General features: G+C 41.0%; 1 protein-coding gene across 2 annotated transcripts; it reads right to left on the bottom strand.

Moving 5' to 3' along the window:
- Positions 1 to 12,903: 12,903 nt before the first annotated feature.
- On the bottom strand, positions 12,904 to 48,044 carry PPM1A (protein phosphatase, Mg2+/Mn2+ dependent 1A). 2 transcript variants are annotated; one of them, XM_054635866.2, is made up of 6 exons: positions 47,666 to 48,044; positions 32,828 to 33,679; positions 30,981 to 31,098; positions 25,893 to 26,001; positions 23,140 to 23,197; positions 12,904 to 20,877 (listed from the first exon to the last, which is right to left on the bottom strand). In XM_054635866.2, the coding sequence occupies exons 2-6, from the start codon at positions 33,659 to 33,661 to the stop codon at positions 20,830 to 20,832; spliced, it is 1,167 nt and encodes a 388-aa protein (XP_054491841.1). In that variant the 5' UTR covers positions 33,662 to 33,679; positions 47,666 to 48,044; the 3' UTR covers positions 12,904 to 20,829. The 2 variants fall into 2 exon arrangements, with proteins under 2 accessions (XP_054491841.1, XP_054491842.1); XM_054635867.2 differs by having other exon boundaries at positions 12,904 to 20,805; positions 47,666 to 48,043.
- Between the last annotated feature and the right edge of the window lie 6,650 nt (positions 48,045 to 54,694).

Raw genomic sequence — 54,694 nt, forward strand, 5'->3', positions numbered from 1 at the left:
GCATAACTTTTTAACATAACACATCTAATATTCATTTTAATATTTGTGAAAAGCCAATCGTAAAATACACATTTTTCACATCCCCCACCCTTAACTCCAGCCCTCAGCCTGTGTGTGCTTTTACACCTGCTCTGGGGCAAGAGGTCCCTGTTAATGGAATTCTTCTTTTCCTCTTTTCTTCCCGGATGGCCTCTCCAAAATGATCAACAAAAATAAGAGTTGGATCTCTGGCCTCAACAAGGGCAAATTGAATGTGCCCCTGGTGTCAGTGGGGGCAGGATTTCACTTGTTCAGTCAGAAACAGGTTCTGCCAGAATCCTGACTCTTTCCCCTCGAGTTATGGTGATTACTGGGGGAGAGGGGAAGGGGGAAGGGAGAGGGAAGAGCTATAATAGATAAAGAGGTGGATAAAACAAACAAAAAAACCCCACATACAGTGGTAAAATGTTCACTGACTATTGTTATTCTGGTGGTTTATAATAAAATTTGGAAAATGAAGCACATGAAGAAAAGAAGACAAGATAAAAATTACGGGGTTTGTTTCAGAGTTTACCTTTCTCTGGTTTAAGGAGTTATAAATAATCTCTCCTAAAGGGCTGGGTTACCTCCCATCATCAGTCTTATCTCCACAATGCCTGTTCCATCATGTTCATTTCAGGGTCAAAAAATCCACCTTGAAAAGCCAGCAGCACCCAGCAGCTTTCCCTGAGATCCATGCAGGGAGACTTTTTGCCAGCCCTTCCACTATTCCAGCACTGGGAAACCAACTCAGGATTTGTGTGTTTGGCCTCAGGGTGCCTTTCCCTGGATCATTGTGGCTGGAAGCAGCATGGAAGCAAACTAACAGCTCTTTGTGGTCTCTTCTGGAGATGCAGGATTGCTGCCCAAGGATTCTTCTCTTTTAATCCATTTATTATTGAATTGGTATGATTTGAAACAACATTTGGGAAGAAGAAGGGTCACTCACTGCAGCACATGTCCCAGGACTAGAGAACAGTGAGCACAGGGACATCATTGTCCAGGGAGGCTTCAAAGGGGATCCAAGGGCTGGAGCCCCTGTGCTCTGGAGACAGGCTGAGAGAGCTGGGGCTGGTCAGCCTGGAGAAGAAAAGGTTCCAGGGAGACCTTAGAGCCCCTTCCAGGGCCTCAACTGGCCCCAAAGAGCTGGAGAGGGAATGCTTGCAAAGGCATGGAGGGGTGGGACAAGGGGAATGGCTTCAAACTGACAGAAGACAGTGCTGGATGGAATGTTGGGAAAAAATTCTTCCCTGTGAGGGTGGGGAGGCCCTGGCACAGGGTGCCCAGAGAAGCTGTGGCTGCCCCATCCCTGCAAGTGTCCAAGGCCATGTTGGACATTGGGGTTTGGAGCACCCTGGGATGGTGGAAGGTGTCCCTGCCATGGCAGGGGCAGGGCTTGGTGGTTTTTAGGTCCCTTCCAACCCAACCTAACCTGGCCTGGGACTCTCCCAGGGATGGGGCAGCCACAGCTTCCCTGGCCACCTGTGCCAGGGCATCTTTAAGGTTCCTTCCAGCCCAAACCATTCCCTGATTCTTCCCACCCGTATGGGGATGAGAGACTAAACTTGGATGAACATTTGTTTGCATACACATTTCCAGGCCCCAGTGTTTATGCAGAGACCCCTAGAAATCCTGCCCTCCTTTCTCAAAAGGAAGAGAAAAGGAAAATCCCTGCTTTCCTTTCACAAAAGGAGGAGCACAGTGTTACTCTCCCAGTTGAAGATGTTTCTCTACTTCATATTTCAGCCACATGAGCTCGTTTGATCCTGCAGTGGCAGAAAGTACAAGGAATTGCCAAAAAAGAGCTTTGACCACAGTGAGCTCAGCATCACTGCACATCCCTGGCAAGCAGAGAATCATCACCTTCACTTACAGCATTAATTTAGTGCCACACAGCTGCTGCAGGTCCAAGAAATCCAGCTTGGGTGGCTGGAGAAGCAAATTCCTGCTTCAGTCATTCAGCCAGTTTGCAGATCAAAGGGGTCCTGGTGAAAACTAAGGCATAGGTTATTTGAAATTCAATCTCAGCTGGAATAAGCCACTGTAGGGCTTCCTACCTCCAGTTGTTGCTCTGGGAATGAAAACAAAAAGGGGAGGTAGCAGAGGATGAACAAAACCTCCCAAAAGTCAAGGAAAGAAGGAGGAGGAAAAGAGAAAAGATGAATTATTCCATCACCAGCAGACTCCTGGGCAGTCCATTTGTTCTTCCAGCAGGAAAAGTCCTTCCTTTGCCATCCACAGCAACCACCTGGCCTCTGGCTTGCCTTCAGCCCTTTCCCCGCATTTCAAGCTGTAATTACCGGCTCCAGGTGCATCCTCCAGCCCATCCCTGGTGCATTCACAGGGAGGGATTGCAATTCCCTGGCCTCCCCCAGGGCTTTGTCCCGCCCGGCTGTAGCGCTGCATTGACCTGGGGCTCGGCACAAAGGGGAGGGAAATGGAATTTCCCGAGGGAACAAAGGGAATTAGAGGTCCACACTCCTGCCAGGTGACCCTGCAGAGCTGCCTGCAGGATCTCTGGGGAGGGACAAGGCTCAGGGCAGGGAAAACCTGAGCAGGGCAGGCAGGCTGTCCTAGGGTGGTGTTATGATGCTTGTACCCCCATTCATGTGCTCTGTTTATGCTGGATATTATGTTCTGTGCCTTCAAGACTGGCTCTGAAGAGTGAAAGTTTTGTTTTGGTTTTGTTATCAGCCATTCCCCCATGGCTGGTGGGATACAGAGACAGGGCAGTACATGGTGCTGCTTTTGCTTTTTGCTTGGCTTTTCGCTTTGCTCTTGCTTCTGCTTTGCTCCTGCTTTGCTCTTGCTCTTTGCTTCTGCTCATTAGTTAGTTTAGCTAAGCAGTCTGAATTTTTCCCTGGACTGTTTCTCCTTTCCTTTTTTTGGACCCACTCGAGCCTGCTCTGGGCTGGGCCCTGGCAAACACCGAGAGTTTGCCCCTTGTGGCCGAGCGGGGCCTACTCTGGGCAGCAGCTGCCCCAGCGCCGGAGGGACTGAGAACAGAGCGAGCACCCCCAGAGAGACTTTCTGAATTTGTCATCTTTTTCAGAGCAGTGACACAGTGGTGTCACCCAGGATTGTTCATTTTGTGTGCTGGGGGTGCTGTGCCTGTTAAATAAACAGGTTCTTTCCACTTCTCTCCAAGAATCCTTCCCGACCCGGTTGGGGGAAGGGGCTGTGTGGGTTTGCTTTCTGGAGGGGCCCCCTTTGGAGGCTTTCTCCCAAATTTGCCCACTCTGGAAAGAGTCACAAGTTTTCATTATTATCTTTTTAGCTTTCTGTAAGTATCCTTTCTGTATTCTTTAGTATAGTATAGTTTAGTATCCTTTAATATAATATATTATCATAAAGTAATAAATGAGCCTTCTGAGAACATGGAGTCAGATTCATCATTCCTCCCTTTGTCTGGGGGGAACCCAAATACAATACTCCCCTGTTAGGCCTGGCTTTGTGGCACACATAGGATCATGAGTGGTTTATGTTGAAAGGACCTTAAGGATCATCTCCAACCCCTGCCATGGGCAGGGACATCTTCCACTAGACCAGGCTGCCCAGGGCTCCACCCAGCCTGGCCATTCCACTGCATGAGAGATTTCTTGCAAGATTCTTACAATCTCTTTGTACCTACCTGAATCAAAGGTATGTCCTGTCTTTCCTGTTGGAAAAATCCCAACAAAAATCCCAATGGCCTTAAGCTGAAGGTCAGTAGGTTTACATGGGATATTAGGAAGGAATTCTTCCCTGTGAGGGTGGGGAGGCCCTGGCAGATGGTGCCCAGAGAAGCTGTGGATGCCCCTGGAAGTGTCCAAGGCCGGGTTGGACAGGGCTTGGAGCAGCCTGGGACAGTGGAAGGTGTCCCTGCCATGGCAGGAGGGTCCGAACGAGATCATCTTTAAGGTCCCTTCTGAGCCAAACCATCTGATAGTTCCTTGGTTCTGTGATCCAGGGGAGGGCAGCAGTGCTGAAGTTGCTTTCTCTGAACGTCCCCAAGGCAGCAGCTCACAGCAGATGAGGAGAGCAGCCCTGGGCTCTGCTGAGCTGAGCACAACCTCCCCCTAAACCCCTGAGCCAGCCCTGCCAGAGCTCTGCTCCCCCTGCCAGGAGCGTGCCCGCTGCTGGCTCGGGAAAACTCAGCTCAGGCACCTTCCTGCTCTTCCTGCAGATGCTTCTGACTCATGCTGATCTCCCAGAGATTAGGGAATCCAGCTTTTGAAGTGCTCTGAAACATATGTTATAAAAGAAAATAAATTAATTGAAGCAAGATTGGTCTGAGCCCTATCAAGGCTGAAATCAGCCAGAGGCAGGAGGAATGTCCTTTTTTCCATGGCTCCCTCTGACCCATGGGCTGGAGGAGGAAGTGGGCAGATATTTTTAACAGAGACATTACATCACCATTTTTTTTATATTCTCCATCTGTATGAACTGTAGGACAAAGTGGAGCCAAGTGTAATTATTCCTAAAGAAATGGAGGCATGAGCACATGCCCAGCATCAAGGTGGAGACCCCAATATGGGAATCTTCTCCAGTTTGGGCCAAATGAAGATCTGTCCCTCCTTCCTCCACCTCCACCTCCTCCCTACAAACCTGCAGCTACCTGCAGAGCTCCCAGGACCATCTGTGCACTCACTGAGACTGGTGTGACTCAAAACCAGGAGTCACTGGGAAATCAATCCCTTGAGGGACACTCCTTTTCTTGGGTATTTGAAACAGCAGTCTCAGCCTTGCTATTTGGTGCAGTAAATACTTCTCCCATGAACAAGTTATTCTAAATTGGAAATTAACAGCATAAAAAAAAAGTAATAAAACCTGTCTCCAAGTTGGATTTGATGCCAAGCACTGTAGGAAATGGGCTCACCAGTGGGATGAGGATCTTATTCCATGTGAAGCCCTCACCAGGTTTTTGCCTGTTTCTCCAGGGTTTCCCAGCTCACCCCACAATGACCCTTAGAGATTTTCCTCAGCTGCTGAAAGAGGAGCACAGAAGTGGGAAAGAGGCTGCACTGCAGCATTCTTGGAGTTTTCAGGTTCACCTGGATCCCAGACATGACAACAGCCTGTCTGCTTGTCCCTCCCCACTGCCTCACTCTGCCTGGCTCTCCCAGAAGAGGATTTTTCCAGCCCAGGAGCAGAACTGGAGACATCATTCCCATGGAAAGGCTTTGACATCTCTGCAAAAAGGAATTTGCTCAGTAAGAAGCACTGCAGACCACAGGTGTGGGTTTACCAGATTGCAACAGCCTGATTTTCTGAGCACACTGAAAATGTAAGGGTTTTTTTATCAAAGACAATGGGTTTAGCCTGTATGAATATAGGAGACCACCAGCTTTGGATTGTCTATTAATTTTCTATTTATTACATTTTATTGTCTATTAACTTTTTATTAATTCTATCTGTTTTTCTATAATCTTTCTATTAGTTTTTCTATTTTGATTTTCTGTTTCATTTCCTCTGCTACTTTTTCATCATTCTGCTTTATAATCAGCTGAGATGAACAGACAGTTCTGGCCTCTTCCCATTGATTACATGGGACTGTTTTGGTTTCCATTACCTTTTTTCTCTCTTTTTGTCCTGGAAACCATACCCTGTCTGCAAAGAGAAAGAGAAGGCAAGAAGAGCATTTTGAGCCTCAGATTTCTCTCCAGTTTTCTAGTGCTGAGATGTCTGGACCTTGTCTTCACATCAGCTGCTTTTCCCACTGCTCAGCTCAGCAGCAGCCAGACCTTGTGGCAGCATCCCAGGTTTAGCATTCCCCACAAAGCAGGAGAACGAGGCCATCCTCTTCTAGGACACCTCCCTGAGAACACACAGACAATTATTGGAAGCACAGGAGGCAAAGGGGTGAGAAAACTTCAGCAGTGGGAGAGTGGCTGTTCCACAAGCATTTACAAGTCTCATTTATAAACAGGAGATTACTGCAGGGAAGTTCAGAGCTGGCTGGAAAAACCCCTCAAATATAGTTTCCTTTGACTCTCCCTTCTGCAACAGTTGGGACTCAGTCTGAAATTCAAATTAACTTTCATACAATTCCATTTTGTGCCCCAAAGCAAAATCTCCTGCATAATTGTGTGTATTTAGGTCACTTCTCCATTGTTTGCTTCTGCAAAGAAAATCGCTGATTTGCCAGTGGACAAAATTCCTAATACAGTTTTCCAAAGCACTTCTGCAATTAGAGATTGTGCTCCTAAATGAGACTGGAACATAGGCATGGATTTGCTTGGGTAATGTCTTGAGACTTTTTATGTCTGTTTTTGACAGCAGTGACTTCATTTAAACACAGACTGTATTTGACATTTATACAGGGCTGAGCTTGTTTGCCAAACTTTATTAAAAGAAGTATTTATCCTACTGTCATACTTTAATCAAATATTAGCCATAACTATGCAATATTTGCAAATATTAATCTAACTAATTAACATTTAATCTAGAGAAATAACATCATCTTTTGCTGTTCTAAGGTGTTTTTCACCACAAATTTTCCCCTACACTTAATGTTGAGTGAAGTTCTTTTGTTTCTAAATTTCTGCTGGGGTTGGTATCTCCTGTTTATGCCTGACTGTACAGCACCAGCCACATGTATGGGCAGATCCATATAAACATTTTAACTGCTCCAGGTATCAAATTAAAATATTCTGAGCTGACTGCAATGACAAAGAAAGCTCTCCTGGAGGCTCAGTTAATTGGCTGAGACCAAGGATCTACACAAAGCAAAGCTCTATCTCAGGCTCTTGCAATGAACAAAGGAGCATGACTCAAAATTTATTTTTTTTTTACATCTTAGAAACCCATGGCTTGTGGCTTCATAAATATTTTTTGTGAATGTGCTCCAGAGCAGGCCCAGACACTGAGCAAAAGGCCCCACCAGGGCTGCACTTCAGGGCAATGACACCAAAGGTTGGGCGGTGGAAAGTCAGAAGCTGATGCTGCATGTACATTTCTGGGCATTAATTAAAAAATCAAATCAAATCACTGCCACCCCACCCCCTCCAGACGCGTGCTAGGGACAACAAAGCAAGGCAGATCCACCTCAGGATGCTGGGAGAGAGGGGAAAAAGAATCAGGTCAGAGCACACAATGTACAAATCCTTGTGGTGCCGTAGGGCACAGCATGCAACGACCTCAGACTGTTCTGAAAATCGATTACAGAAGGCCTTCAGCTGAATGGAGTCAATGACCCTCTCCCTGCACAGCAACAGAAAACAGCCACATCTTCCCTGAGCTCATCCACAGAGGGGTCCCAGCCCAAGATCCTCGTGGTGGCAAGGAAAAGGGGATAATGATGGGAACAGCCCCTCCCAGCTACTCCTCCTCAGAGATGAAAATATGGGCTTTCTTTGCAAAAAGATTTGATTTCCATGAGATCAAAGTAGATGAACCCCAGTTTTCCTCTTCCCCCATGGAAAAACATCACCAGCTGTGCTGGGGGTCAGGATGTAATAGCCAAAGAACGTGTTTAATTCAGGAACTACAACTGCCTAGTGAAATACATGTCAAAAGAGACAGCTGGCCTGAAGGCTTGGGCCGCCCTGTGCCTTTGTCTTAAGGTTTTCTCTGGCTATAAGTACAGGAGGGACTGGTGAAATGGGGAAGTTTCAGCTGGTATGTCCAATTGCCAGTGTCAGCTTTTCTGCACTTACAGGATTTGTAACTCCTGCCCAGTTACAGCTGCTCTGCTCAGCCAGTGAAAGCTGTGACCAACACACAGAGATGAGGTTTGGTGCCAGGGAGCAGAACAGTCAGACACAGGAGAAACCCACTGAATCATTCTCTGGGGAGGATAGAATGGTGATTGGGGTAGCAAAGAAGTGGCAGTCCTCAGACTCTCAATGCTCCCAACAGACACAGAAAAATGAGTTTGGTTGTGTTACTGGTGGGCAGACACTCTGCTTCTGATAATTGTTTCCATCATCCTCATTAGAGTAGAACTGGTGAAGTTTTTGGTTCAGTGCCAAGCATTGAGGCTGCTCTCTCCATCAGGGCTGCACCTCAAATCCTTGGGTCAGTTCTGGGCCCCTCAGGACAAGAAGGACATTGAGGGGCTGGAGTTTGTCCAGGGAAGGGCAACAGAGCTGGGGAAAGGTCTGGAACACAAATCTGATGAGGAGCAGCTGAGGGAGCTGGGGGGGCTCAGCCTGGAGAAAAGGAGGCTCAGGGGGAAATTCTGGCTCTGCACAGCTCCTGACAGGAGGGTGGAGCAGCCAAGTGGGGCTCAGGCTCTGCTCCCAGGGAACAAGGGACAGGACAAGAGGAAATGACCTTGAGTTGTGCCAGGTGAGATTTAGATTGGGTTTTAGGGAAAAATTTCATCAGAAGGGTTGTCAAGCATTGGAACAGGGAAGTGATGGAGTCACCAGCACTGGGGGTGTTTAAAAGATGTCTGAATGTGGCACTTGGGGACATGGGTTAGTGGTGGCCCTGGCAGGGCTGTGTTAACAGCTGGACTTGGTGATCTTAGAGATCTTTTCCAATGCAAATGATTCTATGATCCAATGAATTGAGAATCAGGTTGGAGAGCATTACTTCCACAGAACTCGTAAACTGGAGCACAGGGATTACATCACTTAAAACCACACACTCTTCAAACACTGAGAACATGATACAGCAGCACCAGTTCACCAGACAAACATTTTCCAGGAAATTGTGCAAAAAACTTTTGAAGTCAACCAGTACTGAAATTAAAAAAAAAAAAAAAATCAAAAAGGGTCAGAAGCAGCTCCATTAATCTTTTTTTTGCGTCAGCTAACACAGACTGTGCAACTGTGTCTTCTGTTGTTTCTCTTTCTTCTCTCAGAAAATCCCCCAGAGCAGCAGAAGCAGCAGAGGAAATGAGTTGTGAGCTCTGTGGCACACAAACATCTGAAGGGTTTTACTCTGAGCACGCGAGGAGCTGCCTGGCCCCAGCTGGGATGGATGCTCAGCACATGCTGCAGGGATGCAGCCATGGCAATGGGCACAGCCTGCCCAGATGGGCTGGGAGGGGGGCTCACACCATGCTGTGTGAGTTACCTGCCTGCAGCAAACTCACTTTGGCTTTTTAGCAGTGCCTCAAAGCCTGGGAGAGGGTCCAGCCTGCAGAGAATAGAGGAGAACCTCATCACTCTGCACAGCTGCTGAGGGAGGGTGCAGCCAGGTAGGGCCATGGAGAATGACACACTGTCACTGACATATTTTATGAAAAATCCTTTTGTTAGGATTTTTCCTCCTGAGAAGCTGAGAGGCCTCAGAAACTAAATGTAACCAATGGTTATCTGCTGCTGTGAAATGCAACAGGTGCATCTTTAATTGGTCTCATGTGGTTGTTTTTAATTAATGGCCAATTACAGTCTGGCTGTCTCAGACTCTTTGGTCAGACACAAGATTTTATTATCATTCCATTCCTTTCTATTCCTTACTAGCCTTCTGATGAAATCCTTTCTTCTATTCTTTTAGTATAGTTTTAATACATCATTTTCTTTTAATATAATATATATAATAAAATAATAAATCAGCCTTTTGAAACATGGAGTCAAGATTCTCATCTCTTCCCTCATCCTGGGACCCCTGCAAACACCACCACAGATACTATTCCTAGAACTATTTCTATTCCTAGAAAATGCAGAGAAGATGCAAGAGGGAACAAAGTTCCCAACACTGAGGGGACTTTCAGACTTTTACAGAATAGTCTGGCAGCTTCAGACCATAAAGAGATGGACAAGGGAGAAAAATCAAAGGGATCAGGTGCACAGGAGAGGTGGCAGGGGGAAGGTGCTTTACTACATGCAGGGCCAGAGGCAGCCACAGGACAAGACCCAGCTGATCCCTGGGTAAAGGGAATATAAAAATCAGGCTAAAGGCTACAGTCTATCTAGAAACCAGGTGATAAGGTGAGCACACTCCTTATCAAATGCCAATATGAAAGCTCAGTATTGGCTATTTGACAATAAAAGCTGGGCTGTGGCCTGGGGCAGGTTTATTGTGGCACTGAACCCATGCCCATGCTGAGGTTTTTGGGTGCAGGCAAACTGAGACCTTCAGCCTAATATCTGAAACAGGGCCCCTTGGGCTGGCACCTATCAATATTTCCTTCCAGAACAATAAATTTTTCATACTGAAATTCCCATGAGCTTTAAGAGTGTAAAAGCATTAAGTTAATACATTTTTGCAATTAAATATTTACATTATTTTAATTCATGCTGCACATTTCACTGATACTACTATCACTAAAAGCCTTCTAAATCAGCCTTCTGCTTTGCTTTTATTTTCTCCCTGGAACTGATTCTTGACATCTGACCAGTCTCCAGCTCTTTACTGGGAGTTAACAACAACCAGCTGGGGGGGTGACTTCACTTGCTCTCCTATTCCAGTTACATAGAGTTTGCTAAGACAGCTGTAGGTGAGCATTAAAATCCCAGAAATGAAAAAAAAAGAACAAAACAAAACAAACAACTTTGTAACAACTGCAAATACAAAGATCCAAAAACCACTCTGAAGTGCACACTTCCAGATACTTACAACATGAGCTAAAACATTCTCAGGATTAAGACTGATTTAAGCTGACGGTGTCACTTCATATTCTTCAGGTAAAGACTCCTCCTGTAGCCCTGACAGGGATGATCACCAGAAGAATAAATTACTCTTCTAAAATAATACTTCAAAAGGCTTCTGGCATTTCAGAAAAGGTAATTTGGATAAGAGGGAAATGCAGGGAAAATAAAACCAACCCACAGCTCAACAGACTTGGAGGATAGGCTTGTTCAAATAATCCTATTCCTCTTGGCCCAGAGACTCCACAGGTTGTTTTCAAAACAGAGCAGAAAATGTTTCGTTTCCTTTAAAGCCTTTAAAAAAAGTTTTATTGCATGCTTGTAATATACCCTGAATTGTTTTGCTACCTTCTTATAGTATGGGAGAGGAGTCAAATTTCAGAGGAAGGTGAGTGCTCTCCCTGAGTTCCACTTGGTGCTCACGAGCCAGAACAAACTCTGGTGCTCTGCTCAGAGTAAGAGGGAAGAGCCATGGTGCAGCTCCAGCAAGGTGATACCTGCTAAAGAGATCAGCAGGACACTTGTGACACAGTGTCACAAACACTTCTATTGCTAAGGAGCAGAGGTAAAGACAAGAAAACACAGAGTTAATTGTATTTTCTTCATATCTGCTCTACTGTTCAAATAAACTCCCTGTTTCAAATGTCTGTTCAGCAAACCCTTCATTCCAGACAAGTCTAAGTTGTAGGACACAGAGTTTTCAGTCCTGTTTAATAGGATTAAAAACCTGTAGTAAGCATTTTCTTCAAGTAGAGCACATACCCCAGAAAAAGCTGCTAATTGGGAAAAGAGAATAAATCTCTCCCACAGCTGGGGCTAAGTAGGACCTTTGAAAGGCTGCAGATAATTTTAAACTCTCCCACTTCCAGTAAAAACACAGGAAAGCTTGCACTAAAATTGGTATGTACAAATTAACTTCATCAGTATAGGAAGTCTCATTATATTATATATATTATACATATTATTATATATATTATATATTATATAATATATATTATATCCAGCCCTGCAAGCTCACAAATGAGAACCAAGCACCATGTTCACCCAAGAACATGTCCCAGAGCCTCTCCTGGGTATGTGTATTTGCAGGGATAATTGTCTTAGTTATTTCTATCACAGAATCATGAAGGCTGGAAAAGACTCTGAGATTGAGTCAAACCTTCAGTAAATTTAAGATCTTTCTATTTTTTGCCAAATGCTCCTCTGTTCCTTCAGAAGTTGTTAGAATAAAAATTGCTGAAGACTAAAACTGAATGAAATGACTTAACCAGGCTTCAGGGTTCTGCCTCTTTTAAATTAGCTCACATAAATGCAGCCTCATGAAATTCAGCCACAATGAACATCTGCAGTTGACCTAATATTCCTATCTAAACAGCTTGGATGGCAGTCAAATTTATTATTACATGTAAGGATTAAAAAAACCCATTTAAACAAACCAACAATGCCATTCAGAGGTATATTATTCTTTGGCTTTGAGGAAAAATACATTAAAATGCATACTTTCAGTTAGATAGGATAAACCAGTCCTTTTATACACTCTGAGCTGGAAAACATAGGGATATATTTTGTCTCCCATGTCTGCTCCATTAATGTGAACCAAGGCTAATAGTCAATCTTATCATAGCAATTCCATTTTTTTTTAATCCACAGAAAATACTCTTTTCTTGTGCAAGACAATTCAGTGGCTCTGAGTTTTAATCCTTAAAGGGATGGGGCTGAATCTTTAAGTTCCTTTAATAGACAAGTTTGCTCCAGGACTCAGGTGACAGCAGAATCCCCTCCTGCCCCCTCCCCAGATTTAATTCATTTAATCCATGTCAGAATCCTTCCAGTTCTGTCTATAAAGATTTCCACAGATGACAAATGTGAGCTGGTTACACCCAGGCTCATTATTCCTTCAAATCATGAAGGCTAAAACCATATTTATTTTAGCCTTTAGCATCCTTAAATTCTTAGAAATTATATTACAAAGGTCTAGCTTTTATTTTACAGTACTGAATCCAAATCAGGGCAAAAGATACAAATGTATTTTGCTCCTGTGTGATGAAGTATTGCAGAAGTTGGGCATCCTAATCCATCTCTAGTTCTCTTGGAAGCCCCAGACCTGGCAGCCTCTGGGGAATGCTGGGGCTGGAGCCAAGCACATGCAGCTTTATCTTGGAATTTCAACATGAAAGGGAAAAAACAGCAAAAAGGAGGGAGTTTAATAATTGTAACTAAAAAGTGATCACGATAAGCCCTCAGTATTTAATTTTAATCCAACTCCCTTGAGCCAGAAAACTGAAGGAGGCCTGGAAAGTTTGTAAATCAGGGACAATAAGAGAGATGTGAGGATGGTTTGTGCAGCACTCAAATACACACACACGATGTAATTGCCTGTTTTATTTAGTGGAATCACTTTTGTAGATTAGAAATATTTCCAATTCCCGTTTTACTCCAATGCAAGCCTCCACCATCGACAGGCGTAACGCAGTTTGTTCAACTGATTCCAAACCAAAAAAAGAAAAATAAAGGAAAAAAAAAAAAGAAAAAAAAGTACAATCTCAAAAGTTAAGTTAGAAACTAAGTTCACACATTTTCTTTGGGACCAGGAATCTGTACATAGTACAAAATATACATTTATTGAACTTTCTGTAAACACACAGTTTGAATTGTGTAAAACTGTAAATAGTGGGTGAACTACGTGGAGAATAATTTATTATATATTGTTATACATTCTACTTAAGGAAAATAGTTATGCTCTTGTATATTACTCTGTTAAATTTATAAATTCCATAATGAAGCTGTGTAATCTGCAAACATGCTTTTCAAGCTTAAATCTCTCCATTCGTAACACACATTTATACAGGTCATCAATGAAAAAAGTTACACTTTCCACAAAATAGATATAAAGAGGTCATGATTTTCTAAAAAGACAGGCACAGCATGTCACTACAAACGAGACTCTTATGGTGTGGAGTCAATTCTGTGAGAAGACAGGTGAAAACTCTCTAATTCAGCATGTTTGTACGTGGTCTTAGGAACAAGACAGATGCTAGAACCCAAAATCTCTGCTTGTAAAGATTTATCAAACAGCTGGTCCTGGAAGTCAAAGCTCACACTTTTCAGATATGCAGCACTCCCTGGCTGGGAGAACCTCAGCTTTTGTCTCCTATCAACTCTTGGTCACCAGTAATTGAGTTTTCCAAGCAGTGAAATACCCAGCACCATTTGCCAAGAACATTTGCATAATTCAGCACTTACTCCAAAAAGTGGATTCCTGGCACCGAAGAGTTAGATGTGGTTAATAAATACAATTTAACTCTTGGTGCCCAAGGTCATCAGCAAAACCAGGCTGGGAAACCCCAACTCCCATGGGCTGCAGGCCATTAACCCATGGAATGTGGGGTAACAGCGTCCCAGCACTGGGATTATTATTAAATCTGGTGTGCAATGCCCAGTTTCCAATTTAAGGGGCTGGAAATTCCAAATTGCAGCAGACTTCTCAGTCTGGCATCACTCAGCAAGAATAAAAAGTTCCCCTATAAACACTGTCAAAGATCCTTTTACAGAATGGTCCATAGAATGGCTGGGTTGGAAGAGCCTAAAAGATCACCTAGTTCCAACCTCTCAGGAGTCCATCACTGGACATGGATGTAATTCTATGTAAATTCAGCACATTTAGTCCTACATTTTCAAGGTCTCATTGTCTTTCCATCCTGGATACATAATTTTGGATTTCATTTATTTGCAGCTAAAAGCACTGCATCAAAGATCAAACCTCTTAAACTGTGCTCTTCTGAGGTCTTAAAAGCAAAAAAAATTCTTAGACATTTAAAGAATAAAGAAATTATCTCAGCTTAACCAAACATTTTGCTTTAACATTACCACTGTCTTCCCTTTGGCTTTGAAAGCTTTTTCAAATCCCAAACTGAATAAAGATTACATTTGGTTTTCATTCCAAGAGAAGTGGGATAGTTAAGGCTCCAACAACACGTGCAGAATTTGTATGTTGTGAGCAAAAACTCCACCAATGTCAAGAGGATGTGAAGTTAAGTTTGTGCCTGATTTTCCCAAGCCTATCTGACTCTAATTTTCCCCTGCAGTGTGAACAGAAATATTGTATTCCAGCCTGAAATCCCAACAGAGAAAATGAAATTGGGTACCCAGTATTTGCACTGCTCAGACTGGCTGGAATTCAGTAACAGCTGAATTGAAACTCTGGACCTTGCTCTACAGGCATCAATAGAATAAAAGTATTGATTGTTTGAGGACCTGCAGTTTGTTTTCTCATTATTCCTAAAGGTATTTATCAAAATAAATAACAATGGCAGCTCCTTCAAATCCAGAGGCCTCCTCACAACACACATGGGGAGTCCTGTCCACCTGGAAAAACCTCACATTCCCAGCAAGCTCTTCAGAGCCAAAACTTCATGGAAAAAAAGGGAATTTCAGCTTTGCCTCAATGTTACTGAGCAAGCTGAGAAGTGCTGATGTTGTGCTCTTGGAGGAAAATGGTACAGGCCTGACACAGCACCCACCCCTCAGACAAATGGCTGGTCACACAGTAGTGAGGATCATTGGTTTTATTCTTCTTATTTTGGATAAAAAATTAAAAATAAGAAAGCAGGTGCCTAGTGATATTTTAAAAAATACTTGGGCAGGAATCAGTTCAAGTTATATGTAAAAATCTGGCTATGCATAAACCACTCTAGAAATCTGACCTGTCATCCCACTTCTACCCAAGTTTTGACACTTTCAGATTTTCTTGGTTCTATAGAAGGCATTTGTTAAGTTAAGCCCACTTTCCCAACTTTTGTGGTGCAAAAGTTGGAGAGTTTTGTGATCATTGCATTTAAAGCAAACCTCTCCCAAAACACTTTCCTAAGACATCAATATCACTCCTGTTCCCTTAGCCTGGAAGCAAAGACTTTAGAAGAATGTGTACAAGAGATGGGGAAAAGAAAGATCTGTATTGCTGCTACTCAAAAAAAAACCATCAAACAAAACACAGAGAAAATGAGGAATATGCACAAAGCCTAAGTGACTACAAGTCAACAACTCTGACACAATCAGGAGATTAAAGCTGCAGAAATTTTTTTCACATATTAAGTAAATGCTAGAAGTAGTTGTCATTTCTCTAGAAACAAATTGTCAATGGGAGACAATGTAAACTCAACTTTTAACATGTCTATTTTTTTTTCTACTTAAATGCATTTAGTGGTCCATGATACTAAAGAGAGGCTTCAAGTTTTCCTACAGCTTCCTGACCTCCTGAGAACACGTGCCACAGCCCAGGTGGCTGCTACCTCATACATAAAGCAATGTTATAAAGCAAAATAAGGCCACAGAGTGCTTCAGATGTGCACACCTGGGTCTGCAGAAAACTGCAGACTGTGCAAGCACTCCAGAGAAAAAGCTCTCAAAAGATTGGAGTCTCTGATCAGTATTTCAGACAGGTCAGTCAAAATTATTTAGCCACAGAGTGATACTTTTAAATTCTGCTCCTTTCTTACAGCCTCTATAGCAGGAATCACATTCATTTTTTGGTGCTACAGCATCCTGGAAATTCACATCTTGAGCCTCTTATCACCACTTAGAGAGCCAAAAAACCTCTCCAGCCAGATGGAGAGTTTACAGCCTGAACTGGCCCATAAAGGCTCAGCTATGGTCACCTCAGACACAGGTAGTGGTAGTAACAAGGAGCCACACTCATTATCTAAGAGACATCATTTTCATAGCTGGTAAAGCTTGGCACCAAGTAACACTTCATTTTCTACACAAGAATGTCAGGTACAGCCCTGCAGCTCTACAGTTTTGCTGTCTCTGAGCCTATGCAAGGTACATCAGGTTTGTATCAAATACTGTATTTGCCAAAGGATGAGGAAAAGGGCACTGGCTTCCCTAAAGGTTAGCCCCTTTCAGACATGGCCAAGTTTAAATACCAAGGAACTGAAACACACCAAGTCCTTTGTGCACAAAAGCAGCTCAAGAAGGTGCAGGCAGAGATGGAGGTGAACATCTTGCCCTGATGAAATCCTGATGTACATTGAACTAAGGTAAGCTGTAACAACCATGTCATTAACATAATTGTGGCAGCCCTGCTGTCTCCCACAGGACAGAGCTCCAAACTTCCAGAGAATGTGAACACAGAGGAAGGTGGTCAGCACAGAACTCACACACAAGACACTGAGACTGAAATTTGATGGTTCCAGTTTAAAGAAAAGAAACATTTATCAAAGTAAAATGTTTGTCTTAAGTGGGGAAAGATCTGCAAAGGCTGTGATGCTCCCTGCACAGGCCATCATTTATCTGGGTGTGGTTTCCCAAACGGAGGCAGGAGGGGTGGGGCAAGCATTCCTCTGCTCTCAGTCCTGGCTCCCCACTCTCCATTTTTCCCTAGCACCAGCACCCTACAGCTGGATTATCAATTTACCCAGCTCAAAGGACAGTTGTTGTTATTTTTTTTCTCCTAACTGCACACCCACTTAAGGACAATCACTGGCACAAAAAAGGCAGTAGGGGCAAACTAGGAGCAATGGTTTAGTCTTGGCCTAAGATCATGAAACCACATCTTTAGACCATAAACTACTAAAAATGGAATGCAATAGGAAGTGTTTCCTGTCCCATTGTATAAAATTAAGGTGGGATTCTTATCAGGGAATCAACTGAAGTGAAAACTGATCCCTAATTTTGTTAAATCATCTTAAGGTCCCAACTCCTGAACTGAGCAAAATGGCTCAGACATGAACCTATACAGTGACAGCACCAGCTTTGCAATAAATAATGTAATGGACATTGAAGTCAGTTTGCTACAAGTAAATGTTGAAAAGATCAGCTTTGGCACCTGCAGGAACTCCCAAGGTAAGTGCTCCCATGACTCATGTGCTGCTCAGTATTCACCAGGCACCTCGCTGACACAACCTACGCCTGCCACAGCTCAGAGCAGTTCAAGCACAAGCTGATGAAACTCCTCTCTCCAATTCTGACTCCAGCTCCAAGTTTAACTGAGTGATGGCTGTGCCTCAAGGTGGTGGTGCTGCTGCTCCTGGGCCAGCTGAGAGCAAGCCCAGCTGAAAGGCTCAGGCTCTGTTCCTGCCCCAGCAGAGTACTGGGGTCTCTATGGATACAAAGGATTTACAAAGCCTTGCAAACCTAGGATCCTACTTAATGTCACTCCATTTAGTTCATCCAACATTGGTTTAAAGCACATTTTAGAAGCTTCTGTCTTGAACTTTTTTTTGATGCTGAATTAGCGAGAATTGTTTGGAACAGTTGTCTATAAAGCAGTTACAGGTATTCTCCCAGAACGATCAGCCAAACATTTAATCTGACTATAACAAAACTCACAGAAACTGTAGCCAGTGAAGCTGTCAAATGTAGAAGGAAAACAAAGTTGCATGGCATACGAAGCAAAGTAGCTTTACAAATGTCATTTCCTTTTAAAAACAAGCAAATCGGGACCATCCTATTTGAACATGTATTTAAAAATACATCTGTTAACATCACACAATTTTCATTTTTGTCACACATGAATCTTTTTCCAAGAGGGAAATAAATAGCACACAATATTTCAAAATAAAAATTGCTGCCTTGCCCCTGAGGTGCTAATGTTTTTAGCATTTAAAAAAAAAGTTTCTGGTGCAAGAAGGAGATGCACAAAGGTGCAAAAGTGCCTTTTTTCTTTTCAGAGCAGTGAAAAAAGTACAGCTTGCCTCTTCTCTAGGATGCTTTATATACTTAACTGGTTTATTCTGTAGTCAAAGTCTGTATCTAAAATGGCAGTGTTTATGCATACATCACAATTCAGTGCTCTGAGCTCATCAAAACGCTGAACGTAGGCAAGAGAGAGAAAGGCCTGAAACAGCCTTTCTGCCACTACCCTCAAACCTACTCACATCACCTGTAGCAACAGAATTATTTTCTTTCTAACCTTCAGGAGACCTCATCAGAAGAGGCTTCAAAAAATCTCCTTTGTCACTGAGACAGTTTAAGTGATTATGGTTTGAAGTATGGCTTTTCACACCACAGTTTTGCTTCCGATTGTTAAAGTTTAAAACTCAAAGGTTCCACAGTCCAGTTCAAGGTTTTGCAGTTTCCAAAACTAAACTTTAGTCTCTATGAAAAAAAAGGACAGAACTTTATCTGCCTAGTCCTAAATTAAGTTGAGCTTTTCGCACTAATACGCCATGTATTATTAAATATGCTCGTTAATTAGGTGCCTGTGAAGCTATAACTTAACATCATTATAGTTTTGCACTCTACAACAAAATTAGACATTTTAAGCATTTATTCATAGGTAGGTAAGGAACTGGTTCTTTAAGCAAAAATTGCTATAAATTTATAAATACAAATAGTGCTTATGTTTTCTTCATTCATGCTTGAACAGATTACAAACTGAATACAATGAAGTTACGTTTAAGCACCCCACATAGACAAGAGGGATAAAAGAAAAGTTTGCTGGTATATACTATACTTAGTTCCAAGACACTATAAGTTACTTTTTCACTGTTCAGTGTTCCCTAACTCTGCATTAGTTTTAAGGCTATATATACAAATATGTATATGTCAAAGTTAGGGAAAGACAAATATAGCAAAATGCATTGTACTACATTTTCCTATCAAAAAGTAATTATACACCAAGTTCTGATTCTGTTTAACTGCAGTAAATGTTACAATCTACTTGTTTTACTGATTTTCCTTTTGAGGAATCTGCCTACTAAATGAGTAAACTACATATTAAATACAATATTCTCAACCAAAAAGACAATACAAGGTGCACAAAACAGCAGTTTTGCAAACACGACTGACTTGAAAACTTAATTTTCGTATGCTCAATGGGAGAAAGCTAAGCTTAAATCAAATTAGTTTATTATCTTATAAAATTTTAAATTAGAATTTTAAACAACAAACAGTTAAATATTGTCAACATGCTATACCTCAAATCACAAGTACTGTTTAACCACTAGTCTCTCATTCTAAGTAAGTGGGTCAATTAAAAACACACACCATAAAATGTTAAAGATTGTCAGGCTTTGACAAATGTATTTTTATCAAACAGTAGGCAAATTCAAACCAATGCACATCTTCAGTAGGGAGGGAAAAAAAAACAAAACACCAAAAAGCCTGAAAAAACCCACATTTGTAAAAAATAGGGTAACAGATTAATCCCACATCATCCTCTAGCATATGGCTATGTCTTGGGCAATAATCAAAATCCTTCCCATTTTAAAAATGGGCTACCAATTAAGAAAAATATTCTTCCACAAGTAAAATATCATTTAAAATGGCACTGACATTTTAAAAGGCAGGAAAAGAAGGAATTACACATTTATGGGTAAATGTCTTGTTTGTTAAATCAAGCTTTATTGATAAAATGGAATTCAAGAGTATTTTTCTTGGAACAGCAGCAGACCCAGCCAATCAGGATTGTAAAAATGCTGCAGACTCCTTCTTTATGTAGAAAGTTGTCTTCGTGCTCAGTGATTAGTAGTTTCAGGTAAGGGTTAATGAAAAAAGAGGTGCAAAGAACCAAGGTGTTCTAATTCCAAGATTGGTACATGTATGAACAGGATACTGTTAACAGGGCATGATTTAACTACCACTGAACTCCAAATCACAAATCCCTTCGACTCAACGTGAGAGCAGGAGTGCATCCAAGAAAATGATGTATGTTTGTTGAAGAATGTGCACTACTCCTAAGTTATTTTTCCATTGCCAAGCGAAATTCACACACTGTAATTTCTGGTAGGTTGCCCATGAGTTCAGCTTTCATATAAACCAAAAAAGTTCTCTTTAACAGTTTTGTGCACCTCTTGAGCACCTAGCTGGCTAGGCTGCTGCTCCTTGCAATCCAAAACCACAACATGATTTTTAAAAGGGGTATATATTGTTGCATCACACAAGCCAAAACATTTCTTCTAACCTTTATAGTGATTTAAAGCGGTTCATAATTAAATATGAGCATTTGTACAAAGACAATTGCACTTTACAAAAACAAAATCATACAACATAAATCGCTGGAGTCTGATTTACAACATGAATTTATGGTTTGAAATCACGTTTACAGAAGTCTGTTTTACAAAAAAAGATCAGTTCCTGGGCTAGATGTTGTACTGCTGTAGTCACTCTCACCAACACATCATATTCCCTTCTTTAATTAAGGTTGAGGATGGATGTTAAGAAGGGCCACTGAGGTTGGGCTGCACTTTCATTTGCAGGATGAAAGGTGAACTCCACAGCTAGATGAGCAGTTTTACCACATATCATCAGTTGAGGCAGAATCCTTAAAGAAAAAAGAAGGAACCCTTTAAAGTCTGGAGTGCCCATCCTTGCGGCCGTTTCTGGATAATCCAGACTGAAAAGGGTAAAGACTTAAATCATTTCAGGAGTCTCTTTTCTCTCCCCTTTCAGAAACAGCTTTTATAAAGGATCTAAACCCCACATATTCTTAATTAACAAAAACATTAGAATCAAGAAATTTCAAAATATGACCAAGTGTTTCATCAATCCTGAAAATAAGATCCTGGGCATGTTACTCAAAAGCATTTCCAGAGCCTTTCTAGCTATTTCTTGAGTAGTTAGAAGTAATACAAAATGGATACTCTCATCTCACAGGTGTGAAAAAAGAGCAGGATGTGCTCATGTCATGTGTTATCACCATTATCATCTTTTGTCTTCTCAGCCCTCCCTCGTTGCAGGGGAAGATACAGACATCAACTGACACCCTGTTATAACTCAGAGCTATTTTAACACTCTTAATTTAAGGTTACAGAAGTGTAGTTTAGGCAACTGAAGGAAATTGTAATTTTGGATGGTAATAAAACTGCAAGGGGAAAAAAAGAAATGTATGTAACAAAAATAAAAATATTGAAAGTAGAAACATGCTGTGCTCCAAATCATAACTGTATGGTCACACCACTCAGTATTTCAATCTATCCAATACCTGAGTGTCCCAAAAATTCATTCCATTTAGGCCCACAGGCAACAGCAGATTTTGTATAACTACCACAAGCCTGACAAATGTTTAACCAAGTCCTGGTTTAACCAGTATTTAATTTTACCAAGTGTTTTTTAATCCATTTGACTTTGTGTCAGGCCTGTTCCCTTTTCCCTTGCTTAGGCTGCTCTGTATTCAGCTTTCTCCACCTCATCAGGTGGGCTCACAGGTTAACCAAGAGCAAGTGGGGCCACAGCTCTGCAGCTGAATCAGCAGCACAGGAGTCAGAGCAAACTGCTCCTGTGCACCACCTTTGGTGGTTTCAGCAACACCTCCTCCTTTTCCCTAAGCAATTAAGGGGCAGGATGGGCTTTTACAACAGTTCATCCTGGTGCTTCCACAGCTACACCTCCCCATCATTACTGAGGCTGCAGGAGGTAGAAATATTACTTCTCTTCAAAAACACTGCCTTAGTGACTCCTTGGAGAGGAGAGAGGCTAATTAAGTCTCTAGCAATGCACACATGATAATTTCTTAGCACTGAAGTTCTGCACCCTTCATTCAATCTTGCACACAGAATCCATTGCAAACTAGAGAGGAACAGTTGGCACGGGGGTGTAGTTAAAAAAACACAAACTGAAATTGCCCTTTGCAAAAGTACCACCTCCAGCTTTTCCTTCAAGACCAGAAGTAGCAAAGGAGAGCAATTACATGAAAGAGCAAAATGGTTGTTTCAAGAATGAAGAATAAAAGCAGCATGAGTAAAAATGCAAGAGCTGCTTGCCAACTATTCCATATGCAAATTTCTGTATCCCAGTTGCCAACAAGATCACAAAGTTTGTGTACTGTGCATTTGTAGAACAGCAACATACTACAGAATGTATTTTGAAGGTAAAGCATCCTCTTTCAGCCCCAGTTTAGGAATTTTAATGCTAAAAATAGAATGAAGGCTGCCAAATAAAACTAGTGCACAGTTGTAAGGCCAACGCACAATCTTCATGTCTGGCTGCATTTCACTTCTGTCACATCCAAGCATGGAAGAAATTTCTGCTGATAGTTAAAGGATCAGTTTAACTGCTCTGTGAGATATTGTATTTTCAGTGACAGAATGTTGTTTCTGCTGATCAAACTGCCACTGGAATCATGCTCATGTTCACTGTTTGGTTTATCTTCCCCCCATCCTGACAGTGGATTTATGTCTCTCTCAGCACTGACATGTAAGAACCCAAAGTGTTTGCTTGCTGTAAGATGCTCTATGCTTAAGAATAAAAGTGTTTACACAGTCCATTTGGTAAACTAATATATTCTTAACACATCCATTTAACCTTTAGATATAGCATTTTTCTTCTTGATATTTAGGGAAAAATGTGTCCTATAAAGAAGGGGGGAAAAAAGGTCCCCCCATGACTCTTTCCACCATTTGGCAACACTTGGAAACCCAAGCAGGACTGAAATAATGAAATGCCAGAGGACAAATGAATCAACCCTACTGGAGTTTTGAGATGATGATCAGCAGAAAGCAGCAGAAAACAATTACAAAACACAGTCCAAAAAGCACAACAGTGTTATTCCTTTCTTGGGGGAAAGGGTCTTTAACAGGAATTTGCAATATCTTTCTTTACAAAACAGCTCAAATAATTGGGGTGGGGAGAAAGAGAATGTAAGAGAAAAGATACTTACAGCATCATCATTCCTGTAGGGGTTCAGTCTGTTATACACAGCTTCAATCACACTCCGTCTAGAGCAAAGAAAACAAAAAACCCACAGGATTTTAAGGCTGTGTTTTTCTTTTTTTTTTTCCAAGTTACATTCCCAATTTTAATTTAAATGCAAACTTTAGAAGATTCTAAATTCACAGAACCATTTTAACTGCAAGTTAGCACTTTAAAACTTTTTTTTTTTTTAAAAAAAGGATTTTTCAAAAAATCCTTTAAAACCTTTAGGCTTAACACAAACAAGGCTGAATAACCCTTGGAATTCAGCAGGAGAAGGGCACAACCTGGCAGTCAGGTCTTCCCTTTGAAAAAGGGCAGCAGAAACCTCAATGGACACTGAATGTCCTGGTCATTTGTGCCAAAAACCCACTGGTGTAGTAGTGTAGTATGGCATGTATTATGTATTACTTCCATAGGGGAACAGAGTTGTGTTATTTTCTGGACACAAAAAAATTACATTCTGAAGTACATTTCTGTTTGTGTTATGTCCTAAAAGTGCACTTTCCATGTGCAAACATGAAAAAAATAGATCGAATAGATCTAGAACAGTATTCTTCTACAATGACATGGCCAATACTCTCCTGCAATTTTTTTATCAAAGAAGCCAACAAAACCAATACCAAAAATAAGAAATAAATAAATAAATAAATAAATAAATATATAAATTGCAGGTTTGTGTATTGTATCTTCAGAATGAGATAAATTTTGTCTGGTAAAAAAATATAAAAAAATTTATTCAAGCATTTTTTTAGTAACCTCCTTTTAAAAAGGCCCCTGCTTAGCATATTTAAGATAGCTTAAAATTAACCTTCATCCCTGGAATTCTTGACTTTTCTAATAGTGATAGAAAATGGGTAAGAAACAGATTGATGAAATATGAATACATTTGCAATCAACATGCAAATGAGCAACATGATTTTTATTTATTTTTTTTAACACAGGGTGAAAAACTGAGAGTCTAAAAACCCCTTGAAAACAGGTAATAAAAAAACCCAAAAAAACCAAAACACAAGTGAATGTGAGGCTGAAGGAAGAAGCTGCCTATGCCTTTCCCAGAGTATAAGGAAAAAACTTTGAAGGGAGAACAGGAAGGAAAGAGGGGAGTAAAAAACAGAAATTACATATTGGACTTTAAATGCAACTTTCTTTTGGATCCCCTTCTGCAGAACCAAGTAAGATGAAGTGGCAGAGTGTGGTGCAAAGCAAAATTCAAAGAGCAACCTTTAAAGTGCTGATGAATGCATGCAGAGCAATCACAAAGGAGTGCAAGAGAAGAAAAAAAGCAGATGACAAGCTTTGTAATCATCCTGCAACACTGAAGAGTCAGGAACTACCACGTATAAACATCATAGTGAATGGTTATAGGGCATGAAAGAAGAGGTTGGATTTAAAGCAATAAAATCAAGCAATGACACACAAGGTACATTACACATATGGATTGGAAAGTTTCCCATATCTTTCAAGAAATAGGTATCTTTGATTCTAAATACAGGCAGGTTTCTTGGAAAGCATTATTTTCCTTCCAAATTGGCACCAGTGCTTTAAGTTACATAAATATACAATTAAATCAATATTTCTCTAAGTCCCTATCCAAACTAGCATCACTGATACCTAAAATCCTGCTGAAGTCACATCACTTCAGCATTTCTTCACAGCCATGATGCCACTTCCAGCCAAAGGAGATGAAGAAAAATCAATTTGTATGCTGCATTTCATGAGTAACTGACTCACTCATACTTCAACAGTACAGCAGCCCATCCTAAATAGATCCTATTATACTTTAAATTGCCATCTCTTCTTCTCCTAGTCAAACAGTTCCTATAGGAACACTATTGTTTTCTAGAAGCCATCTTTACAATGATCACTTTATAATTTGTTCAATTTATCCCTTCATAATTTGTTCAATTTATTAATTTATAATTTATTCAATTACGTGCCTAAAGTCCTGATGTTTTGGTGTAACAATACAAAAATCATACTCTGAAAAGTCAAAAATACTCTGTATCATATGTGCCCAATCCTTTTTAACACAGCACAGGCCCATGAAGAATCTTTTGAATCAAAAAGCTCTTGGTTTGGGGTGCAAACAAGCTGAGCACTTTGCTTCCTTAAAGACTGAATATTTGAGAAACCACAGAGCATCACCACTGAACCCTTTAAGGACAAAGTCAGCTATATAAAACTACAAATTTAACTTCCCACTTTTCTTTTTTGATAGATTTCTATCTCGCTTTCAGATTTGTCACAAGCAGAGAGGAACAAAGGCAAATTTTTAAGCAATTACAACATGGCTACAGACAAGAAAAGAAAGCTGCCAAGCAAAACATTTTATGCATATCACTCCTTGTTGAAGTGTAGAACACTTCAACCCAAGTAATTAAAATCAGGGCATTATTTTCACATGTTCAAATGTAACATCCCCCCAGAAACCCCAGTTAATTACAAAAAACAGACACTCAGGCCACCCTTAAAAACCCCTCACTCCTTCCCAAAAACTACAGTTTGACATTTAATTTTCGCAATGATTCATAGCCAACTCCATTCTTAGGCTTGTCCTTTTCATCCAGAACAACTGAGTAATAAAAACTGGAGAACAGATCATCACCTTTTGTCCTGTGCCCTTCCTCCCTCCCTGTGCCCCCCAACTTTTTTAAGAGTGGCCTTGCAGTCACAAAGTGACTCAAATCCAACCCCACATGTACACGGATGTGAACTCACTTGCTTGCCAGCTCCCCCCCCGGCGGGAGGTTTGGGATGCTCTCGGTTGCTAACGTACGCATCACGTGGACTAAGTCTGGCACTCCTTCACCCTGCTTCTTTATGATCTCTGGGAATCAGAAGTACTTTTTTTGTAAGTGCAGTCCAAATTTAACTTCAAAAGATTGAAACACTCAGTTTTATCAAAAAAAAAGGCAGCTTAACATTAAAAATAAAATTAAAAATTAAAGCGACAGACCGTACTCAACATGGTAATTGTTAACTTTGGTTCCATAAGTAAAAATCTGTAACAGATTTGACACAGATTTACTGCTGTTCACATGCTGACTTGGTTTTAGAAATACACAGCTACCTAATAACAGTGGGGAAAAAAATCTTTAATGGCTTTCCTGCTATACATTAGACAGAAAATGTAATATCCTCCCAAGGCATGGGGCAGATATTAACATCAGCTTTATCACTGCAACACAAGATAAAATATTATTGCCATCACAGAAAACATATAGTATTTTCAAGAAATAAAAGGTTAGACATGTCAGAAGTAATTCCCATGGCTGTATGTGTATTAACCAATACTTGTACCTCACTGCATTACAGTAACATGCAAATTTTAAGGACTATTACACATAAATTAAAAGCCAGGGACATCTAATTGCCAGTTTCATCCTCAACTCAGGAGATATTTAAATTCAGGGCAGAAACTTAAAGCTGACCCACTCCAGCTTCTGGGTGAAGAGAATCTGTATTGTTGCCACAGCCACATTTGTCAAGACATTAATTCTTTAACTTTATTCTTAAGCCTGGTTGGTTTGGCTTTCTTTTTTTTATTTTTTCTTTTTTTTTCTTTTTTTTTTGTGTTTGCTTTTTTCTCTTTTCTCCTCAAGTCAAAAGCACACAGTTTTATTTGAATCCAAGACACTCAAGATCATACCAGAAGAAGTATGAAGAGTCATTCCTTAAACAGGCATTTTATGAAATTTAAAGAACAAGAACATTTTTTAAAATGCATCTCATTCATTTCTCTGTAAACAAGAGCTCTCAGAAGTTGCAAAACATGTGAATTATTAAGACCTGGTGCTTTTCATCTTCAAGTGAACACTGCAACATGCATACAATAATGTGTACATATGTGCACATCTATACATGCATGTATGTACATGCACACTGTTCTTCATCTAATAAAGCATTTACACAGTTTGAAAGTAGTTGGAATTCATCAGTACCACTTTTGAAAAATACTTAAGCATTCAGATTTTGCCCTAAATTCCAGAAGAACATACCAAGTTTCCATTTTATAATTTGTGAGATAAGGCACATTGAAAGCTTTTAAAACCAACACGTATCCAGTCCTTTTTAGTCAAAACAAAACAAAACCTAAAAAACAATTGTGAATTACTTTTTGTGTATGTAATGGTTTTTCAGGGCTGTGTGTGTTTACAAAAACCATCAGCTCTGTTCTGCAGTCAGGCTGTGTAAATTATTTGCAAGGTATAGTGGAAACACTGCCTAGTCCTGAACCAGCATCAAACTCTGCAGCACAAAGCTTTAAGCTGTTTCCTTCAAAACTTCAATTTTAAATACATGACACTGCACACCAGAGACACCTCAAAAACTTGCCATTTCCTCAAAATCTACAGCCAAAGTTCATGTTACCATCTTACATTTAGCAAAGAAATAATCTATGAATCTTAAATCTGAATAAGAAGCCAAGATCTCAGATTTGGTTTGCCAAGTTCCTTTATTGTGCAATTTTGAACATCTAGAATATGCTACATTGTGCTAGTTCTAAAGTTCTGCTGTACAAAAATAAGGAATTTATAGTTGACCTATACTACACAGTTTCACAACCTGTAACTGCAGTACATTTAACATACAGTCTCCACTAAATGAATACATTTATATTTTGATAAAACTATAGATACAGACTGAATGAACACTGAAGACACAACAAATGGAGTCGGTCTGCTAGCTGTGTTTAATTTATTGGAATTTTCTTGTTTCAATACACCTTTAACCCTCCCCCCAGTCTTTAATTTACTTTTAAACCTTCTATACATTTTCATGGCATCAAGTACTGGAAAAATGTACTTACAACCCTAAAATAAAGGATTCAAAAATGGGAATTCCATACAAAGTTTAAGAAAAAGCCAGAACTTTGTTTATGTGAAAATTAGGGAAGGAACATAAAACAGCTAACTTAAAATTATTTATCTCTACATAGGTATAAATATTGCAGGGAATATCTATTACGGAATGGTCTTATGTAAAAAAAAATGAGAACAGAAAAAAAAAGCTTAGACAAGTTTCTTTTTAGAGTCAACACATTGATAACACATATTAGTGCAAATAATAGCAACACATTTTGGAATGACTGATCACTTCTACCATGAAGTTCACAAGATACTTTAGGAGTAACATTGATTTATTGCAAGTAATGGCACAAGGATGCTTCTCCACACTTGCTGCTTCTTCCATTATTTGTTGCAGCTACAAATCTGGACCACAAACACATCAGGAGAGTCTTAAGTGACATGGTAAGTAGAAAAGTTTCTACATTTTTTAAAATCTGAATCATCTCTCCTTATTCAAGATGACCATCATTATTAAATCCTATTCAGTCTTAAAATTTGCACTAGTGTTTAACAGTATAAAGGTATATTCTGGGCTGAGGGGATAAAAATACAACCAGAAAAAAAATGCACATTCGAAAGGATCAACTCTCATTACCTGTTGGACTTCAGTGAGTACTGAAGTTCATAAAAATATGTAATATGCATTTTAACCAAGTTTCCATCTTAATGAATTTTAAATTTAAATTGATATTACAGATTAGTAAGATCATTCTAAAAGTACTCTTTATATTTTTTAGTTCCTTCAGCCAAAAATCAGGCTTTTAAAGTTAAGCACTGCCACTCTTATAGTATCCTAAGATAAGAGCAAGATTATTCACTGTAGTGTATAAAGTTTCAGATGCTGCAGTAGTCCTACCTCACTAGTCAATAAGGCATTATCCACTTACTTCAGAAAAAATGCAATGGCACATTAATTAATTAATTATATATTAAATAACAAAGTTATCATCAACTCCTGTTCTTGAAATTCTGCCTTGGTTCAGGCCTTTCAACTTTCCTCATGCATAAGTCCTAAAAGGTCAAATTCTGCAAACAGCTGATACAAATCACTGCTGGGTTGAGTAGTATTTACTAAATATTCATTCATTTAAATAATATTTTTGTGCAACAACAGACAAAAGATTGAGGATAACTCTAAAAATTAAGCAAAGACCCTTGAGAGGAAGTACAGTAGATCTCCTCAAGTTGTTCAGATATCATCCCATTAAATTAGTATTAAAGTGCTTTATAACTACATACAGAATCCTTCTGCCTCTATGCAATTATCACACTTTGATCATTCCTGCAAATTTCCTATTTGTATAAATGCAAAGTACCAGCAGCCAAATTCCTTGTATGTACCATAACCACATGCAGGTCCAGTGTTTAGGCTGTTCCTTTACAAAATGAAGCAGCTGCACAAAAATGCCAGCTTTCCTCACTGTAACATTCCTGGGGTAGGATGAGGCCAGCTGAAGAGGCAGCCTTGGCTTCATCGTATTTTCATATTCTAGGTCACGGGTTTGTCTGAGCTCAGACACAATATCTAAGATAAGAAGGCAGCACTTGCCCAGATAAGGAGAGTTACCAGGCTGTGAATCAATGTGTGAATGTACAGCACACTTGTTCTTCAGCAGATCTGTGGGTGGGCACACACAGAGAGCTCCTCCTGGTGCAAACCTGCTCCCTGCTCTGCTGACACCTCCCTCCCGCAGTGGGACTGCACGGGGACATTCCTGCCACGCTGCCAGGGACATTCACACCAGCACTGACTGCCACCAACCCCTCCTCTCCTCTCAGGCAAGTGTGGGCATTAAAACACACAAATGTCTGCCTGGGCATTTGTTCAGGGGCAGAACAGATGCAGTTTTGCTGAGAGCTGGCAAGTGAGGCTTGGAAAAACGTGGTACTTTCTGCAGGAGCACCTACACAGGTTGTAAGCGCTTTAAAATTGCACATGGATTTGTCTGAGCCCAAAATTCCCATGCAGGCAAGTTCTCTGTGAAATTTCTGGAGCTGCACTGTGTTACCATCATGCAAGTTAAGGAGGAAAAAAAGTGCATAGTGTACTCCTCTAACTTACTAACCACTGCTACCATAGCTGTGGAGAACTCTGCCTATCGTGCCCTGTGTGCTATTAAGGGTTCTTGGAAGTATACACACACATAACTAGACTTGTAACATATAGAGGAGTCCACTTCAAAAATAGACTTAACCTATGCAAATAATGCATACAGCATGTCTTAGATTTCAGAAACAAACTCCAAGATGTAGTTGGTTTTAAATATCAAAAGGCACTATAAATGCAGTTTTAATCAGAAATCATTTGAATCTACTTGATTTCAAATATCATTTTTATGTGATCCAAAAGCCCCAGACTCACAGTTTCAATTTAAAGTTTAAGAAAAATTTTAAAGTTACTATCAAGATGAGTACCCAGCTTTTGTTTGTCATGAATGCTTAAAGATTAGCTTTGACAAATTTCTGACGTACTTTCAAATAAGTAAATATGTAAGCAGGTGCTTAAAGATTATAGTAATTGAGTTGTAACCCTACTATTATTGGATAATAAAATATTACAGCTAACTGATTTGTACTTAACTATAAATAGCACTCAAATGACCATCTTCACAGACACTTTGTAAGATATTCTGATTATTTTCTTTAACTTCATGTGACAGGAACCAGGATTCACTGGTCTGAAGTTAGTGCTGTCAACAGACTCAGGAAGAACACTGGGCATAAATGAATTCTCTGCCATCCTGAATAATTTTCAGGGCTACAGGCTGCTGCACTTTCATAGCAGAACTTTTTCAGGATATATAGAGTGCCTTTTTCAGAGGTACACAGGATGGCCAATGGCACTTGAAGGTCTATTAAAAAGCCTGTATGTGTTAAGGGTTTAATTGTTGGAAGGGGAAGGGGGCCAGGGGTCTGTTTAGAAACAAAGTTACTTATTTTTTTTTAAATGATCCACCTTCTACTCTGCTTTCCAGGTACTTGTCCAACTCTGCCTCTCTTTTCACCGCCTCTGGTGATACCTTTGGTGCATTCGGAAAACAGATCAATATCACACTCATGTTGTCTCGACTTCCCTGGTGGAAAAGAAAAAATGATTTGAGAAATGTATACACACCAGGCTAAACACACATCAAAGCATTTTAAATACAGAAATTCACAAATCATATTGTATCAGAATCCAGCTTTCACTATTATGGATTAATATTACCATTAGAATTAATCTCCCTGTACCCCTTAGAGAATTCCAGGCCCATTTATTTGGTACAACTCTTCAGTCATTGTTTTTTCCACTTTTATGGTCTGAAGATTACATGGAGCCAGTTACAGACACCCCACTGTCATCTAAAAACTGACATTAGTAATGAGTGATGTATAATTACAAAGTTGTGTTCCATCTTGTTTTAAGTGCCATCCAATCATTTTGGGAAAACAGCTGAATGGGTGAACAAAACCATTACTGCTCAAAAGCACTAATCAGCAAGGTGCTAAATTCAGACAGTGCTTCCACTAAAAATCACAGCTATTAGGTTTTTTTCTTCTCCTTTTCATTTAAAACAAGAAAAGTTGAAAGCGATAGAATTTGTTGAAAAACCAGCTGTAAGGTACCCAGATCTTTGCAAAAAATATTTACATTTAATACTCCAAATAAAGGCACCCCAATCCTTGAATATTTAAAAATACAAACACATTCTGCTTATGCAAAGTAAGCGTTTGGTTTACTTACAATACCCCTGTGCTTTGGCCTACAAACATGCATCCACAGGCTTAACTTTTAACACTAATTAACTCCACTGATGTCAGCAAGAGCAAGAACAAGCCAGTGTGCACAACAACAGTATATGGGTATGGGGAGGTGCTGACAGTTGGCTCCTGCAAAGCTTACAGCATCCACAAGCCACTGCTCCCTTCCTGGTATTTGCTTTTAGGATTGCCAAAGAAAAATAGTAACCAAAAATGTAACCATTATCAATCTGCCAAGGTGTTGGAAAGCAATTCAAGTTTTTCAGATGGGAAACAATGATCCTGTTAGCCATGTAGGAAGAGCAGGGATGTTGTCTTGATTCTCTAGAAAAAAGTTGGCTTTTTTCCTTTATGGCTGCCAGTTTGCCTTTGCAAAATAAGTATCAAGCTATGAAACTCAGTAACTGCATCACACTGCAACTTGTATTAATACAAAGTAGAAGTTAATGCAGACAAAGTTACATAGTTTTGTTAAACCAAATAGTCTCCATCTGCTAGAGCTGGTTTCAGAGCTGTATGATACAACAGTGAGTAAGAAATACAGTAATTAAACCAAACGAAAAACTAACTTAGGAAGCCAAGTCTTCAAAATACGAAGTCAAGGTTCACTGATTCTGCATTTATCTTGATGTAAATATGACAGTAATGTTAATACTATGTGCCCAAGAAAGCAGGGGAAGATTAGGAAGGGAAAATACACTCTCTAGCCTGATTAAGTCTTAAGAGTTGAGGTTTTGTAAAGAACATTATGAAACAGAAAAGGGCAGTTATTGTCTTTAGCTTGCCCATAAATTCCCATTAGCTTCTTGTTTTCCACTGATCACAGTATATCTGTACATGATTATAACCTCTTAATTAACCAAAACCACCCAGAAAAATGTTTCTGCTGCGTGTTCATTTCCCCTCTACCACCATTTTTGCAGGAAACGTGGTCATCACTGTCAAAGTCATGTTACCATAAACCACTGAATATTTATAGACTGGAAGCAAAGTTATTATTAGCTTGCTCATAAACTTCTAATAGGGAAAGCACAGTAAACTCCTTCTCTCAAGTCTGGCTACCTTGTACAAGCAGGTGTCAACTATCTCATTGCAAACTTTCTCAAGGTCATCAGTGACTTCAAGTCTGGATCTTACAAAGTCACACAGCTCTTCATTTCCCATAACATCCCAGATACCGTCGCACGCCAGGATGATGAACTGATCATCTTCTTCTGATCTCTCAATTTCATAAACTTCAGGCTCGGGTGAGACCAGCTGTTCTGTAGGACCTTTCCCATGGACACATTTGTAATCAAAGTCCCCAAGTGCCCTTGAAACAGCAAGGGAGCCATTCACACGCTGAATCATGACGGAGCCACCTGCATTCTGGATCCGCTCCTTCTCCAGAGGGTTACTTGGTTTGTGATCCTGTGTGAAGAAGTGAACCTTCCTGTTTCGACAGAGCAAACCTCTCGAGTCTCCACAGTTGATGAAGTACGTGTGTTGGGGAGAAATCATGACACCCACAGCTGTTGACCCACTTCTGTCTGCGCCATGCTTCTTCTCAGAGATGACTCTCATGTGTTCGTCAATTTGCAGAAAACCTGTTCTGATGCCGCTCTTTACACTCTCCACAGACGGTGGCCCATCTGGCCCTTTAAAATCCTGGTTGCTCGTGATGTGATCTAATAAATGCTCACAGCAGTACTTGGCAACCTGGGATCCAGCGTGCCCATCATAGACAGCAAAAAACGACCATCCATCAAGTCCATTTGGCAACCCAATCACAGCCGTGTGCGCATCCTCCATTTCCACACGCCAGCCCTGCATGCTGCTCAGCCCGTAACGCAGCCCATTCCCCTGCCCCTGGGCGTTATGCTTCTCCATCTTTGGCTTGTCTAAAAATGCTCCCATGGTGACCTTCCTTCAGTTCTGCAAAGGAAAAAAAAAAAAGGATTATTAAGATATTTCTTAAAAATCCTGTTGGAAGATATTAAGTATTGGTACAAGTAAGATGCCCAAAGTACACAGCTATAAAGCTGATTTTTCTGTGCCTCCAGTCAAATTTGCATTGCTTTCATCTAATTTAAACAAGGACACTACTACTAGCTGAACTGCACTTTTCATATTTTTGTATTTTCAGCTGTTTTACTTGAAAAATTCATGTTCACTGTCATTCATGGTTCTGACAAAAGCCTCTAATAGAACTATGTATGAAACCACTTTCAAAGAGGACTTGTTAACTGGCACACATCTGAATGGCTGTTCCCTGCAACTACTGAGCCATGAAAGAGTTCAATGTTTCTAGGACACTGGCATTCCCTAGATCCCTACCTGCTGGCCACAAACTCCTGCTACCACTGCTTTTCTGGTAGTGATGGGAAAATCAAAGCAAACTGATTAGTTTTTTTGGGGTTTTTTTTTAAGATGGGGATTTCAGTGGTTTTTGGGTTGGGTTGTTATTTGGCTTTTTTTAAACAGATAAATGATAAAAATGACCAAGAGGATGCTAGAGTCTGCATAAAGGAAAAAGCAACACTGGATAAACTAGGACTGGGAAGGAACAGAGCAGCTGTCCCTTTAGGCAGCAGCAAGCCATTAGTTTGGCTCAGCCATCTTGTGAAAGCTCATCCTTAGATTTTCAGTTAAATTACGCAGCAGCTTCTCAGATGTCTGTGCTGCAGATTTACTTAAAACCCTCATGTATTCATGCTTCACTGAAAGACAACTGCCCCTGACAAATCTGAGGAAATCTGTTTGGAAATAAAATCACAGGTATTGTATATTCTTGTGTGAATCAAGATTCAAGCCAGACCCATACACTGCACACCCTCTCCTCCTTGGGCTGTGATGCAGCAAATATTCATGCTGAAGAGAATAAGTGATATTTGCAGGCAGTGTAAACTGACTGGTTTATCTTCATGGTTTTCACACCCTAACCATCCAACCCACCCTTCTAATCCACATCGCTTTATTTGTGCATTCATTATTAAAAAATCGTACAAAATAGGTCACACATTTTACATACTTGCAAATTATGCCTTGGGAAGCATCAAAGAGTCTGCAAATCACTGTTATACAATACAAAGTAATGGAACAAAACTGTGAGCTTTTCTGTTTGAAGACTGTGGACAAAAATTAGCTGTGAAAAGAACCTCAAAAACAGATTTTACCTGAGGCCCCAACTAACAGCTGCACTAGCAGAAAAATCAGTACACCAGGGGTTTCAGGAATGTTTAGCTTGACCATGGAATATATTTGACCAGTTTTCTAAGTGACAGCATCATGTTTTTATAACATGCTTTTACTGCAATACAGCCCCAGCCATTAATGACACCACATATCCAACAAAGCTCTTCACACTGTCTCTTCCAGCCCCTGTCAACCTTTCTGAAACATCTGTGTTAAAATAAACAGTCAAGAAATGGTTATATTTGATCTCACCACAACAGTGATTCAAATGTGAGGCATGGGGACTGGTTATGCACTCTTTGGCTCCCGTGCTTTGCTAACAAAAACAAAACACATACTTGAGCTGTAGGGGGATGGCAGCAGTGATTCACCTCTGCTTCCCCTCACCCCAAACTGGAGTTCTGCCTCTTCTCAAGTGAACACTAAATATTGATGCCCAAGCAAGCTGTAACTAACCAACAAAACAGAGTGTGCACCGTGTGCCTTGTGTCCCAAGCACATGCAGGAGGTTCACATTACTGCAGTTGCTAGGAAAAAAATACGACTTAAGACTTTTTTATCTTCACATGCAACTCTAGTGAAGTCAGAGTGATCAAAATAATTACAGAATGCTGCTATAAATCACGTGGGTAATTATTTTGCTGAATAACACTTTTTATTCATTTTATGATAGGAGCAGAGTTTAACACTGAATGTTTTCTTTGTTGAGGAGATCATTAGACAGAATGCAGATATTCAACTTTTTCACCTTAATTTAGAGCTCAAAAAGCAGAAACTGCCCTGGCCAATATAATTCTGTGAAGCATTTGACATTATTGCTTTATTTAAAATAAAACAGAAAAACATTAAGAGCAGGGTACATTTACACTGACCACAAACACTGTCGAAATCTGGACTAAAAAGGGCCATTTTTCTCCTAACCTCTCACCTTAGTGTGCACACAACATTCAGGGCTGTGCTTTGTAAACTGTTTGTCCTGCTCAGTAGTTTATCATGTAAATTAGAAATACTTACAGGCTGTGTGAAGTTCTAAAAACTACAGAACTGTCAGCACACCTTCTAAGTTAACAAATCACTCTCCATTTAAACACCAAATTGCCTTATCCCTTCCCAGAATGAACCCTAAAAGCTGGTGGTCTTTGAAGCTAAGCTTTGTAGGTGAGATGTTGATCCAGGATTCTTCAGGGGTGAGAGTTGCCCACCATGGATGAGAATATAGCTGGGCAAAAGGAAAACCACAGAGTGGCCATGGAACAACTCCTTCAGAAGCTGCTCACAGCAGGAAGTGATCCCCCTCTGAAAACTGCAATAACAGACTGCAGTTGTCTTCCCTGCCATATTCCAGCTAACCAGACTTTTACCAGAATAGCAGCCTAAACCTGCAGGAGAATAGGCCAAGCTTTCAAAATCCTCACTGTATCTGCAGAAAAAGCATTGTTTACTTGTGGATAGGATGAATGTGCCAGATCTTTAGGTTTTTACCCACAATTCCAATTCTCATTCAGAAAAAATCCAGTTAAAATGGACCCAACTGTGAATTCTGATGAATTGGACACTACCTGCTACTTCTCCCCCCATATCTTTAATGTGTAATCAAAACCTAAAGAATTTCAAGAGTCTTAGCTATGAACAAAAAGAATCATAGTTTTACAAGAAGGGATGGACACAGACAGAGAAATGCTGACATAAGAAAGCCATGCCTTCTTCCTATTAAAAATACCTTTTAGACCTGTTTTTGAGTTCATATCTATGGAAACATCTTTCACACACCGGTGTCTACCTAAATTATGAGCACATTTGTCATTCTTTGATGAGGTGCTTTGTGCACTACAGTGACTGAGTTGGAATGACACCTTTGGTTAAGCACATAACTCTGCATGCAAATCTGATTAACCTATAGCAGTGCAAGTGCCCAAGTTACAGCATGACTTTGTTATGTAAAAACACAGACCCAGAACAGACTGCATGCAATACATAAAACAGATCCTGAACATGGCTTAACTCAGCCTCTCTTCATGTCTTTAGTCATCTTTCTTAAGAGAAGCCCTCATTTTATGATCTTTACTCTACAAGGAATTTTACTCTCTTAATCCAGTCACACATTTCTACAATCATGCCAGAAAACTGCAGTCTCGTGGCAGGAGACAGAACCAGTCCTCTACTCTGGAAGCCTCAACTTTTGGGATGCTTGAATGATGCACATATGTACTGAAGGAGACAGACATTCTTCCTATTAAAGGCAAAGTAAGAGAAAAGGAACTTTAATCATGAAGTTTAGTGGCAAAATATTTTGCCCCTTTTTTTCCTTAAAGCAGGACCATGCTGAACAGTACTGTAAGGGTGGTGCCTTGTAAAAAGGTCAGAGCTGCAACATTTTCTTCATAAATGGTGATTCTCACACATCATCTGGTGCTACAACTGCACAGCCATCAGCTGAACAATCTTCAATTTTAATCTAAGATGATTCTTGGATCACTATTTCCAAATCAGTGACTTCCATTAGTTTTAGGTTCTAAAAGAGAAGAGTTTTCTGCAGTCAAAGTTTCTGGATTTTGGCTCTGAAGAAGAGAGAGGCAAAACTGAACAAAACTAGATATGAAAATGGACCCCTGCGAACAGAAATGAATGTGCAGGGGGTGCATCTCTGCATCTACAAGTGCATTTTAACCACAATTTCTGAAGCACTGATTTTGTGGAGCTCAAACTGAAGGACAGCCTCTCCAGCAAGTGCACAGAAAACTCAAGTTGAAGTTTGCAGACAGAAAAGTAAGAATACTGTACACAACCTAGAAAAATCAACACAAATAACAAGGTCTTGGATAAAACACAAGAGTGCTAAAATTCAAAGGACTGCAGCATTGGAAACAAAACTGAAATAATGAATGGAGCATGCCAAAGAGTCAGTAGCTAAAGTCCTTGAAAGTAGATGTAACTGGAGAACAGAGTGGCAAAGAAAAAGGAGGGTAATTAGTATACCAGGCCATGGACAACCAGGGACAACCACAGATACATCACTGGAATGCATGAAATCTCTTTGCCCCTTCATTTGTTCCTCAAATTGTGCTATCCAGGCAGCACAACTGCAATGCTTTCTGCTACACAGGAAAATAAATTTTACTGGTTTGCTATTTGCTTGTTCATTTGCCTGAAGGTTCAAATGAACATAAGCCCTAAATTGTTCACAAAGGACAGTTAATGCAATTCCACATACCCCTACAGAAATACAAATTAACTCTCCAAGGAATTTGGACAAAGATTTGATCACTTTGTCTCAGAAAACTAACCACCCCCATCTGAAACTTTCACTTGAACAATATGTATATTAATAATCCTTTTTAAACAATTCCAAGCTGTATTCCTTCCACTAGGATAAGCTGCTTACATGAACCACACTGAAGTCACAGGCACTTGTTCTAACTAAGCTGAGAAATACCCCCACACTCCCATTTCCTGAACAATTCTCCCAGTGACATTACACCCCGTGTGTTGTAATGAGGACCACAGAGAAAGATTACAACCTTTACTTGAACTACAGGACACAGAGCAAGTCACCAAATTATACAGACTGCTAGTGACTAGAAAAAGGGCATTTGTTCACTTCAGCTGCAGCCTGATCTGCAGTACTGCTCCCTCTGCCTGGATGCAGTAGCAGACAGCATGTAACAGTGCAAATGTGGAAACATTTTCAGAAGTTACAGCCTCCTGAATGAAAAACTGACAGTACATACTGGATGCCCCAAATCAATTAATTTTAACAAACAACATGTCAGAGAACATCCCAGGGATCGGAAGAATGACTAAAATAAAACAGAACACGCAGATGAGGAGACATAATTACACCACAGTCATGGGCTGAATGAAGTCATGAAAAAGCTTCTTGCCAATGAAACTATTTAAAAGCTATTGGAGGCTATATGACTGAGTTCTGGCACTCACAGTTTGAAACATCAATAAAACACCAAAAAATTACAGTTGATGTTTCTGAATGTGTACTTTCAGACACAGGAATATATGGCAGCTAGGAGACATGAACTGTTTATGTAAAAGAAGTAAAAGAAATGAAATACAGAACTGGGGCTATTTCAATAAACACAGACTAACCCACCATTTCCCCACCAGAACATTTGTTTCTTGGGGATGCAGCTGTAGTCTGTGTTCTACTTCAGTAAGACAACTGCAAAAGGAAGAACATAAACCACCCATATGGGTAAGAAAATTTCTAGTAACATTAAGAACTTTTGGTTTAGAGCAGATGTAGGAGGTATGGCTTGTGGCAGACTAAAAAAAAAAAAAAAACAAAAAACAAAACAACAGAGGAAGCAAGTTAATAACTCTGTGTGTATGAAGGAAAGTATGATCTATTCCAAATTTCCCTGACTTATCCTCCCTCTCTCCCAGTAATTAATATGCAACAGTGATGGCTATTGCAACTTCACAGCACAGCAGAAAATACTAAATCACTGCACCTCTGATACAAACACCTATGAGCTCTGATCTCTTCATAGCTGGTCCACAGGCACTGCCATTTCACTGAGCTAAGTTGTTTGGAGAGTTGTTTTTTTTTAAACATAACTTCTGTTTAAAATCCCTTCTCCTTGCTAGGAGCTGACAGCCTTTCCAAATGCCTCCCTGTACTAAGCAGCAAAATATTTTATCCCACGTGGTGCGTACGGCAGGGCAGGTAGGATTTAGGAGAGGATTATTAAAGCCTTCTGGAACACAGAAGGTAACCATTTCTAAGTTAACACCCTCCCTCCAACAACATGTTTCAGCTTCTTCTTAAAACATTATTTTCTACTCCTACCTACCTTTCCTGCAGACAACTAAACCTGTTCCAAGGTTAAATGAGAAGCTTCTCAATATGAGTGTATTTTGGCTGAGGTTCAAACTCTCTCCAGCAGAGACATGTGTAATCTGATTTTTGTAAAAGGAAGCTCTGGACATTGAAATAGATAATTCACCTCTAACAAATTGTTCCTTCAGAAGTTTGAAAGATGGTGATGTAATTTCAAGAATTCTTTATGGAGTTAATTTTGCAATCTGGACAGTTATGGAAAAAACTAAGTTTTTCCAGAATCACCAAGAGCACTGCTGGGAATGAAAATTCACTACATTGATTCTGAGAGGAGATACAACTTGCATCCATAAGTGCCAGTCACTCATCAGGATCCTAACATGATGGGCAGAACATGATTAAATATTTCTTGGCCCAGACAGAATTCTTGCTTCTTTCTAAATATCTGTACTACAAATTAGAAGCGGGAAGGCATCAAAAAACCACAGCAGCATCAAAGTATGAGCAGCCCAATCACTATGAAAAACTATGTAGACAACCAAAATGGCACTAACAAGAACTATGAAAATCAATGAGGTAGCTCTGCATAAATTCATGTGCTGCTGTCTGAACAGCAGGAGAATGAAAAGGCCAAGGTCCTTGCTTGAAAGCATTAATAAGCAGAAAATATGTCCATGCTGCTGCTGAGTTCAGCACCTTTCTGGTTATATTTCATTTTCCAAAGATTTCTTACTTAGAAGTGTTGGAAAACAAACAAAAGACACCCATTTTAGACAAAAAGCTTAAACAAGTGCTTTGTTAACACTGCAGAAATTCCTGCAGGCTCCAGCCAAAATTCAGAGCCCCACTGAGAACAGAACAACAGAAAAAAAAGAACTGGAAGATCCAAGGAAGCTGCAGTCTGTGTAGACAGAATTTGGGAGAAAGAAAGGCCTTGCTTCAGTTTATGTATCAATGAGATGCAGTAAGATTCAAATTTTTTGAAAGAGCAAGGCAAACAAGTGAATTTAAGGATTCCAACCAAGCTGCTCATGACAGAAGGAGTACACTGTGCTACACAGCCTTTCCAACAGAACTCCACACAGCAGCAGTTTCACCACAAAGAAAACATGGGTGAAAAGGAAACAGAAAGAGACAACCCAGAAGAATGGAGCTATAGTAAGTCATGAAAGTTGAATTACAATTTTTTCCAGTATTTGTAATACCACGAGTGCTCTGCCACTGTCATTTCTCATCACTGCAGATCATTTCCCCACTCCTAAATATTCTGGGCCTAACTGAAAATTCCTACTTGAGTACAAGCCGCTCAGAGTACAAGAATTTAACAAATCTGAACACATCAAATTATTCAAATAATAGCTAAAATCCTCCTTTTCTCTAAATTGCTTTTTTTGGATCTCTGATTTACAGCTTGAAGCCTCAATATCTTCATTCACTGTCAGTTTTACCAATCAAACAATACCTGCCACAAAAAAATAAATTTAAAGATTCAAAGAGGAATGTTTTTTTAGAGGAAGGCTCACGTAATTCCACTGCATTTCTGTGTCAAAGGAAAAAAAACCAAACCTAACCAAACAAAAAGCATTTACTTTTTTTAAATCAAGTTCAACTAAATCTATTCAGAAAAATCAAGACAACTGCAGAGTCCTAACCCATTCTGCCCCAACCCAAAAGAGTGAAGACATTGGGTAGAGCCTCTAGAGCAGAATGGGTTCTGTCCATGACTGTTCTGGTTGTTCAAATGCACCTGAAGTCAAGCTACTGCCAATTTGTCTTTGTCAGTGTTTTAGCTAAGTGTTAAAATAAACCAGGAAAAAGATGCTCCATGGAAAAAGGTCCCAATGGGATTATTTGCTGAGACTCCAAAGACAAAGGGAGGCTCGAATAACAATTTTAAAATCAGCAAAACAGCAACTGTATTAATTGAACTATTCCTGAAATATGGGGAAAAAATTATACTCACACAGCTACTCTCAGTTCAGGAAACTGCCATTTTTTTTACAGTTGATATTGTTTGTTGCCTATGGCAATGTGTACAAATTCTTACAAAACGCCACCATCCCTCTGCTGTATGGTTTCACTGATAACCTCACCACAATCATCTTAACAATTTAATCAATACAGTCCTAAATAGTTCAAGAAAACTGAACACATAGAATCATTCCTCTATCTGCTCCTTAATTTCTCCTCTCTGCGTTTCTAGTTGCTCACCAATGTCACTGCTCCTTTTAAAAACTAATTATTTAAAGCTTTCAAACTTCAGATCTTCCTAACTTCAACAAGAAGCACCAGCCAATTGTTTATGGTTTGTCTTATGAGCAATTTATTTTAACAATATGGCTGAATGAAACCCAAGTGAAAATTAAGATTATACAGACAGAGCTTGGGAGTAAAATAAAAATAAACTATTTTGAGAAAACACAACCAGTATGCGTGTGCCCAATAATTAGAAGATGATGTTTGCACGGAGGCCCCAAAACTTCCTGTTTAGTCAAGCACTCGATATTATGAAATAATGCACAAGCAATTTCCCAGACCCTTCACTTCACATGAAAAACATTTGTGGGGTTCTAATCTCAGCAACATTAACACTATTCTGGTAAGGATATAGGAAAAGCAGCCTACAGGAGAGACTTGAAACTTGATGACTACACACGGGAATAAAATGGTAATAAAATAGGAAATGCTCTGAAGTTACAGCTGGAACCTGGCTTTGCTTGCAAGGAAATGACATCAAAACTATGCCAGAAGCACATTAAGACCTGGAAGTTAAATCCTCAAAGCTTAGGAAAAGCTGGAGTTTGCTCTTTTGTACACACACAGAGCTTTTATTTACAAAGCTATTTTGCCCTCACGTCCCCAGCATTCCTATCTCATTAAAAGAACAAGGACAGACGATGACTGCTGCAATAAAACAGATTTTTCGCCCAAGACTACAAAAAAAGAAACCAATGAAAAAAACAACCCTTGTTCTTAGCCTTTTATGCAGACAGAAGCTTTCAGGACAGAAGGCTTTCCTCTGAGGGCACAGTGATTGCCAAGCTCACTTCTATCACTACAAGCAGATTTGCCCATGAGAAACAAGGCAGTAAAGGTGCTCCTCTCACTCCAGAGTTCATGCCAGCTCTAAACATTCTGGTCACTTAATGGGGACAATGTTGAATTCACCTGTTCTTCAAAAATCAAAGCAGTGCTAATGCCAGCGTTTCCTAAGCTTACAGGGCCTTGCTCTGCAGCCTCAGAAAGGTTTTTTACAGAGAGCAGCAGCAGTTGATTTTTAACAAGGGTCTGTCCAAATACTTACTGTAATTGACTGAGGGAACTAGAAAATTATTTACTGACAGCAACCGATTCCTTCTTCATTAAATTTTCCTACAATTTAATGCTAGCTGCTTAACCGCCCACGTTTTTCCACATTCTGCACTCCTTTCCAAAGACTGGGTTTTACTCAACAGCTGGAGAATTCCTTAAACTCATCCTTAAACACAAAGAGCTCAGGCACAGTCTACACAGTTCTCGTGGCTACTGCATTTTAGAGCATTTCTAAGGAAAAAATACCACAGAACTTAATGGACAAATAGCTATGATATATGGTCAAGAAGAATACAGGCTGCCATTTGAATTTCAGATGACAAGGACAGTTGGCAGTAAAAATGAATTGCACACATAGATACAGAAAATCCTTCAAGTTGCAGCTGAGACCCAAATATGAGAGCACATTTCATTCTCTAGGTCACAATCCAGCAAGGCATTGAAGATGAGAGCAACATCACAAATCTGAGCAGTCCCACATAATTCAGCTGCACGTGGCGTATCACCACAAGCACACTGAAGTGCTTTGCTTTATTTAAACTGCAGCTATCAAAATACAAGTCATGTTACACTTGAGTCTGTTTGGTTTGTAAATCATTATCTTAGAAGACTTTAGAGACCTTTTTATCTACTAAAATATTCTTACTTTTGAGAACTAACCTGTTAGCAATGAAGAGGCTAATGTACTTTTTCTCCTCTCTCTGTAAACTGCATTTCTCTACGTTTCAATATTGAAACATGGGCAGCCAGTTTTGCTTTTTCCTTCCTGGTACTCTTAGAAGCTCTTTTGCTACATATAGATATATACTGCTATAAAGTTTACACTCTAAGCAGTAGAAGTGTCCTTCATTGCAACTGTGTGTCAGTGCAAGAAGTTTTTATTCTGTTGTTTTAGTCACATATAAACACCTTTCGAGAAGAGCCGTTAAAAAAATCTGAGCAACTGTTTCATGTATTTATAAACACACTCTGTTCTGTAGACTCCAACAGGCAGCTGAAATATCCATTAGTGAATTGTACTGGTATTTGTGTTTAAACACAAACAAAATAAATAAGAAAAAAGATAGCAACTTGACAGAAATCTGTAACTCGGTATGTGGTTTAACACAGACCAGAGTTTAGCACACAAATATAGAAAAGCAGACCTTGCAGCCATAGCTTAACACCAGTAACACCCAGTGGTTACTGACTCTACCCAGGAACAAAAATCAGCCTACTCACTCCCATGGCATCACCCTTGCTTTCTCCTCCTGCCCTGATTACAATTCCCTTGGCCTAAACATTCTTCCCAGTCTTAAGAGTCAAGTGATTTACTCTAGAAATATTAAATCTTATTAAATGCTAAATTGTTCCTTCACAGACAGACAGCAAACATAAAGAAGCTCCAAGCAGGAAACGTTATCTCCACTGTGATATGAACCATGTCATGGCTCAAATATATGAATCCTCCCTTAAAAATATTTTTTAGCACTGGTGAATGGAATGCACATAAAATGTACATTTATGCACGTTCCCTGGATCTTCTAAATATCCTAAGAACATTGACATTTTTTCAGGGATTACATATTGTATACACAGACTTGATACTTTGCATTTGCCATTCATTCAATGAAGAGGATTGTAGTTAAGAATGTGTAAATGTTACAGAAGTTTATTTCTTATCCTAGTATTCCTAACTGAAATTTGGATCATGTGATTAAAACTACAGAGATCAGTAAGAGTTCAGCAACCAAGTATTAGCCAAAAAGAGATTAATTTCCAAAAGAACAAATGAGACTACAAGTTGCGTCATTTAGAGTGAAACAGATGATACATCAATTTTTTTTTAATAAAAACTGAAAGTGAAGTATGATTTATGAGAAAAGAGGAGCAAAACTGACAAAGGTCCACATGCCATAGAAGAATAAATGCAGTTTGGCTCAGGTTTAACTATGATAAACCACTATTGTCTTGAATTCAAACATTACTACTATTCAAGTCCTTAAAACGTCTCTGGGTTGCAGAAGCAAAATGAAAACAGTTATTTTACAGTACTTCCTATTCTAAAACTTGTTTATTTATTAGCACAACCTGCATCATTCCATCACTTAATTGCAATGCCGTTCTGCTCAGCCAATTACGTAATATTTTGTACATCAGAATTGACCTGAACACATAAAAATTAAGCCAATAGCAATGTCAACATTTTAGTAAGAAATATGCTATTCTTGAATTATTTATATTTAGGTCATCTTGTAAAAGCAGCTGCTTTAGATTCTCTAGTTCCACTAAAAAAAAGTGCAATGAGATCTCTTATTGACAGCTGCATTCAAAAACATACCAGTTACATAAGTTTGCAAATTATACTGTGCCAGAGTTAAATATCTAAGCATTTTAACGACAGTTCTCAAAATGCTACCTCAGCAAGAATGACTCAACTCCACTGTATAAGCTGCACTCTAGATAAGAAGCAATGAGCTTGATTTTATAGAAAAAAAAAAAAAAAAGAAACAACAAACCCAACTTTTAGTATTCTGCTTTAATTCAAATTGCCCTGAGTGAGTTCTGCTTGTTTGGACCTGCAAGCTTCGCCAGTCATTTGGCATTTCCATCTCTCCTCGCTTTCAACAAAAGTATCCCAAGCATACCTAGAGACAGTTAAGGAAATACTTGGAAAACAGGAATAGTTTTCTACTGTACCTCCAGGGGAGAGATTTACCTGACAACCACCAGGCAGAGGACTAGACCTGTAAACCAGAGCTAAGCCTTGCTTGTATATGAGAAAACATGGCCATGCCAGAGGAGAGCAGAGGACAGACAAACTCTCTCCATGTTCATCCGAGGATTTTAACAAAGATCTCTGTGATAAAAACATTAATAACTGGCACTATACATCAGCAAGTCTTTTAGCCCAGTCTCATATATAAAAAGGAGACTCAGAAACTTTAGGGAGTGAAAACTTTAGGAGCAGCAAATGCTCCTAAAAAAAACTTTAGGTGCATCAATCCAAGCTGCTGTCCTTTAACACCTTCCCTTTGAACACTGCTGTGACTGGATAGGTAGAGTGCAAAACTTCCCTGGCCCACGTTTTCTCTGCTGTTATTCACAGAAGAAACTATGAACAGCAACAGATGGGAAGCTATCAGAGAAGAAACGTGGCTAGAAATTGCAAAAGAATTGACCAAATTCTTGGTAATTTGGCAACTCGCTCAAGGTCCCGAGTTAAATCCAGCCTTAATTCCACCAGTACTGCACAAAACCTGCTTCACAAAACCTAATCACTGAACCAGCTCAGGAAAGTGCTACAAGGGCTCATATTTGGAAATTCATTTCCTAGAATCAAAAGAGTTAGAACTTCTACTTCATAAATTGATTCTGCTTACTCTGATGCTAAGTATCACAATCTAAGGAAAATGTATCACCTACCTTCTTTCCAACTACTGCTCTCCTGCTCTGAAACTGCCTTCTGCTTAACAACATAAAAATAAAAATTTCCTTTGGATTAAATAACTTAAGGACCTTAAACTTTAAGGTTTCCACAGAAGCCACCCCAGTGCACAGCACTTTTCCATTTGACAGAAAATATAGCTCCAAAAACTTTAGTTTTTCCCAAGTGCTACTCTAAACTTAAACATTAGTTCTGTACCTTCAAAATTTTGCCATCCACATGGCAACACTAAGAAATATTTTAATCGTACCAAATAAATACAAATACATATCGAACAGATGTCTGCAAAATCAATTCTCCTGAAACTGTCAACCTCTAGCTGTTGTATCGCAGCTACCAGAATACAATCTAATGTAACAAAAAGGTTAGACCTATGCTCAGAACCTCTGGCATTTCACAAGCAAGCCCAATTCCCCAGCACATCACCGCACAACTTTCTCACCGAGGACAGCATTTTCTTCCACGGACTTTTACCACGCACGCCGTGACAGATCACAGATCGTCAGCGCAACCTTTGCTCACGACATTGTTTTCAAAGGCACCGAAACCTCTCACAAACTTTAAACGCCCGAAAGGCGTTGGCGAGGGAAAGCCGCCCGCTGCCTCACAATGTCACTACTTGGGGAGCGCTTGATGCTCCGACCCTCGCCAGGGTGGGGTGCTTTATAAATAGATGCGTGTTGTTGTTTTTTCTTTTTTTTTCTTTACACCCCCCCCCCCCCCCCCCAGTCAGTGCCGTGCCCCGAGCGTCAAGGTGGCGATGGGAGAGGAGGCTGTTTATAGCCTTCATTAAATGAACTCTGGGCGAGGAAAGGAGGGGGCAGGGAGAAAGGGAAGCTGCTGCTCCTACCTGAGCCAGGCCCAGACCCCGCTGCTCACCCTCCTCCCGCCGTGCCCGGGGGGCTCCGGGGACACCCCCACCCTCAGCGGGCGCCTGCAATGCAGGGGCTGCGCAGGGGGCTCCCGGCAGCGGCATCCCAGCGGGATCGCTCCCCCCGTCCCCTTCCCCATCCATCTCCCTCCCTGCGGCCGCCCGACCCGCTCCCAGCTGTGCCGCCGGGGATGGCGCCGAGCTCCCGCGCTCTCCGCGCTCCGCCGCCCCCGGTTGTTTACAGGCCCCGGGGCCCCGCAGCGCCCCGGCCCCGCCGCCCCCTCACCCCGCCCCGGCCCCGCACTGCGCAGCGCCACTTACCCCCCCGGCCGCGGCGTCGGCGCCGGCTGTGCGGGCAGGGCCGCGCTCCCGGCGGTGCGCGGGGGAGAAGGGGAAGGAGGGGGGGACAAGGAGGAGGAGGAGGAGGAGGAGGAGAAGGAGGGGGGCACCCGGCTGGCGGCCTCGCCTCAGCTCATTCACAGGGCGGCTCTGTGCCCAGGGGGAGCCCAGCGCTCATCTCGCCCCCGCCGCCGCCGGCCCCCCCCCCGTCCCCGTCCCCGCCGGAGCTGCTCCGCGCCCACCCGCGCAGCGCCGCGCGGAGCGCCGGCCGCGGACGGACGGACGGACGGGCGGACACACGGACACACTCGCACTGCGCTGCCGCCGCCGCCGCCGCCCCTCTGCGCAGGCGCGCACGCCGCAGGGGAGGGGAGGCGGGAGCGCGCGCGCGCGCCCCCGCGCCCTTTCCCTCCTCGCCGCCTCCCCTCCCCCGTTTAAAAAAAAAAAAAGAAAAAAAAATCAAATAATTAGAACATCCAAAAAAGCGGCAAATGGAGCTTTTCAGATTAAAAAAAGAGAGAGTAAAAAAAATATATACAAGGCGGAAAAAAAAAAAAAAGCAGCACCCCGGCAGGGTACCCGGATGTCGGACGGAGCAGGGCCGTTACGGGTATTACATCACCCTCCGCCCCGGGTCCCGCGCCGCGCGGGGCGGTGACGTCATCGGCCCCGCCCCTGCCCCTGAGGGAGAGAGGCTGGCGCGAGAGCCGGGGTGGGTGTTCCCCATCCCGATCCAAATCGCGATCGCAATCCCGATCCAAATCCCGATCCACATCCCGATCCACATCCCCATCCCGGTCCTGTTCCGATTTCAATCCGGATCCCGGTCCCGGTGCGGTGGCGGCGGCAGCTCAGCCCACCTGAGGACGATGGAGCGCAAAGTGGGTCCCGAGGCGCTCCGAGGCGGGATCAGCCTCGTCTCCCTGGATCACAGAATCATTTAGGTTGGAAAAGATCTCTGGGATCATCGAGTCCAACACCACCGTGTCAACCAGACCATGGCACTGAGTGCCGTGTCCAGTCGTTCCCTATGGATTCCTGGGCAGCCCGATCCAATGTCTAATCACCCTTTATGTGAAGAAATCCCTCCTGATGTGCAGCCTGGCACAGCCTGTCACTCTGTCCTCTGCTCCTGAGGGACTCACACTCGCCTGAGTCGGAGCCCCGCAGGATTTCCCCTTCGAAGCACGACCGCTGGCAGAATCAGCAGCGGATTACCAGTAATGAACGCATAATGGGTTTAATAATCCCACGGGTTTCAGCCCCCTTTGATGAAGGCCGGCCTGTGGACAAAAGACATGGGAGTGTGTTCATGGAGCGACTCCCCCACCAGCCTGCGGGGAGCACATTGAGAGGAGAAGCTTTTAGACAAATCTCTCTTTTGTCTCAAGGAGGGGAGGAGGGAAGCCCAAGGAGGCTGCGATGGGAGGGGGTGATTCTGGGAGGAATGGCTGGTTCCAGCAAGCCAGGGTTAAACCTTGTGGCTGGGGATTTCTGAGGGGGAGTGGGTGCCAGGAGTGCTTCAAGGGGAGGATCAGGAATGCACGGTAGCTCTGAGGATGTGAAGAAGGAATTGAATACAGAGGCAGAGATGCTGAGGACTGGGAAAGGTGAAGTGGGGGCTTGGCAAGGTTGTCTAGATAGTTTCCATCTTGAACAGTAATGGCAGCAAACAGCCATATGTTAATGGCTTTAAACTGAGAGTAGATTTAGATTGGAAATTATGAAGAAATTCCTTATTGTGAGGGTGGTGAGGCCTTGGCACAGGGTGCCCACAGAAGCTGGGGCTGCTCCATCCCTGGAAATGTTCCAGACCAGATTGGACGGGGCTTGAAGCAACCTGGGATAGTGGAAGCTGTCCCTGCCCATGGCAAGGGTTGGAACTGGATGGTCTTTGAGGTCCTTTCCAAACCAAAGCATTCCCTAAACTGAACGTTTAGAGAGGTCTCCAATTGCAAGTTATGTTCCCACAGTCGACAGCCATTAGTGCAGTTCATCAGTGACTGAGGGCAGATTACAGCAAAACCTTGAGAGAGCTTAAAGAGCTGTGAAAATACAACCAAACCTCATTGCTCTATGGCTTTCCTGTGACAGATGAACTGACCATGTTTTGGTACAATTGCAGAATCTCAATTTCCCCGTTGCTGCCTGTGGATGGATGGAATGTTTGGACCCAATCTCCCTCTATTCATCCTAATCGTGATCCTTATCACGATACTGAGCACTGCTCAGTCCTGCTCGATGTTCTGGTAACTATTAAGGGTCTTTAGTTTAGAAATTTCAGGCCTTTATAGTTAAATGCAGTGAAATTTGTTGCTGGAAACAGACCTTTAGAGACATTTAAATGTAAGCCCTAACCCTTCCCCTTCCCATGATTACAGAGTTGTTCCTGCAGGCATGTGCTATGTTTCTTTACCTTCTCCATTTAAAAATAAATTTAATTTTTCACCCCTCTTTTCCACTTTAATAAAACTCTCCTAGCACTTTGAATTCTATACAATCGTGGATTTAATTTAGATTCCATGTTATGTACATGTGTGTTTTGAGTGCTTTTTTTTTTTTAATAAAACTGAATGAAAACATGGCCCTGTATCTTTTTGGCAATGCCCTCATTTTAAGCTGCAAGAATGTAATGACAGCAGAGAATTTGCTGCTCTCATTTGCTATTTATACACTTTTCAGGGGAAATTGGACTAAGTTAAATTACTACAATATTTTCTTAAAGCATAACTTTTTATTTAGCTCCTAGATTTGCTTGGCCTGTTGCACTGACAATAGTAATAAATGTTTACAAGAAATTCAAGCATCGCTTTTAATTAGGATAAAACAGCTGTGTATATAATATCCCTCTACTAAATGTATTTGTAGTTGATAAGACTACATCTACAATGTACAACTATTTATTTTCTCTTTAGCTGTACACCAAGTTGTGATACAGATGGTTGGGACCTGTAGTCACCATACTCATTAGCAACACAGTAACAAGAACCATTGTGAAACTCAACTCTGTATCATAAATCATTTATGAGTTATTGAGAAGGATCATATTTCACTGTTTGGAACAAGAAAGTTCTTTTAGCATTATAATCATATTTAAAATGATATGCTGCTCCCCAGCCTATTTTTAGAAAATATTATTTTGGACAGTTTTAATTCTGTTTCCTGTTACAGCTTTTTAAAAGTCTCTGGATGGATGGTAGTTGCCAAGAGTATTTCTAAAAAAGAAATATAAACCCCTGTGTATCTAAATAAGCAGCTTTTTGTCACCAATGCACACTCAGTTATTGCAGTCAGGAGGATGACTTTGTCCTGTCTATTCATTAAAACTGAATTTAGAAAATTCCACACTTGGCCCAGTGAAACTGTTCCCAATGACATCATTTCCCATAAAAGAGAAAATGGGGCCACAGTGGCTGCTGGGGTCACATGGCAATGGAACTGCACTTTGGAATCAGCTTCCATCACAGGGGTCATATTCTGTGTGAGCCTGCTGTAATCTCTGCATGCTGGATTGCCCAACATCCCTTTTAACTCTTCCTGGTTTAATACCAGTGATTAAACTTCTTTTATTGTAAGGCATATCATGGAGTATCAGAGTTTTGTCTGTGTTTTCCTCAAATAAGGGACTTTTAATACCAATATCACAGAATCACAGGATCACAGAATCACAGAATCACACAACAGCCAGGTTGGAAAGAACCTTTGGAGATCACCCAGTCCAACCCCCTGCCAAGGCAGGGTCACCTGGAGCAGTGACACAGGAACACATTCAGGTGGGTTGGAATGTCTCCAGAGAGGGAGACTCCACAACCTTCCTGGGCACTTTGTTCCAGTGCTCTGCCACTGTCAACGTGAGAAGTTCTTCCTCCTGTGGTGGTGAGCCTTGCTGTGTTTTAGTTCATGGTCTTTTCTCCTCATCCTGTCTCTGAGCATCACCAAAAAGAATCTGGTACGATCCTCATGGCATCCACCTCTGAGATATTTTTATGCATTGATGAGATGCCCTCCCAGGCTCTTCTGAGCTAAACAGGCCCACCTCCCTCATCTCTCCTCATCAGAGGGATGCTCCAGACTCTTGATCATCCTTGTGGCCTCTTCTGGACCCTCTCCAGTAGCTCTTTGTCTTTCTTGAACTGAGGAGACCAGAACTGAATATTCCAGGAGTTCCTTTCTGCTACCCAAAACTAAGAAAAAGAAGCTCCAAGACTGCTCTAACTAATACCAGCACCTAAAAATGTTTCCTGCATTGCCCAGGATCAGGCAGAAAGGGGTGGTAGCACGGGTGTCAACCCAAAGATGTTCAGGAGAGTCACAAAAGACAAAAATGGTTCATTTTGCATGGATTTGAGGTCTCCACATGTGGCCTCACTAGGGCAGAGTAGAGGTGGAGGATCATCGTTGTAACTGTGAACTGTTGTATTGCACCATTTAGATTTCTTGACTTCTCAGAGAAAAAAACTGAACTTCTCTCATCTGAAACCTTCATTTCAGCTTCTCTTACTTACTGTCCCTGTTCCTCCTCTCTTTTATGGTCTGCCACGAATATCTCATGTGGGTGGGAGATAATACATTTCAAGTTGCTCTGCAGCCTAAAAAGTTGGTAAACCGTGGTGTTTTGTTTGGAGAAGGATTTGTATCACCTGGTAATACTCATCTAAATATTAGATGTATAATCAAGCTGTTGTCCAGGTTGCCTTGGTTTGGTGGAAGGAGACAGGTGATCATTACTGTCATGTTTTTGCCAGTGCCTGGAGCAGGTTGGGTGAGTCCTTTGAAGGTGACTTTTTTCTCTTCTGTAGTTTCTGTGAGTTCAGAAAAAGCTGAGATGACTACTTAGACTAGATCCTTAATTTTTAGATAGCTAAAATTAATTCATTACCTTAGAGATACTTAGAGGTTATCTACAGAAATCTTCATATTAATGATATATGGGACCTGTAATAATGGGATGTTGCCATAACTTCATGCTTGGCTTGGGAAGTACTGATCCCCATCCCTTCTCCAGGGGGCTGCACCTATTTTTGGGATCCCAAAGCCAGATGGATGATTACCCTGCAGGCCTCCCATCTTCCTGGTGCTGTTCCTGCAGCACCCTGGTGTGATGGCACCTGGAGGGATCTGCTCAGGCAGCTGTGCCTTTGGGAACTCCGTAAAATGCTGGCACTGTGGTGATGATTAATAATCACATGATGTTTAAATCATCAAAAGCACACACCTAGGGTGGATCCTGCATTCAACCTGAATTTATCTGAAGGATGTCACAAAGATTTTGGTCATCACATACAAACATCCTGCATTCCTGAAATGCAGCACTTTTGACTTAATTCCCTTTCTGCTGGACTTTTGAAAAGTGCTTCCCAACCTTTGTTGCCTCTGAGACCAGATCCATGCTCTGCTGATTGCTTTTAAAAACAACAGTTATGACCTCATTTAAAAACCAAATGCTGGTAATTTTCAAACTACAAAATTAGGTACAAAATCATTAGGGCATCACAATGTGGTTTTCTTATTTTAGCTGTAAGAGAAAGCAAGTGATGCTCAGTCATGAGTTTTATTTTTCCAGGGAGAATTTGCCAATGGAAGTAACCTATAATTCAAGAAAATCAGCAAAAGCAAAGTACAGTAAAGACCAATATATCAACAGAAGAATAATCCTCTTATGCTGAAAATAAATATAAAATATATTCAATATAGAAGCATAATAAAAATACAAAGCTTGTAAAAATAAGCACAATAACATATAAAATGCAAGCATACAAAATATATATTATAAATTCATAAAAGATAAAAAGGAGAATAAAGGTAATATATTTACCATGAATATAAATAAGTGTATGCAAGTATTAATAATATTCTAAAATATTGGGGAAGGGCCATTCCTCCATTTGTATCTTTTTGTATATGAAATATGGCAAAATCATGGCATCTCCCAATTTCTTCAAAAGCTCAAAGATGACAAAAATCCAGGCAGCTCAGAAAGAGAAATGCAGTTTATCAAGGTTTTCAGAGCTCATCTGCAAAGCACCTGCATTTCACATGCCTCCTTCTATCTGTAGCAAAATGTCACTGAAGACCCAGTGGCTAGGAAAATTTGCTTTTCCTGTGGCACGGGGAAATTGAAAAAGAATGTCAATACAGTCTACAGGAATTTTAAAGAAAATGAAAAACGAGGGGAAAGAACAAAAACATTTAAAGTGATTTTTCCCCCCCTCTTTAGAACCTCTGCTGCCTAGGTAGTTGAAATGGAAAAGCCTTGCTAGAAAGCCTGTGTGTCCTGAACTTGTTATGGAAAAAGGGACAAAATAACCGTGTTTGATGTCTGAAGGAGTGCTGGCATGGCTTGCCTGGCTATGCCAATGCATTTTGGCCCCTGTCCCTGAGCTCTCCACCAGTTTCTCAGCAGTACAATGCATATGGGCTCTTTGGGACCATCTGTGCCTCTCCGCGGCACAGAAACCATCAATCAGCTTAAAGCCACGTTATGAGACAGCGTAAGTTGATTTGAAGTATTTAAAAGGCTGGGGCAGATTAGAACACACCAGGGCTCCAGCAGGGATACCTTCCACAGCTCCTTCCAGCATGGAGGGTACACTTCATTTAATCCTCATCACTGGGCACCAAGAAATGCCCGTGTCTTGGTATTCCATTTCTCAAAGTCTGATTCTCTTAACAAGACCTTTTGCTACAAGACAAGCTGCGAGGTGGAGAACACCCAGAATATTTTATCAGCCATGATAAAAACGAGAGCAAGCTCTTGGTACTAAAGTGATTTCAGCTTTTATCGTAAGAAAAAGAAAAGCCTAAAGCAAGGGGGCCCGCGGGCTGAGCAGGAGCGTTCCCGTCGAGGATGCTCCAGCGCCGGCGCTGGGGCTTCATTTCAGCAGCGATGTAGCCATGTCCCAGATGGAGCGGCAGGCACTCAGTGGGTCAGAAGCCCTTTTTTATCCTGTTTTTTGTCCCTTTGGATTGGTTGCTTTTTGGATCCTTCATTTGCATGAAGTTTTAAGGCTC

The sequence above is a fragment of the Agelaius phoeniceus genome, chromosome 6 (genome assembly GCF_051311805.1).
Source record: "Agelaius phoeniceus isolate bAgePho1 chromosome 6, bAgePho1.hap1, whole genome shotgun sequence".
NCBI lineage: Eukaryota > Metazoa > Chordata > Aves > Passeriformes > Icteridae > Agelaius > Agelaius phoeniceus.

What these genes read in the sequence shown, in the direction of transcription:
- PPM1A (XM_054635866.2), bottom strand. Translation starts at nt 33,661, where the DNA reads ATGGGAGCATTTTTAGACAAGCCAAAGATGGAGAAGCATAACGCCCAG. An exon ending in CCTGGAAAGCAGAGTAGAAG is followed by an intron (nt 26,002 to 30,980) that starts GTGGATCATTTA and finishes TCTGATTCCCAG; the next exon opens with AGATCATAAAGAAGCAGGGT. An exon ending in CCTACAGGAATGATGATGCT is followed by an intron (nt 20,878 to 23,139) that starts GTAAGTATCTTT and finishes TACCCTTTTCAG; the next exon opens with TCTGGATTATCCAGAAACGG.